This window comes from Coregonus lavaretus (genome assembly GCF_964263955.1).
Source record: "Coregonus lavaretus genome assembly, contig: HAP1_SCAFFOLD_1792, whole genome shotgun sequence".
NCBI lineage: Eukaryota > Metazoa > Chordata > Actinopteri > Salmoniformes > Salmonidae > Coregonus > Coregonus lavaretus.
Genome location: NW_028162410.1, coordinates 19,569 through 91,657, shown reverse-complemented (window position 1 = coordinate 91,657; position 72,089 = coordinate 19,569). Strand labels below are relative to the sequence as shown.

At 45.1% G+C, this 72,089-nt stretch overlaps 1 protein-coding gene across 1 annotated transcript; it reads left to right on the top strand.

The window, feature by feature from the left end:
- Positions 1-26,315: 26,315 nt before the first annotated feature.
- LOC311119289 (ecto-NOX disulfide-thiol exchanger 2-like) lies at positions 26,316-57,209 on the top strand (the record flags this gene model as incomplete). Its single annotated transcript, XM_084194010.1, has 14 exons — positions 26,316-26,389; positions 26,497-26,649; positions 31,675-31,833; positions 33,950-34,156; positions 36,365-36,598; positions 39,151-39,363; positions 40,577-40,683; positions 42,880-42,997; positions 43,641-43,831; positions 45,778-45,885; positions 51,993-52,052; positions 52,758-52,860; positions 56,837-56,922; positions 57,078-57,209. The coding sequence occupies exons 1-14, from the start codon at positions 26,380-26,382 to the stop codon at positions 57,207-57,209; spliced, it is 1,881 nt and encodes a 626-aa protein (XP_084050136.1). The 5' UTR covers positions 26,316-26,379.
- Between the last annotated feature and the right edge of the window lie 14,880 nt (positions 57,210-72,089).

Here is a 72,089-nt window from a genome sequence, read left to right as displayed (position 1 = left end):
GAGCTGACAAAAGATGTGTTTGCAATATCAACATGTTAGTAACTAAACAGGATTTCTCAGAGTCTCGTAGTATCTTTAGGGGAAATTGTTTGTTGTGGTCACACAGCTTTAGTGCTGCACTGTGATTTTGGTTGTTAAATCAAGTGTTATTAGGGAATTATCTCCATGAGCCATGAGATGTTGTCTTTCTCTCCAAAACATTAATGGCATCTCCTAAACATTACCAGAGCCCGATTGCACAGAAAACACGTCACACTAAATGAGACAATGAGACTCTGTTGAAAATCAGCTCTAACTAATATCTCAGAGATGTCAGGACATGTCAGAGAGGGTTTATTCTGAGGGTGAGCACCAGTGTGTTGTAATCAGTGGAGATGGTAATGTGTCTTCAGGGAGCTCCAGTGATGAGAACAGATTGACGGCTCATTTAGGTTTGGCTCTGGCGCAGTGGGCGGACATCTTGGATCGCCTCAGTCTTCCTCGCTGGTTCAGCTCTGTCACTGGATTTTTGAGATACGGCTTTCATGAGCAATTCTTGAAGGCTGTGCAGTTTGAGTAGCTATCTCTGTTATTCAGTGAACTACAATACACTTGTGTGATGAGTAACCATGCCTAAGACCTCAAGACGCATGATAGCTCCCAGAGCAAATACCTGAGTTCAAATCAAATCAAATTGTATTTGTCACATGCGCCAAATACAACAGGTGTAGACCTTACAGTGAAACGCTTACTTACAAGCCCTTAACCAACAATGCAGTTTTAAGAAAAATAAGTGTTAAGTAAACAATAGATAAGTAAAAAATAAAAACAGTAAAATAACAGTAAAAATAACAGTAGCCACAGCACAGTGTTTCCCAGAGTTTTAGCTCTTTGGGCTAACACAGTCTTGAGTTGTGTAGAAGACCTGGTGTCGACACACCGGTAGGTCACATCCTGCTGCCTAGAGAGAATGTGTGCTGGGAAACACTGTGCTGTGGCTCTGAGAGAGAGCATGCTGGGTGTTTCTGAAGCCTGCTCTGTTCTCTTTAATAATTAACTGTCATCAATACTGACCATAACTTGCCCCCTTTCTAGTCTCTTTATCTCCCCCCGCGCTTTCTCTGAGGGCTTCTCGCCGTGTCGCTACTGTACTGGACAGTCTAAACCCGTCCTGTCCTCCTCTCGCTCTAGGTGTTAATACTTTATAGCAACAGTGGAGAAGACAAGGGCATGTCACATCCACGTGTGCTCTCATGCATAAAACCACGGCTTGTTTCTACTTGTGTTAAATGGTGTTGGCTGCCAAAGGCTCTTTGAATCATGTTTGCCCTTGGAAATATGTTTTGAAGATCCGGGGCGGTTAAGACTGGAGTTTGTTTTACAGTTTTTCCTTCACATTTTAAAGTTCACAGACTAGCAGTCACACTTCAGGCTTTATTCTGATGCCTCAGTCAACATCACAGATGAAAAGGCAATCTGAACTGAAACACTATGAAATAAGAAGAGTTAGGCCTAAATGTGTGAAATGTAACTAGATACTGCATATTCTGGATATAAAGATATTTATAATGACTATTGGTAATTACATTTGAAAAGTCAAATGCACCTTCAAAAAGACATGCGTCCTTTCAGATTCTCCAGATCAACCATACTGTGTATTTTGTTTAGGGTTGGGCGGTATCCAGATTTTCATATCGCCATACCGTCCTTCTCTCATACCGGGATATACGGTATTACCATCTTAGTACACAAGGAGGTGCCAAAAAACATGAAAAAGCACACTGGGCATCTATTACCAGAATGCTAACAAAATTAGCACAAGTAATAGCGAATTTCCATGGAGGCTGCTAGCTAAATATGTTAATGAGTGCAAACGAAAATAAATGAATTGCAAAGACAGGCAATCCAGCATATAAAGTTATACATATATAGGTAAGAACTACCGATTGTCATTTTTGGTGAGTTTGATCATCTACAAGCGAATGTAAACGAGTGACATTGTGCAACTGAATGCTTGTCTGAAGGAAAACAGTACTGGCTCTAGAGCAGCATGTGTCTATGTGGAGCCTGGAGTCTCTAGGGCAACATGTGTCTATGTGGAGCCTGGAGTCTCTAGGGCAACATGTGTCTGTGTGGAGCCTGGAGTCTCTAGGGCAACATGTGTCTGTGTGGAGCCTGGAGTCTCTAGGGCAGCATGTGTCTGTGTGGAGCCTGGAGTCTCTAGGGCAGCAGGTGTCTGTGTGGAGCCTGGAGTCTCTAGGGCAGCATGTGTCTGTGTGGAGCCTGGAGTCTCTAGGGCAGCATGTGTCTGTGTGGAGCCTGGAGTCTCTAGGGCAGCATGTGTCTGTGTGGAGCCTGGAGTCTCTAGGGCAACAGGTGTCTGTGTGGAGCCTGGAGTCTCTAGGGCAGCATGTGTCTGTGTGGAGCCTGGAGTCTCTAGGGCAGCATGTGTCTGTGTGGAGCCTGGAGTCTCTAGGGCAGCATGTGTCTGTGTGGAGCCTGGAGTCTCTAGGGCAGCATGTGTCTGTGTGGAGCCTGGAGTCTCTAGGGCAACAGGTGTCTGTGTGGAGCCTGGAGTCTCTAGGGCAACAGGTGTCTGTGTGGAGCCTGGAGTCTCTAGGGCAACAGGTGTCTGTGTGGAGCCTGGAGTCTCTAGGGCAACAGGTGTCTGTGTGGAGCCTGGAGTCTCTAGGGCAACATGTGTCTGTGTGGAGCCTGGAGTCTCTAGGGCAACAGGCCTGCCTGCTCTACTCAGAGAAGAGGGGGGAGGAGAAGACTGGCGAGAACGGAGAGTAGAAAAAAACAGAAAGGAAATCAAGATAGTAGCAGCTGTATAAATAACTATTCCAAAGGGCTTTGACTTCTCAAACATGGCAGAAAGCTAACAATATGATGCACCCTCACTTTATTAATTCAGCCACTTAGTTAGATTAACTAGCAAGTTAAATTTAGGGGTCGGGTTAATGTAGAATTCTGAGTTTTTCATTCAGGAAAAAATATAAAACGCATAAGAAATATCTTGCTGCGTTTTGGAAATGCAGATGTAAAATGCATCTTATTGTAATTTCTGCTCGACATCAGACTAATTTTGTGCTTCAGTTGCACTTCTCCACTCGGATGCGAATTCACGAAGGGGCATTCTATCAGTAGAAGATGCTCTGACTGATGTGGAGCTACTTTTTCCCAGTACTTTTCTCGGTGTAGCAGCCAACTTTTCTCCAGTAAAATGCAAGATTCACTTTAAGCAAATCATTAGGAAATCATTTGCAAAAAATACCTTGCATTTTCATTGTTAGCTCATTTATTGTGTGGCTGCCAGCCAAATAGTGTTGCACTTCTGTTGTCATATGATGAAAATTAAGCTATTTTCTGCCGATTGTGTTGCATTAATGTATTTTCTGTGAAGGAAAACTGTAGTTGCACGTCCCTGATCACTCTAATGAAGCAAAAAACACTGTTGACTTTCAATATAAAACGCGACCTGTCAATACACAGCTGAACCTGCTCCTGCTTTCTCCTGTTGTGCTATTATCTATTGAAAAACGTCAAAGAAATAGTTTAAACGGTATTGACAGTATTGAAAAACCATTCCGTAGCTATTTCCAAATACCCCAGTATACAGTATATATGGTATACCGCCCAAGCCTAATTTGATTATTATTCATTAATATTATATTATTTATATGATTCAGGCCCAGAATAGCAGAGTGAGAGTGGAAACTGTAAATTACTATTCGGTAGTTCATTACATCTCTCTGCCTTTGATCACAGTGTGATAATAACAAGCACAAGGCCTGCTAGTGTTGACAGCCCTCACCACATCTATCTCTCCAACCACAGCACAGCACAGCACAGCAGAGCAGTACAGCAGCACAGTCATTGTCAAGGTGTCAATAGACGACATGTCCCTCCTCGCTACTGAAGAAATGTACTAATGTCTGACAAATTGACGCTGTATGGTGGGGAAGGGAGAGGGGTTTTAAAGCACAGAGAACCTCCTCCCTTATCTCTCGCTCCTTCCCTCTCTCTATCCATCTCTCTCCCCCCCTCTCTCTCTCCCTCTCTCTCAATCTCCCTCTTCTCTTTCTCTCGCCTGCAGGCTTTCTGTTCTTTAATTGCTATGTATCAGATGAGGAGCTGCTGCTCGCTCTGTGAATAAGCTCCTCCATGCAACTGTGGTTCCATTACAATCACCAGAGACCCATCTCTACAGGAAAGGACTGTGTGTGCATGCATGTGTGTGTATGTGTACATGCAAATTTCTGTATCTTTGCGTGTACATGCGTGTGTATATTGTGTGCATATTTCTGTATCCCTCTGTGTGTGTGCGTGTGTGTTTTTGCTTGCGTGTGTGTGTGTGATTCACGGGAGGTAGCTTGCTGCAGCACCCAGAATAGATTCAGCTCTTTGTTACATACCGAGCATCTCAGATTCGGAATTGAATAAACTTTATTGTTCGCTGCTCTAGCTCCCAGGACAATAAGGCAGCAGGATTATTGTGGAGCGTTTAGTGAGAGGTTCGTGTCGACTGTGCGTTTCAGCGATAAAGAACCGTAGCTTGTCCTCAGTGCTTCTTTTTCTGTGGTTATTCATTAGCAATAAAATAAACATTCTAGCAGAAATCAGTTTTTTCACATCTCAGTGTTCTGTACTCCCACACAGTCCTATAGCAGACTCAGCCACATAGCTAACATTTTAGTCATTTAGCAGATGTTCTTATCCAGAGTGACTAGGGTTAAGTGCCTTGCTCAAGGGCACAGACAGATTTTTCACCTAGTCAGCTTTGGGATTCGAACCAGTAACCCTTCGGTGTCTGGGCTAACACTCTTAACCGCTAGGCTACCTGCCGCCTAAAGAAACATTACTCACAGAGAGAGGAATAGGTCATGAAGACATTGTTTTGATTGTAAATCACATTTCTAGGGGTCTAGCTTGGTCACATTCTGTCAGACCGGACGATTTAACCTTTATTTATCCAGGTTATTCTGAACTCATTAATTTAAAATCTCTTTTGCACTAGCGAGCATCAGCTCAGAGGCTAATCCTAGTCTGACGACGGACAAAAGAACGGTTAGGGCGTTGGTCACATCAGCGTGTGTAAGAGAGAGAAGGAGATGAGAAATTGTGGAACATTCTTGGTCCCGTACCTTACCACGCGTCACGCCAAGTGGCCTGGAGTTCCATGAGAAACTCCCTCTCTCTCTCTCTCTCTCTCTCTCTCTCTCTCTCTCTCTCTCTCTCTCTCTCTCTCTCTCTCTCTCTCTCTCTCTCTCTCTCTCTCTCTATCTCTATCTCTGTCTGTGTGTCTCTCTCTCTCTCTCTCTCTCTCTCTCTCTCTCTCTCTCTCTCTCTCTCTATCTCTGTCTGTGTCTCTCTCTCTCTCTGTGTGTGTCTATCTCTCTCTCCCCCCTCTTTCTCTCTCTCTCTCTCTCTCTGAATAAATACGTGCAGCGAAAACATCTGTGTCTCTCATCAGAGCTCTGGAACTCAAACTGCTCGGCCCGTCCAAAACTTGAGGGTGTGTGTGTGTGTGTGTGTGTGTGTATGGAGGGAGATACCTTAATGTGATTGCAATAGGGTCAGGGAGACTATGCTTAGGGTTGTGTGTATAAGTATGTGTGTGTGTATAGGCGTGAACATGTGTGTGAGTATCCTAGCTCCCTCTGATTGCAGTCAGGGTGAACCTGCTGTCTGTGTTGTATTTGCAACACTCTGCTGTTCATCAACATGGGATGTCTACCTGGATATTATTTGTCTGAGTGATTGGTTACACGTGTTCAACCAGGGTTGATACACAACTCCCTGCTCTCTACACGGTCTCCTCTTAGATGTGGTTCCCTGTGTTTGTGTGTGTGTGTGTGTGTGTGTGTGTGTGTGTGTGTGTGTGTGTGTGTGTTTGTGTGTGGGCACTGAGTTTAAACTTGATTATAATTAGATGGGAAGGAAACATACGGAGCTGCCTTAGCTCACTGAGTCTGTCAATCAGCCCGACTAGAGAGCTGCTATACAATAAACTGTACACACACACACACACACACATAAACACACACACACACACACACACTTAGTCCACTGACTTGATAACGTGAATCAAAGTGATGGAGATTTGTGTTGCCTAGCTGAGCTTTTCTTATCTGGTCTGTCTTTGTCCTCTCTCTCTCTCTCTCTCTCTCTCTCTCTCTCTCTCTCTCTCTCTCTCTCTCTCTCTCTCTCTCTCTCTCTCTCTCTCGCTCTCTCGCTCGCTCGCTCGCTCGCTCTCTGGATGTGTCTATTAATGGTGCTTTTTGGCCTTGCAATAGATGTCCTTGCAGGGAACTGACAGAACATATTCCCTGACAGCCCTCTCCTCTTCTTCCTGACACCCAATAAAACAATCACAATTTTTCTACCCTGCTCTGCCGGGATGCACAAAGCAAATGGGTAGTGTCTGAGGCTGTGGGATGCCTTTATGTGTGTGTGTTTGTCTATGGGTGTGTGTAAATAGGGTTTTAGGTTTACGTTGGTTTACATGAGGTTGTCTGTGTGTGTGTGTGATCTCCATGTCCTATGTGTTGTATATGTACTAGACACAGTATACTGCTGTGGGAACAAAAGCCACAACTCGGTTGTTGTTCTCTCCCTCTCTCGACTGTGTAAATATTCATAGCCCAGATTGACACTGTGTGTGCGTGTGTGTGTGTGTGTGTGGTGTGTGGGTGTGTTTGTGAAATGTCGAGCGATGCTAATTGGGCCGTCCTGCAGGGTTGGAGCTGTGAGCAACAGAAGGGAAGGTGTTTAAAATGCAGAGAGCAGTCACGGCTGGAGGAATGCTACAGCTCTCATACACACACATACACACACACTCTGGTCTCTCTCTCTCTCTCTCTCTCTTTATCTGTCTCTCTCTATCTTTATCTGTCTCTCTCGCTCGCTCTCTCTCTCTGTCCATCTGGTCACTTTCTGTGTGACTAAGAGCCATCACCCCCTCACATGCTGCAGGCTGCAACTCCCACCGCCCCCTGCTCTCACAGTGTGAACATTCTCCAGCCCACTTTGCTGTAAAGCTAAACAACTGATATGCTGTAGATCATAGTGTTTATACAGTTTAAATACTGTACATCATGATGTTTGTGTGCTTTGTCTGTGTATATACTGTATTGCATTAGAAAGCCCCTACTCCCTGTCCCTGTCCCTGTTTCTCTCTGTAGAGACACTCCTCAGGCCCAGTGGTGTGGACAGATCGGCTTAGCAGCTGGGGGTCAAACAGATACATGAGGGGGTCCAGGAGCCAGGGATGGTGAGACAATCTTACAGGGAGGATTGGATTCAGGGTTAAGAGTAATGTGTGTGTATATAGTATGTCTATGTATGGGTAGAGACAGTTGGCAAGGAGCCAACCTGCCCCTCTGCCTTCTGCAAGTCTGACTGTCACTCAACATGACGATCAAATCTAACACTCTTCTCTGACAGACACTTCCCTTTGGGTTTCCCTGATGTGTGTGCAAAAACAGGCCAGTCTTATGGGGTTGTGAGCTTCTGGCACAGAGTTCTCATTAGCCAGCCCTATGAGGGTTCTCATGTATCCCCAAGAACACTACTCACAACTTGGCAACATATTGCCCGACCCTCCTCTCCTCTCCTCTCCTCTCCTCTCCTCTCCTCTCCTCTCCTCTCCTCTCCTCTCCTCTCCTCTCCTCTCCTCTCCTCTCCTCTGTCTCAGGCCTAAGTGGATTAAATGGATGTGAAACGCGAGCTGGAGCACTGCTAATAGCATTTCTTGAATTTTAAGCGTGCCATGCTGGATTGATTCACATGGTAAAGAGGCTAGTATTGTAACTGAGACAAGCAGTGTCTACAATCACTCTAATGGGAATAGTAGGTGTCTGGGAGTTGTCTGGACAAACTGTACTGTATTTTAACAGAATACACAATAAGGGTTTCAGATTAGTTCAGTTTATCACACACATACACACAACACACAACACAGTTACATGCCTGCATGCACACCCAGATTTAGCCAGGCATATCGCTCAAGAATGACTTCGAAATTGGACATCTATCCATGTCCTGAGGACTTCGGGAAATGCCTTCAAAACTGGCCACTAGGAGCAACACTGACCACTATTACCATCAAGTAGGCTAGGGTTTCGCTTGGGTGTTGTGGACAGGGGTGGTGGATGGGCGTAATCCCATGACTCTGGATCAGAAGGTTGCGTGTTTGACTGGATCTGAAGGTTCGATCTGGATCAGAAGGTTCGATACCAGTGGTAGACTCTCGTTTTAAATGTTTTTGTTTTAAACCTATCCCAAACCTTAAACCTTACCTTAATCATTCGGAATGCTTAAACATAATGTTTTAATCCTATCCAAAACCTTCACCCTTAACCTTCTAAATTTGACATGTGGAGAAAATCCCATGACTCTGGATCAGAAGGTTTTTGAAGCAACTTCGAAATTTGAAGTTTGGAGAAACGTGGATAAACGTCTAATTCTGCAGTGAGACTGTGAGAGCTTGCTGGATTTTGCATACATGCGTTACAGTTTTTCTCAATTGCTAAAACACAATTTCTGAAACCTTGCTCCATTTCCTGAAAACATTAAACACAAAACCTCATCTTCAAGCACTATTTACAAAACCACTGACTCCTCTCGCAAAATGAAACTTTCGCCTCAAAACAGTTTTACCTGTGTTCAAAATCAAACACTGCTCTCAAATCATAAACAAAGTGATCAAAATGATATACACTCTCAAGCAGTCAGTAAACAATACACCGAAAAATTGAAAACACATTGTTCAAAACATACAGTTCTCAGGGAGAAGTACATTTTTAATCTCAAAACAAATTTCATATTTTTCCGTCATTGTCTTTTGATAAACGAAAACATGTTCTATCATAGTAGCTCAAAATGGATCAGAAATTACTACTCTGCTTTGCTCATTGCAATTTTGTTTTTTGTTCTTCCTCCTCCTTGTGCCCCTATATTTACAGTACTGTACCCTGCATCTCACAAACTTGTCCTTTGTCTCTGTGATACTGTAATTCTTGTTCTTTGTTGATATGAACCTGCAACCAGTCAAAATCTATTGAGCAGTCAGTACTGTTAACAAATGGAACGCACAATGTTCAGGGCCATACAATTAGTCCATTGTACAGTATACAGTCTACAATGCACTGTACTACAGTATACAATACTAAAAGGGACAAAAATCAAAGGAGTAAACGTGATCAATGTGCTTCTTCTTGTCTTTGGACTGGGTCAGGCCAGAGCACTTCGTCGACATCACAAGCAATATTGTCCCTCCTGAGGCAATGGGGGAAAAAGCCGTATCCAACCCTGACATGATTCCTCACCTATATCACCACAGGCTAAATCCATGGCTTGCAGCATATTTACTCTGGTGTAGGGTTGTCTATCATACACTTTCCATCTCCAAGAGGAGAAAAACTCCTCAATCGGATTCAGGAAAGGCGAGTATGGAGGGAGGTACAAGTTCATAAACTGCCCATTGATGTTAAACCATTCCCTTACCTGAGCAGCTCGGTGGAAACTGACATTGTCCTACACTATCACATAGGTTGGAATGGGATTCTCATTTAGCTCTTGACCTTGCTGCTCTTGAACCTGCTGCTCAAATAAAATATATCTTAGATTGGCAATAAATCTTAGAAGGTGCTGGGTGTTATATGGCCCGAGTGTAACATGGTGATGTAGAACAGCATGGTTGCTGATAGCAGCACAGATTGTGACATTGCCACCTCGTTGACCAGGTACTTCAACAATGGCCCGCTGTCCAATCATGTTTCGGCCTCTCCTTCTCCTCTTTGTTAGATTGAAGCCTGCTTCATCGACAAAGATGAACTCATGGGGTCTGTCCAAGGATTCCAAGTCAAATATTGTCTGTGTAGAAATACAATTACTGTATGTAGGATTTTGTAAGTCGTACAGAGACAGTGCTATACTGTAGAGTACAATTAGGCCTACTGTATGCACTTCTGATTCACATACATTGTATGTACTGAAGAGTAATGTCATTCACATAGTATGTGTTAGTACTGTAGACAATCTGGATTACAGTAAATGTTTCTGAATGTACACTTACTTGCACATACTGAGCTCGCAGTTCTTTCACCCTTGGTGAGTTGCTCTCAAAAGGTACTCTGTATACTTGTTTAAGTCGCATCCTGTTACGATGGAGGAAACTGGCAATTGTGGAAATGCTCACACTGTCGATTCCCTGGAAGTATGTGTTGTCTTGTATCACTCGTTCCTGGATTTCTCTGAGTCGTATTGCATTATCTTGAAGGACCATGCCAACTATAACGGCCTCTTGCTCCTGAGTGAATATAGCTGTCCTTCCACCTGCATGTGGCAGCCTTGCAATTCTACAAAAAGTACACTGCTCAAAAAAATCAATCACACTTCTGTGAAATCAAACTGTCCACTTAGGAAGCAACACTGATTGACAATAAATTTCACATGCTGTTGTGCAAATGGAATAGACAACAGGTGGAAATTATAGCCAATTAGCAAGACACCCCCAATAAAGGACTGGTTTTGCAGGTGGTGACCACAGACCACTTCTCAGTTCCTATGCTTCCTGGCTGATGTTTTGGTCACTTTTGAATGCTGGCGGTGCTTTCACTCTAGTGGTAGCATGAGACGGAGTCTACAACCCACACAAGTGGCTCAGGTAGTGCAGCTCATCCAGGATGGCACATCAATGCGAGCTGTGGCAAGAAGGTTTGCTGTGTCTGTCAGCGTAGTGTCCAGAGCATGGAGGCGCTACCAGGAGACAGGCCAGTACATCAGGAGACGTGGAGGAGGCCGTAGGAGGGCAACAACCCAGCAGCAGGACTGCTACCTCCGCCTTTGTGCAAGGAGGAGCAGGAGGAGCACTGCCAGAGCCCTGCAAAATGACCTCCAGCAGGCCACAAATGTGCATGTGTCTGCTCAAACGGTCAGAAACAGACTCCATGAGGGTGGTATGAGGGCCCGACGTCCACAGGTGGGGGTTGTGCTTACAGCCCAACACCGTGCAGGACGTTTGGCATTTGCCAGAGAACACAAAGATTGCAAATTCGCCACTGGCGCCCTGTGCTCTTCACAGATGAAAGCAGGTTCACACTGAGCACATGTGACAGACGTAACGTTGTGGAGAACGTTCTGCTGCCTGCAACATCCTCCAGCATGACAGGTTTGGCGGTGGGTCAGTCATGGTGTGGGGTGGCATTTCTTTGGAGGGCCGCACAGCCCTCCATGTGCTCGCCAGAGGTAGCCTGACTGCCATTAGGTACCGAGATGAGATCCTCAGACCCCTTGTGAGACCATATGCTGGTGCGGTTGGCCCTTGGTTCCTCCTAATGCAAGACAATGCTAGACCTCATGTGGCTGGAGTGTGTCAGCAGTTCCTGCAAGAGGAAGGCATTGATGCTATGGACTGGCCCGCCCGTTCCCCAGACCTGAATCCAATTGAGCACATCTGGGACATCGTGTCTCGCTCCATCCACCAACGCCACGTTGCACCACAGACTGTCCAGGAGTTGGCGGATGCTTTAGTCCAGGTCTGGGAGGAGATCCCTCAGGAGACCATCCGCCACCTCATCAGGAGCATGCCCAGGCGTTGTAGGGAGGTCATACAGGCACGTGGAGGCCACACACACTACTGAGCCTCATTTTGACTTGTTTTAAGGACATTACATCAAAGTTGGATCAGCCTGTAGTGTGGTTTTCCACTTTAATTTTGAGGGTGACTCCAAATCCAGACCTCCATGGGTTGATACATTTGATTTCCATTGATAATTTTTGTGTGATTTTGTTGTCAGCACATTCAACTATGTAAAGAAAAAAGTATTTAATAAGATTATTTCATTCATTCAGATCTAGGATGTGTTATTTTAGTGTTCCCTTTATTTTTTTGAGCAGTGTAGTTGTGCAGTTACAAAACATATTCATGCAGTACAATACATACAGTGATTAACTTTACAAATGTCTATTGCAACAGCTGCATATAGTGTAGTACAGTAAATTTGCAATTACAAAAATACAGTAGTATACTGTACGTGTTCTCTTCTCTGAATGTCCTTACTATGGTGGACACAGAAAATCGTCTCAAATTGGGTTGCACTCTAAGTCCTGTTTCCCTCATTGTCAGTCCATGGACAAGAACATGGTCTATGACTGTTGCTCGAAATTCATCAGATATTTCCACTCTTTGTCTTCCTCTTCGTCCTCCTCTTCCTCTTTCTTGCCCTCTTCCTCCTCTTCCTCCTCGTCGCCCACCTCGCATACGCACTCGTCCTCATCCTCTCACATTGTTTCTCCTTCCCACCTTCAACAACCTGTTTGCTCTCTGAACTGGCTTACATTGGTTGTGTCGCATCATTTGAAACAGGTTAAATCAATTTTGAGTGGTTGTGTTCAATCAGTGACATGTGTTCTCTATTTGTATTTGATTGTTGCCACTTGTGTTTACCAGTATGGATGACATGTGCATTAGAGTGCAGAATGTGTTTTGAGAATGAGAATGTGTTTAGAGTTTTGCTGAAAAGTCTAAGTGAGATCTGCAAATTGTGTTTTACCATGTGAAATGGTTTAAGGTATTGACAACAGACTGCATAATTAGCTAAATGAGTCCAGGCAACTGAGAACTTTGTTCAGCCAATGGGTTTTAGTGCTTTAGCAATTGAGAAAAACTGTAATCTGAGTTGTGATGTGGCCACAGGTTTTCTTATGCATTCATTGTCTCTCTGTTGGTTCCACTTCACTGCATTGTGTGTGTGTGTGTGTGTGTGCGTGTGTGTGTGTGTGTGTGTGTGTGTGTGTGTGTGTGTGTGTGTGTGTGTGTGTGAGGGCAGTTGTGTCTCAGTGTGTGTTTTAGCATTATTATTAATTCACTGTCTTTCTTATATCCTCTCTACTGTGTGTGTGTGTCTGTGAGCATGCATAGAATACAACACACAGACATCACGAGAGAGAGAGAGAGAGAGAGAGAGAGAGACTCAGTAGCAGGTGTTAATTGCTTGTTGTTGTGTTGTGTAGACTGTTTCTATGAGAGGCTAAATCTGCTCTGTTTTAGAGCTAATAATAGACAGGGCTAATTATGAGTCCTGCCACGCTACTGTAACCTGATCAACTGATAATGGTGCTTAGGCGACACACAGCCTACAGCCAATACAAACCCATCACAGGAGAAGGGAGGCCTAGATATCTGCTATAGATGTATTGCATCTAGCCTATGTTCTTTCTACCATTTAATCACATTTTCTTTGAATTGCTATCATATTTATGTATTATTAAACCCGGTAGATATTTCCTAAGATATGTATTGAGTCCTATAGTGTTGATATTAAATATGCCTATTGTTTATAGAAGCTTTCCTCACAAAGCTCCACTGATGGTTTCAATGGGATTAAATGAATATTGGCTTTGATTCTGTGACCATCCTCCACAGAGTGCTTTCGCTGTGATCTCTCTCTCACTGCCTCTCTCTTTGTTATCTTTCTCTCTCTCCGTCTCTCGCTCTCCCTCTCTCGCTCTCTCTGTCCCTCTCTCTGTCCCTCTCTCTGTCCCTCTCTCTCTCTCTCTCTCTCGCTCTCTCTCTCTCTCTCTGTCTCTCTCTCGCTCTCTCTCTGCTCTCTCTGCTCTCTCTGTCCTCCTCTCTCTCTCCTCTCTCTGTCCCTCTCTCTCTCCCTCTTTCTCTCTCTCGTTATGTTTAATGGACTGTTGTCCCAACCATGACCCTGTCTCTGTGCTGAAGGGTACAAGAGGACTGTCAGTCTTAACATAGTCTCCCATAGAGGACAAGTGTAAGATAATGTGGCTTTTGGCACGACTGCTTTACATATAGTAGGACGTTTTGTTTGAATACCAATTTCTTTGTGTAGAAAGGGCTGTTTTTATGGAGCACTGGCTTTCCTAGCATGGTTTGTTACGTGACCTAACAGATAGTTACTTTACTGTACCGTATATTATATACCCTCCTGTGCTGAGGGTTAATGTGAGCTAATATAACATCGCTGTCGGGTGAAAACCTCTTATCTCCAAAACCGAAACTTGTCAGGAAATTGAAAAAATGACCGTATTTCCCTTTAACGTTTCATACAATTATGAAACTTCAGAAGCTATTTTGAATAGAGTCACGATTTTCTTGGTCATAGAGTAATGAAATGTTCAGAGTACATTGAGGGGAGTTACTGCTTTCAATAAATGTACAAAAAAAAGAAAATTGGCAGAAGTTGAGTTACGAGTGTGTGATAGAAGTGTGTGTTAGCACAGGAGTGTTTTCTCTGACACTTCCTGTGCATCCTGTGTGTTATTATGTGTTATCAATATATTTATGAGGCATTATGAACCCCTCACAGACAGTGTTAGAGGGATAGCATGATATGCACTGGTGTCAGTAAAATATTTAACTGCTGAAATTGGTGTGTGACAGGGCATATGAGCATACAGTGGGGAAAAAAAGTATTTAGTCAGCCACCAATTGTGCAAGTTCTCCCACTTAAAAAGATGAGAGAGGCCTGTAATTTTCATCATAGGTACACGTCAACTATGACAGACAAATGGAGGAAAAAAAATCCGGAAAATCACATTGTAGGATTTTTTATGAATTTATTTGCAAATTATGGTGGAAAATAAGTATTTGGTCACCTACAAACAAGCAAGATTTCTTGCTCTCACAGACCTGTAACTTCTTCTTTAAGAGGCTCCTCTGTCCTCCACTCGTTACCTGTATTAATGGCACCTGTTTGAACTTGTTATCAGTATAAAAGACACCTGTCCACAAACTCAAACAGTCACACTCCATACTCCACTATGGCCAAGACCAAAGAGCTGTCAAAGGACACAAGAAACAAAATTGTAGACCTGCACCAGGCTGGGAAGACTGAATCTGCAATAGGTAAGCAGCTTGGTTTGAAGAAATCAACTGTGGGAGCAATTATTAGGAAATGAAAGACATACAAGACCACTGATAATCTCCCTTGATCTGGGGCTCCACGCAAGATCTCACCCCGTGGGGTCAAAATGATCACAAGAACGGTGAGGAAAAATCCCAGAACCACACGGGGGGACCTAGTGAATGACCTGCAGAGAGCTGGGACCAAAGTAACAAAGCCTACCATCAGTAACACAGTACGCCGCCAGGGACTCAAATCCTGTGTCCCCCTGCTGAAGCCAGTACATGTCCAGGCCCGTCTGAAGTTTGCTAGAGTGCATTTGGATGATCCAGAAGAGGATTGGGAGAATGTCATATGGTCAGATGAAACCAAAATATAACTTTTTGGTAAAAACTCAACTCGTCGTGTTTGGAGGACAAAGAATGCTGAGTTGCATCCAAAGAACACCATACCTACTATGAAGCATGGGGGTGGAAACATCATGCTTTGGGGCTGTTTTTCTGCAAAGGGACCAGGACGACTGATCCGTGTAAAGGAAAGAATGAATGGGGCCATGTATCGTGAGATTTTGAGTGAAAACCTCCTTCCATCAGCAAGGGCATTGCAGATGAAACGTGGCTGGGTCTTTCAGCATGACAATGATCCCAAACACACCGCCCGGGCAACGAAGGAGTGGCTTCGTAAGATGCATTCAAGGTCCTGGAGTGGCCTAGCCAGTCTCCAGATCTCAACCCCATAGAAAATCTTGGGAGGGAGTTGAAAGTCCGTGTTGCCCAGTGACAGCCCCAAAACATCACTGCTCTAGAGGAGATCTGCATGGAGGAATGGGCCAAAATACCAGCAACAGTGTGTGAAAACCTTGTGAAGACTTACAGAAAACGTTTGACCTGTGTCATTGCCAACAAAGGGTATATAACAAAGTATTGAGAAACTTTTGTTATTGACCAAATACTTATTTTCCACCATAATTTGCAAATAAATTCATAAAAAATCCTACAATGTGATTTTCTTGATTTATTTCCCTCATTTTGTCTGTCATAGTTGACGTGTACCTATGGTGAAAATTACAGGCCTCTCTCATATTTTTAAGTGGGAGAACTTGCACAATTGGTGGCTGACTAAATACTTTTTTTCCTCACTGTATATATGGCGTGTGAAATTAGCTGTGTGTTGCAGTGGGGTGTTGGGCTGAAGTGAACCATTCATGCTCATGGGTTAGGGTTTTTTCAATGTCTTCTCAAAGAAATGTGTCAATGTAAAAGGAAAAGATTGAAATGTTAAAGTCAGTAGTAAAAGTTACCTAAAATATTATGGTGATAGATGAAGTGAGAGACGGAGATCTTTTTCCTCTGATATTTTTGATGAACTGCCCAAGACAGCAAAGAGAATTCAGCTGGACACATATTGGAGTTTCTCACTTCTGTGGAATCAAATCTGTTTGAAACAAGTGAGAAGCTTCTAACTCTAATGTTGATTCATAAATGTTTTTTTATTCTTAGATATGGACATCCTGTTTAACATTTGGGCCTGATAAGCACCAGCCACATACAGTATGTGGAGCACATTTAGATCTCTCTCCCGCTACCACACTGTCCTGTTACTAACATTTACCTAAGTATGTCCATCCTATTCATACTAGCATACCACTTAGGATGCATGCCCAGTACATGGATTCATTCTATGTAGTATGCTACATTCAGCTTGGAACAGAGCCGTCCTCTGTCCTGGAAATGTTTACCTTTTCCCTATAACGTTTGCCTGCTGTCCTTCATGCTTGTGTTCAATGTGGGTATATTGTTGTGTTTCCTGAGTGTGTGTATGTATTGTTGTGTGTCTCTCTGTGTGTGTGTGTGTGTGTGTGTGTGTGTGTGTGTGTTTGTGCCCAGCGGTTCCAGGTCTGAGTGATGCGGCGCCTGTGTGTGAAAGATTCAGAGATGTCAAGTGAGCTCCTGAATAATGAACAGGACACGCATTCTGCTGTGAATATTTCATGCTGTGTGAAAGTGAGAAGAAATACTGGGCGGGGTTGGATATCTACGGACAACCATGAGAGAGAAGGAAAGGAAGAAGAGAGAGGAGGAAGATGAAAGATCGGAGGGAGAGAAGGGGTTAGGGAATGAGGGAGAGTGTACAGAAGAAGAGGGATGTGCGATGGAGAGAGGAGGTGGAGGAGTGTACAGAGTAGGGGGGTTAGAGGGAGAGGAGAGGAGGTTTGGCAGAGAGAGGGAGGGATGGAGCGAGAAGAGAGGTTTGACAGAGAGAGGGAGGGATGGAGCGAGAAGAGAGGTTTGACAGAGAGAGGGGGGAGGGATCGAGGGAGCGGAGAGGTGGTTTGACAGAGAGAGGGGGGAGGGATCGAGGGAGCGGAGAGGTGGTTTGACAGAGAGAGAGGGGGATGATGGAGAGGGGTGAAGAGAAACAGCCTTGTCACTTGTCAGGAGGCTAAACTGTTCCATCAGGCTGCAGTGAAGACGGGGAAGAGGAGAGAGAGAACAGGAGCAGTGGGAAGAGAGAGAGAGGGGGGAGAGAGGGGAGTGCATATCTTTATGTTTGTGATGCTACATTACCTCACTACTCAGCATCACGCTGGCACCCCCTGGAGAGATAGAGAGAAAGAGAAAGAACGAGAGGGAGGGAGGGAGGGAGAGAAGAAGCGCCGAAAGACAGACAGTGGAGGAGAAAATCTAGCCTAGTGTTTGCCCCCCGTGTGATAGTAGAGTAGATGTTTGCTGTGGCCCATTGGATACATGATTGTCTATGGATAGGAACAGTATACAGGATAGTGGTTACTGTGTATAGAGCTGTTCAGTGTAGTTAGGCTCTGGACTGGGCTGATGCTGCTAAAAGCCCAGAGTCACAACAATGACATAGGCCTCATACCTGACCATGACTGGAGTTATAAGCTGTAATAAGATGTTATTAGATATTATAAGACAACTGTGGAACTGTCCTCACAATGACTTGTTTTCACAATCCCGAAATTCATCTACGTCCCTTATGGGCCTGATTGTAATTCTACTTCCGCTGTGTGTCTGTGTGCCATTAATATTCCTAGCACTGCTCAGTGTTTGTAATGTGCTTGGGATGACAGTGGCAGGTCCTATCAGCCTGAAAACACAGTAATGTGTTGACATACAGCAGGTAACTCCAAAAATAACTGTTTGTTACCCTAGTGAGGAGAAAAGTTTCAGAAACGGGCCTCGCATCCCAAAGCTATTTGAAGGAAGGGAACTGTTGTTAATGAAAAACTATTCATATGATTGTGTCTTAATTACGTCTGGATGGTGTAGCGTGGCTGACTTAATTTCCTGGTGTCAGAGTTGAATAATGATAATTACTGCGGGAGTGGTCTGAGATGACGGAGGAGGCGTGACAGGAATACAGATCACACTGCAGCTAACTACAGCCCCTTAGGAAACCACACAGAGAACAACAAGCTTTGTAACAGGAAATATGGAATAGGATCTCAACTGCTTTTTCACACCATGGACAGAATGCTATTAAGCCTTTCCTTGAAGAACTGGTGGTTCATTATCTTGATGGAATAGAATCCTCTTTAGAGTCCTGTGTTCATTGACTTACTGTAGAGGGTCACATTCCTAAATGACCTCATTGTGTTAGTCAGGGATCAATCAGAATTCTGGCAGATTTCACAGGCAAATGGGACTTTCCTAATCAAAACCATTGATTTTAAAGATGACAGTATGCCTGTGGCTGGGGCTGTTGGGAGTGTGTAATTAGGTGGGAGGGTTAGGGGTTAAAGGTCATCACTGACACACCCCATAAGACATTTGACAGAAAGCAGGATAACATGTGATGTCATGGCAACTGAGTGGCTGGTCAGCTGGGTCTCGTTTTGGAGGTGTGTGTGAATGAGAGTGTGAGAGAGTTTCAAGTTTCAAGTTTTTGTCAGGAGGTGATGTGTACGCGGCGAGTGAAGTCAGACGCAGGACACAGAGAATCAGGTTGACTACTTTACTGAGCATTACGCACAAAACAAACGTCTCCAACACTGGAGGGAAAAACACCATATGCGTAATCCGAAGTAGTAGCTAGGCCGAACATCAACAAGACAATGAACAATAACACACAAAGCCCAAACGTAAAACAAGGGAACTTATATGCTACACAATCAACACTAATATGCAACAGGTGTACTAACTAGACAACACAAGACAAACACCGAAAACATCGATCGGCAGTAGCTAGTACTCCGGGGACGACGAATGCCGAAGCCTGCCCGAGCAAGGAGGAGGAGCAGCCTCGGCAGAATCCGTGACAGTTTTAATGTCACATGCACAAGTACAATGAAATGCTTTTCTTGCAAAACTCAAAACCCAACAACGCAATAATCAATAACAATAACAATGTATTACTAGAAAAAAACACACATGAAATAAGAATAGGAAATATGAAATACACAATAAAGTAAGTAAGTAAGCATACTATATACAGGAAATATTTAAAGTCAGTTTCAATACCATATTTACATGTGCAGGGATATTGGAGTGATGGAGGTAGATATGTATAGGGGTAAGGGGACTAGGCAACAGGATATAAGATAAGGGAGTTTTTCCTAGCCACCGTGCTTCTACATCTGCATTGCTTTCTGTTTGGGGTTTTAGGCTGGGTCTGTATAGCACTTTGTGACATCTGCTGATGTAAAAAAAAAATACATTTAATTTGATTTATAAATACATTTGATTTTATGAACAGAGTAGCAGCAGCTTGTATGTGAGTGGGTGTGTGGGTGTGTAGAGTCAGGATAAATGTATGTGCATATTATGTGTGAGTGAGAAAATGATGGAGTGAGTGTTTGTGTGTGTGTTGGAGTGACAGTGTGTGTGTGAGTGTGTAGGGCACTGTGAGTGTGCATAGCGACAGCGCAAAGATTGATATAAAAGGTTAATAAAGATACAAGGTTAACTCAGATAGTCCGTGTAGATATTTTGTTAGCTATTTATCAGTCGTATTGCTTGGGGATAGAAGCTGTTCAAGAGCCTGTTGGTGTCAGACTTGATGCAGCGGTACCTCTTGCCGTGCGGCAGCAGAGAAAATAGTGTCTTGGGTGGTTGGAGACTTTGACGATTTTTCCGGGCCTTCTTTTCACACCGCCTGATATAGAGGTCCTGGATGGTGATGGAGATTTTTTAGTGGACTATGAGATAAAACTGGGTTAATCACGAACATAGAGTTAGAATTCTTTGTTGCTAGGCAAATAACTTAATTGGGTCATTTCACTGTGTGTGTGTGGGTGAAGTGGGAATCTGACCTAGGGTCGAAAGGCTCGCTCTTACTTAAATCCATGGCTGTCCTACTTTATCAGAGACTGAAACCAGACTGTGGCCTTTTGCCTCTCTCCTCAAACAAAGTGGAAATAGCGGCCAGGGTTGGACAGAGTTCAGACTAAACCTTTGTCTCTCCTGGGCTATTTTCTTGATTGATTACAGCAAGATGGGGTGGGGTTTGTGTATGTTTGAAAGATTTAAGTATGGACCTGTCATGTTCAACAATCAGTCTTCAGGTCAAGCCCGGGAGAGCCGGGGTTGAACAGAGTTTAAACTAAACATGAGTGTTTTTGCAAGATAAGGGATTGATTGATTGTATTACTATTGATTCTGAACTGAATGAAAGTCTAATTTAGCCGCCATCATAGACAAAGGAAGTGGGCGGAGCGATAAAGAGCGGGAAACTGAAGAGGGAGGGATTTTAGTGTGTGAAGGAGACTATATAGCTAGGGAAGAGAGAGCGAGAGGGGGCCTAATCTGAAGATTAGCCTGGAAATTGTTGAAATTGTAATAAAGTCATTCTTGATTCTACAAAAACTCTGGAAGAACTTTGATTTTTGATAAAGTATAGTGATTTTTTTCCACAACAATGGCAGGGAACTTGGCCTCAGTGATGTACTGGGCTGTCCACACAACCCTCTGTAGAGAGAGAGAGAGGGGGGGAGAGTGTCAGGGTTGAGTGTAGAGGGAACGTGGAATCACACGCAGGACACAGAGATTCGAAAACAGATATCTTTAGTGAAGTCCGTAGTACAAGCCAACACGGCAACAGGCCATAGGCGAAAACAAACGCACACCGGACTGTCCAAAGTAAGTACGCACAACGTGCAGGACTCTCTAAGCAAAACGAATACAGAGAGCACAAAACAGAGGACCAACAACAACACGTGACATCGAACAATTACACACAACACCTGACCAAACACAAGAGAACTAAATAGGGTGCCTAATGAACACTTAACAATAAACAGGTGTAACAAACAGACAAAACCAATCAAACATGAAACATCGAATGGTGGCAGCTAGTACTCCAGAGACGACGACCGCCGAAGCCTGCCCGAACAAGGAGAAGGAGCCGCCTCGGCCGAAACCGTGACAGTACCCCCCCCCCCTTGACGCGCGGCTCCAGCCGTGCGCCGCCCCCGGCCTCGGGGACGACCAGGAGGACGCGGAGCAGGGCGCGTAGGATGACCACGATGGAACTCGGTCAGAAGAGACGGGTCTAGAATGTCCCTCCTCGGCACCCAGCACCGCTCCTCCGGGCCGTACCCCTCCCACTCCACGAGATATTGGAGACCCCCCATCCGGCGTCTCGAATCTAGGATGGCCCGAACAGTGTACGCCGGAGCCCCCTCGATGTCCAACGGGGGCGGAGGAGTCTCTTCTATCTCAAAGTCCTGGAGTGGACCAGCTACCACCGGCCTGAGGAGAGACACATGGAACGAGGGGTTAATATTTTTGTAATCAATGGGCAGTTGTAACCTGTAACACACCTCGTTCAATCTCCTCAGGACTTTAAAAGGCCCCACAAACCGCCGACCCAGCTTCCGGCAGGGCAGGCGGAGGGGCAGGTTTCTGGTTGAGAGCCAGACTCGATCTCCAGGTGCGTACACTGGCCCCTCACTGCGGTGGAGGTCGGCGCTCGTCTTCTGTCGACGGATGGCTCGCTGCAGATGGACGTGTGCAGCGTTCCACGTCTCCTCCGAGCGCCGCACCCACTCATCCACCGCAGGTGCCTCGATCTGGCTCTCATGCCAAGGTGCCAGAACCGGCTGGTACCCTAACACACACTGGAAAGGTTTGTTTAGTGGAGGAGTGGCTGAGAGAGTTCTGTGCCATCTCGGCCCAGGGCACATATCTCGCCCACTCATCCGGCCGGCCCTGGCAATATGACCTCAGAAACCTACCCACATCCTGGTTGACACGTTCGACCTGCCCATTACTCTCCGGGTGGTAACCCGAGGTAAGGCTCACCGAAACCCCCAACCGTTCCATAAACGCTCTCCAGACGCTGGAGGTAAACTGGGGGCCTCGATCAGACACTATATCCTCGGGTACCCCGTAATGCCGGAAGACGTGAGTAAATAGAGCCTCAGCGGTCTGTAGGGCAGTAGGAAGACCCGGCATGGGAAGGAGACGACAGGCCTTCGAGAACCGATCCACAACGACCAGGATGGTGGTATTCCCCTGTGAGGAGGGAAGGTCGGTAACAAAATCCATCGAGAGGTGAGACCAGGGTCGTTGTGGAACGGGCAGGGGTTGTAACTTACCCCTGGGAAAGTGTCTGGGCGCCTTACACTGGGCACACACTGAGCAGGAGGAGACATAAATCCTCACATCCCTGGCTAACGTTGGCCACCAGTACTTAGTACTAAGGCAGTGCACCGTCCGGCCAATACCTGGATGTCCAGAGGAGGGTGACGTGTGAGCCCAATAAATAAGCCGATCCCGGACCTCGAGCGGGACATACGTCCGACCCACCGGACACTGTGGAGGGCTAGGGTCGGTGCGTAATGCCCGCTCGATCTCCGCATCGACCTCCCATACCACCGGTGCAACCAGACAAGACTTAGGTAGTATGGGAGTGGGCTCCACGCACCTCTCCTCTGTGTCATACCGCCGAGACAGGGCATCTGCCTTCCCGTTCTGGGACCCAGGGATGTAAGTGATCTTAAACACGAACCGGGCTAGAAACATAGTCCACCGAGCCTGGCGAGGATTTAGTCTCCTAGCTGCCCGAATGTATTCCAGGTTACGGTGGTCAGTCAGAATGAGAAAAGGGTGTTGAGCCCCCTCAAGCCAATGCCTCCACACCTTTAGGGCCTGTACCACGGCTAACAGCTCCCTGTCCCTTACGTCATAATTCCGCTCCGCCGGACTGAGCTTTTTCGAATAAAAAGCACAGGGGCGGAGTTTAGGTGGTGTGCCGGACCGTTGTGAAAGAACAGCCCCGATACCAGCTTCAGACGCGTCCACCTCCACTTGGAATGGTAAAGTGGGATCCGGGTGCGCCAGCACTGGAGCCGAGGTAAACAGGTCCTTCAGTCTCCCAAAAGCCCTGTCCGCCTCAGCTGACCACCGCAAGCGCACTGGACCCCCCTTCAGAAGGGACGTTATGGGAGCTGCCACCTGTCCAAAACCCCGGATAAACCTCCGGTAGTAATTCGCAAAACCCAAGAACTGCTGCACCTCTTTAACCGTGGTTGGGGTTTGCCAATTACGCACGGCTGACACACGGTCAACCTCCATCCTCACCCCTGACGCAGACAACTGATAACCCAAAAAGGAGACAGACTCCTGGAAGAACAGACATTTCTCGGCTTTGACATACAGGTCATGCTCCAACAATCTCCTCAATACTCTGCGCACCAGGGCTACATGCTCGACCCGGGTAGAACTGTACACCAGAATATCGTCGATGTACACCACTACTCCCTGCGCCTGCATGTCCCGGAAAATCTCATCTACAAAGGATTGGAAGACTGATGGAGCATTCATTAACCCGTATGGCATGACGAGATACTCGTAATGACCGGAGGTAGTACTAAATGCTGTCTTCCATTCATCGCCCTCTCTAATGCGCACCAAGTTATATGCGCTCCTGAGGTCCAATTTTGTGAAGAACCGTGCCCCGTGTAATGACTCCGTCATAGTCGCAATCAGCGGGAGCGGATAACTATATTTCACAGTCACCTGATTTAGACCGCGGTAATCAATACACGGGCGCAAACCTCCATCCTTTTTCTTCACAAAAAAGAAGCTCGAGGACGCGGGTGAAGTGGAGGGCCGTATGTATCCCTGTCTCAGAGACTCGGCAATGTATGTCTCCATTGCCCTCTTCTCCTCCTGTGACAACGGATACACATGGCTCCGCGGGAGCGCAGCTCCTGCCTGGAGGTCTATCGCACAATCCCCCTGTCTATGAGGCGGCAACCGTGCCGCTCTTGTCTTGCTAAACACGAGTGCCAAATCCTCATACTCAGGTGGAATGTGCAGTGCGGGCATCTGGTTCGGACTCTCCACCGAGGTCGCCCCTACGGAAACACCCAGACATAGCCCCTCACACTGAGCAGACCACCCTTTAAGAGCCTTCTCTTGCCACGAAATAGTAGGATCATGGGTAATCAACCAGGGAAGCCCCAGTACCACCGGATACGCAGGAGAGTCGATCAGATAGAGCTGTATCGTCTCCTCATGACCCCCCTGCGTCTCCATCCTAAGTGGCGCTGTGACCTCCCTAATCAACCCGGATCCTAACGGACGACTATCTAGGGCATGTACAGGGAAAGGATTGTTAACCGGAAGGAGGGGAATCCCTAACTCTACACAGAATTTGCGATCTACAAAATTCCCAGCTGCGCCTGAATCTACTAGCGCCTTATGCTGGGAACGAGGTGCAACCTGTGGAAAACAAACAGGTATAGTTATGTGTACGACAGAAAGCTCTGGGTAAGTGGGGCGCCTACTCACCTGGGAGGACTCCCCAATGTGTGGTCTACCGTCTCCTCCACCAGGGGACCCTCCCCAGCACCTAGCCGCAGTGTGCCCTCCACGGCCACAGTTGGTGCAGGGGACGGCCCCCCTCGGGCTCCTTCTTCTCCCTCCTCTAGCGCCAGCACCTCCAAGCTCCATCGGGCTCGGCTCGGAGGCGCTGCAGGGTGGAATGGACGACCCCCACCTGGGACGTCCGCGGGTAGAGAGCAGGGTGTCCAGCCGAATGGCCATGTCAACCAACTGGTCAAATGAGAGTGTAGTATCCCTGCACGCCAACTCTCTGCGGACGTCCTCCCGGAGGCTGCAGCGGAAGTGGTCTATGAGTGCCCGCTCATTCCACCCTGCATCTGCCGCTAGAGTCCGGAACTCCAGTGCAAACTCCTGAGCGCTCCTCATCCCCTGACGGAGGTAGAATAGACGCTCCCCCGCCGCCTTCCCCTCTGGTGGATGGTCGAACACTGCACGGAAGCGGCGGGAGAACTCCGCATAGGTGATAGTAGCGGCGTCTATTCTCCTCCATTCGGCGTTGGCCCACTCCAACGCCTTGCCGGTGAGACAGGAGATGAGGGCGGAAACGCTCTCGTGTCCCGAGGGTCGAACCCGGCAGCGGTGCCGTCGTACGCCCTCGGGAGCGAGAGCCGAAACCCACTGGGTTCCGGTAGTTGGACGGGCGGGCTGACCGATGGTGATGGTGCGGTAGGTGGGGGTGTGGGTACCCCGCTGGTCTCCCATCGATGGAGGGTGTTCATCACTCGGTCCAGGGCGTGCCCGATTTGGTTGATTCTATCCTCTTGACCACGAAGGCGCTCCTCCATGATCTCGGTGGGTGCGGGTGCTCCTGCTGATTCCATATTGATGGTGTGTAATTCTGTCAGGGTTGAGTGTAGAGGGAACGTGGAATCACACGCAGGACACAGAGATTCGAAAACAGATGTCTTTAGTGAAGTCCGTAGTACAAGCCAACACGGCAACAGGCCATAGGCGAAAACAAACGCACACCGGACTGTCCAAAGTAAGTACGCACAACGTGCAGGACTCTCTAAGCAAAGCGAATACAGAGAGCACAAAACAGAGGACCAACAACAACACGTGACATCGAACAATTACACACAACACCTGACCAAACACAAGATAACTAAATAGGGTGCCTAATGAACACTTAACAATAAACAGGTGTAACAAACAGACAAAACCAATCAAACATGAAACATTGAACGGTGGCAGCTAGTACTCCGGAGACGACGACCGCCGAAGCCTGCCCGAACAAGGAGAAGGAGCCGCCTCGGCCGAAACCGTGACAGAGAGAGAGAGAGGGGGAGGGGGAGAGAGAGAGAGGGGGAAGGGGGGAGGGGGAGCTATAAAGACTGAAACGCTTAATGTACTGCTGTGTACATGTGTGCGTGGTTGTCTCTGTGTGGGCGGAAATAGGACATCAGTAACAATGTATTTCTGATTGTGTTGTTCTAATGCTATCTTAAGCTGCAATGGTTTGATTGAAAAACATTGATTTAAGCTGCTTTACTGAACTGCTCTCTTTTTCTTCCCCAGGGTTTAGCAGAGGGTAGATGGGATCCTGTCTCTAACTGGGAGAGTCCTCCGTCCCTCCATCCAACTATCCTTCTTCTCATCCCTCCGTCCTGTCCTGGTCTGGTCTGGTCTGGTGTGCAGCCTGAGGGAGCTGTGGTTCTGATGAGAACTCTCAGAGGTAGAGCCAGAGAGAGGAGCACACAGGGCCTGCTATGGCCAGCGGTACGTACTGTAACACTGACTACTACACCTTCACTAATATGTCAACTACATCTCTGGTCTCTTCTCCTTCCTCCTCCTAACCCTCCTGTTTCTCCTGTCCTCTGCAGCAGCAGATGGTGTAGGGAGCCTGAGGAGCCTGGGGGCGGAGCAGCACCTCAGTGTCCATGACCACGTGGTGAACGACCACGGAGCCTGGGCCACCGCCATGAACAACCTGGGCATCGTACCCATGGGCCTCAGCGGGCAGCAGCTGGTCTCAGGTAGGGCATTAGGCCTCCTTCTCACCCCTTCTCATCATCCTCACCCTCCTCCCTTATCCCCCTTTCCTCTGCTAACAAACTCTTCATTCTAATTTCTCAATATTGTCGAGGCCATAAGAATGGAAAGAGTCCCCATGGACTATGTTTTGAAACGTTTGAGAAGATCGTAAAGGCATCAGGTGAACTGGGCACTTCCATCAAGAGCCCCTATGGTGGCATCCTACTACTCTTTCACCTCCACAACTCCACCTACTCAGGGCAGGCCAGTCAATGATTACCCTAAAACTAGATAGATACTTTAGCCTATACCCCTGTGGCAGGGAATCCAGAATGCAGCATGCTCTGCCAAAACCAGCGCTGCCAATCCCTTTACTGGGCAGCAGAAGTGTTATTCTATGTAAAACTGTGTTCTAGTCTGGGGGATAGTTTGAGGAGGTTTGTGTGCTGAGACAGAATTCTGGTGCATACAATCCCCTTTGTTTTCTTATAATACAATATTCACCTTTATACAGGTTAGACCTAAGGACTTAAGATAGGACCTTAAGATTGTGTGTATATCACAAGTCAACTCCCACAGCCTCTACCATTTGTCTTTTGACAATCAGCACCAATAATCACAACAATTCAGATTCAGTTGACAATTCCTTAGTCAATAGCCCAATGTCATGGTTCTAATTGTTGTGTCCCCATCAGCAGCTAGATACGACATTATTAAGTAGACGTTGTTCCTTCCCCGCAGAGAGACTGACTGAGGATAGGAACAATACAAAGAAAATCTCCCTGCTCTCTTTTCTAATGGCCTGACTACATGTCTGTCTCTCCGCTGATGCTAATAGGGTGTGTGTGTGCATCCAATTGTTTTTATCATTTTGACAGCGTAGCCAGCGAGGATAGAGAGAAATCCGGCTGATTTAAAAATTCATGAGCAGGTTTCAGATCATGCATATTTATGTAATTGTCATAAGTAGGCATGGAAGGTCATTTGAATTGTATATTTAGTGTTGAGAGGTCTGGGAAATCAGTCCTGACTGAGCTTCAGGATGATTAGCTGAGCTTAATAGATTCTTGCTGGGAAAAAATTCCTCAGGTTCTTTTCACTGGATGATGTTTTGGCCTACACATATGTACAACCTCACACATGTACAACCCCACACATGCACACAGGGTTTGGGCACTTCAAAGAGGACCCAGTCACACTAAGGCCTTTGAGAACTAACAGATTCTTCCAGACCAATAACATTATTATTATGTATAAAGTGGATAGGACTGGAAGACAGTGATTCGCACGCACGCAAATACACACACACAGACACACTGTGAGAACTAGCCGAGTGAGGTTCTTTCAGACCATTAAGACTGTTACAACAGCTAAGGAGGACAGGGCTGGAAAAACACTCAGCTTGAAAATGTCACCAACATCTGGTTCTAATAAATATGTACGTTTTGCTCTCAGTCCTCTCTAATGTTATTCAAGTCTATAACAAAATAAACCACTCTATGGACTGTTATATGGAATATATGTCATACTATAAATGTTGGGAACGTATAGTCTGGGCCTCTGTCATGATCCCTAGTGAGTCTGTGGTTGAAATGTAACCACACTGATCTCACTGCTATTATGTTTTCAGTTATGGATTTATATTAAAAACGCAAAGTTCCTTCAAATGTACAGGTGCTTTACCATTTTATTTATTTACCATTAACAAAATCATTTTCTATAAGGATTTGGATAGTTCCACTGTGTTCAGTACCTATATGTAGCAGCATCGTTGCGCTCTTAGATGTCATTGTGAGAGCTGCATTGTGAGGTTCATTAAATGAGCACAGAAGGAGATTTGGAGGCTGAGTTTGTGTAATCCCTGAATAACTGAATACATGGATTTAACTCAGGAAAGCTGAGAGTTGTATGGAGAAAATCTATTGTAATATGAAGCCGTGTATATAGGACTATTATTTCACTGGGGGGGAAAAGATCACTGCATTAACCTCTTAAGGATCGGACCCTTTTTTCAATTTTCAACTAAAATGACATACCCAAATCTAACTGCCTGTAGCTCAGGACCTGAAGCAAGGATATGCATATCCTTGATACCATTTGAAAGGAAACACTTTGAAGTTTGTGGAAATGTGAAATTAATATAGGAGAATATAACACATTAGATTTAGTAAAAGATAATACAAACCAAAAAACATGCCATTTTTTTTCTTCCATCATCTTTGAAATGCAAGGGAAAGGCCACAATATAATATTGCAGTTTAGGCGCAATCTAGATTTTGGCCACTAGATGGCAGCAGTGTGTGTCCAAAGTTTCAGATTGATCCAGTGAAGCATTGCAATACTGGACTATTTTGTATCAAGTCTGCCCAAATGTGCCAAATTGATCAATTGATACATTTTCAAGTACAAAACTATAGAGAACATACAAAAATGATATGGTAATACAAAATGTAAGTTTACACACTCCCAGGAATGTCAGACATGATGGATCATTAGCTTATACACTAACTTTCACACATCTAGATGGCCGGGCGGGGTGGGTGTGGAGCCAGAGACAGCAGGGGTTCAAACTGTAGAACACAGTTCCTACATTTGAATATAAAAATTGATTTTATCAAACAAAACTATGCTACATTTTATCTCTGGGACCCTTAGGATGACAAATCAGGGCAAGATTACTGAATGTAAGTACATTCTTTACCTTCAGAGGTGAATGTATCAAACCAGTTGCCATGATACGTTTTTTGTTGTTGTGCACTCTCCTCAAACAATAGCATGGTATGTTTTCACTGTAATAGCTACTGTAAATTGGACAGTGCAGTTAGATTAACAAGAATGTAAGCTTTCTGCCCATATAGGACATGTCTATGTCCTGGAACGTTTACAGTTACTTACAACAGTCATGCTAATCACATTTGCGCACATTAGGTCAACCGTCCCGCAAGTCAAGGCAGAGTTTGACTGGTTGATTTGATTGGTTTCAGCTATCCAACCCTCTCAGATCTGGGATTACTTCAGGAATGGAGGGAAGGAAAGAAGCAGAGCGGCCCATCGTCACTGTAGTTCCATTGGGTCAGTACTGTACAGTCCTTCTCCTCCTTAATGAGCTGAGAGACAGCAGGGACGTCTGGACAGCTGGACTGGATCCGCCCTCCTCAGAGCCAAGGAAAAGACAGATTAATACTGATATCCTCCTGGAGCACAGACCTCAGCTCCAAGAGAGAGAGAGAGAGAGAGAGAGAACTGAAATAAGAGCGAGAAAAGAGAGAGGGAAAGAGAGACTGGGGGAGAGAGAGGGAAGGGAAAGAGAAGAGAGTGAGGGAGAAGAGGAGGAGAAAGATAATGGGGGTTATAGAGTATGTAATGGATGATGTCTCACCTTCACTGTAATTACGAGCAGCTGTTTCCTGAGGGGAGATCCAGAGCCCAGCGAACCAGCGTCCAGCCGTACACACAAACCTGCAGAGTAGAGGGTGAGAACAGAGGGAGGGAGGGAGGGAGAGAGGGAGAGAGGGAGGGAGGAGAGGAAAAGAAAGAGAGAAATTAAACAATGACAAATAAACAAAGTGTGAACTCTCTCCCCCTGGCAGACGTAACAGAGGAGCCGGGGAAGTGAACTCTCTCCCACTGGCAGACGTAACAGAGGGGCCGGGGAGGTGAACTATCTCCCCCTGGCAAACGTAACAGAGGGGCCGGGGAGATGAACTCTCTCCCCCTGGCAAACGTAACAGAGGGGCCGGGGAGTTGAACTCTCTCCCCCAGCAGGGAGGGGAACTCTCTCCCCCGGCAGGGAGGTGAACTCTCTCCCCCGGCAGACGTAACAGAGGGGCCGGGGAGGTGAACTCTCTCCCCCTTGCAGACGTAACAGAGGGGCCGGGAAGGTGAACTATCTCCCCCAGCAGACGTAACAGAGGGGCTGGGGAGGTGAACTCTCTCCCCTGGCAGGGAGGTGAACTCTCTCCCCCTGGCAGACGTAACAGAGGGGCCAGGGAGATGAACTCTCTCCCACTGGCAGACGTAACAGAGCGTGGCCAGGGCCAATGAGGAAAACTAACGGCCTTGAATTATTTTCACCAGGAGGGTAAAAGAAAAGTGCAGAAGAAAGCGAGGAAAAGAGAAACAGCATTAGTGGATGATGAATGTGGGGAGAGGAGACGTCATTTACCTGTTCAGATCATCACAGTGAACATTTTAATGAGTTTTCCACAGATCCACACAATCTCAGATTATTCATGATTGTGACTCAGGATATTTATGTGAGATAATCTTCCAGATATATTTTCTCTCTCTCTCTCTCTTCTCTCTCCAGCCTCAATGATTTGCAGCTCCTCTTAAAAACTCCTTCTCTGTAATAAAACACACTTGGCTTCGCAACACTAGACGCTTTCTCTTCGAGGCTTCGCCAGACACAGCCAGTAGAAGTGATTCTTTGCTTTGCAGCCTCTTAGGATAGTAGAGACATATTGAGCACTGGAATCTTTCTGACAGCATCACATAGAATCAGTCTCCCTCCTACACATGCGCTCTTCACACTCACCTTTGCTGACAAACTCATATCTGCAGTGAGGACTTGATTGATGATTTCATAAATATGAAGTTGCGATTCTACATTCTAATATTTATATCTGTATCCTCACAGTAGTGACAGGCTTGTGTGACAGCTTCAGTCAGATTGGATTCTACTCTAAGGTAGATCAGTGTCTGTTCTCTCTCTCAGACCCTGTGTGATTGTATAGGGCCTGAGACAAGCAGCCAGGGAGATTTCTGTCTTGTCCATTCTCCCAGTCTCATCATGTTCAGTTCTGAAGATATTAATAAGTACATCTCTCTCGCTCTCTCTCTCTCTCTCTCTCTCTCTCCTCTCTCTCCCCTTCATACTTTACCTGTATCCAAGCCTTTAAACCAGGGCTGGGTCTCATTGCTCCTCTCCTCTCCTCTCAACTCTCTCTCCCCCCTCCCCTCCTCCTCCCCTCTCGTCCTCTCCTCTCCTCCAGACTAACTCTTCTTCTCCTATCTCTCTCCTCCAGATTCTATCTGTATCCAGGGTTTTGATCCAGGGCTGGGTCTCCTAGCTCCCATCAACCCCATGATGGCAGGTATCAGCCTGGTCCCTCCTCCGCCTGGTCCCCCCGTCATCAAGGAGATCATCCACTGCCAGAGCTGCACCCTGTTCCCCCAGAACCCCAGTAAGACTCACACACACCAACACACACCCTGTCTTGTACAACTAACGTTGTGGGGACACACAAATCCTAACCCCTAACCCTAAACCTAACCTGTACCCTTACCCTTACCCTTACTCTAACCCTAACCTTAACCCTAAACTCCCTAGAAATAGCATTTGACCTTGTGGGGACTAAGAAAATGTCCCTAGTTGGTCAAATGTTTGTTTGTCTGCTATTCTTGTATAGTTAAACACGTCCACCCATGCGCACACACACACACACACACACACACACACACACACACACACACACACACACACACACACACACACACACAAACACAAACACACACACATACAAATACACACACACACACACACATACATACAGTGGGGAAAAAAAGTATTTAGTCAACCACCAATTGTGCAAGTTCTCCCACTTAAAAAGATGAGAGTGGCCTGTAATTTTCATCATAGGTACACGTCAACTATGACAGACAAAATGAGAAAAAAAAATCCAGAAAATCACATTGTAGGATTTGTAATGAATTTATTTGCAAATTATGGTGGAAAATAAGTATTTGGTCAATAACAAAAGTTTCTCAATACTTTGTTATATACCCTTTGTTGACAATGACACAGGTCAAATGTTTTCTGTAAGTCTTCACAAGGTTTTCACACACTGTTGCTGGTATTTTGGCCCATTCCTCCATGCAGATCTCCTCTAGAGCAGTGATGTTTTGGGGCTGTCGCTGGGCAACACAGACTTTCAACTCCCTCCAAAGATTTTCTATGGGGTTGAGATCTGGAGACTGGCTAGGCCACTCCAGGACCTTGAAATGCTTCTTACGAAGCCACTCCTTCGTTGCCCGGGCGGTGTGTTTGGGATCATTGTCATGCTGAAAGACCCAGCCATGTTTCATCTTCAATGCCCTTGCTGATGGAAGGAGGTTTTCACTCAAAATCTCATGATACATGGCCCCATTCATTATTTCCTTTACACGGATCAGTCGTCCTGGTCCCTTTGCAGAAAAACAGCCCCAAAGCATGATGTTTCCACCCCCATGCTTCACAGTAGGTATGGTGTTCTTTGGATGCAACTCAGCATTCTATGTCCTCCAAACACGACGAGTTGAGTTTTTACCAAAAAGTTATATTTTGGTTTCATCTGACCATATGACATTCTCCCAATCCTCTTCTGGATCATCCAAATGCACTCTAGCAAACTTCAGATGGGCCTGGACAAGCAGGGGGACACGTCTGGCAGTGCAGGATTTGAGTACCTGGCGGCATAGTGTGTTACTGATGGTAGGCTTTGTTACTTTGGTCCCAGCTCTCTGCAGGTCATTCACTAGGTCCCCCCGTGTGGTTCTGGGATTTTTGCTCACCGTTCTTGTGATCATTTTGACCCCACGGGGTGAGATCTTGCGTGGAGCCCCAGATCGAGGGAGATTATCAGTGGTCTTGTATGTCTTCCATTTCCTAATAATTGCTCCCACAGTTGATTTCTTCAAACCAAGCTGCTTACCTATTGCAGATTCAGTCTTCCCAGCCTGGTGCAGGTCTACAATTTTGTTTATGGTGTCCTTTGACAGCTCTTTGGTCTTGGCCATAGTGGAGTTTGGAGTGTGACTGTTTGAGGTTGTGGACAGGTGTCTTTTATACTGATAACAAGTTCAAACAGGTGCCATTAATACAGGTAACGAATGGAGGACAGAGGAGCCTCTTAAAGAAGAAGTTACAGGTCTGTGAGAGCCAGAAATCTTGCTTGTTTGTAGGTGACCAAATACTTATTTTCCACCATAATTTGCAAATAAATTCATAAAAAATCCTACAATGTGATTTTCTGTATTTTCTTTTCTGAATTTGTCTGTCATAGTTGACATGTACCTATGATGAAAATTACGGGCCTCTCTCATCTTTTTAAGTGGGAGAACTTGCACAATTGGTGGCTGACTAAATACTTTTTTCCCCCACTGTACAAATACACACACACACACACACACACACACACACACACACACACACTTGCATGCTTTTCTATCCTTTCCATCTAAATTAATATAAATACGTTCATAAATGGACTGTGGTCACAAGAATTGTCACCAGATGTGACCTGAGCATGCATGTTGTTCCAGACCTGCCTCCTCCGTCAACGCGGGAGCGGCCCCCAGGGTGTAAGACAGTGTTTGTCGGGGGTCTGCCGGAGAACGCCAGCGAGGAGATCATCAGGGAGGTGTTTGATCAGTGTGGTGAGATCATCGCCATCAGGAAGAGCAAGAAGAACTTCTGTCACATCCGCTTCAGTGAGGAGTTCATGGTGGACAAGTCCCTATACCTCTCCGGTCAGTACTATACTATACTATACTATACTATACTATACTATACTATACTATACTATACTTTACTTTACTTTACTATACAAATACTATACTACGCAAATGCTATACTATACACACAAGATACAAATGAGATGCTCTACGTCTCTGGTCAGTGGTCAGCATAACTATGTATTTGCAGCAGTTTTTAAGTATTCCTTTTTAATAGAATATGTATTAATGATATGAACACTGTAGAGGAGTAAAAACAGTGACCTTGTGTCACTTAAAGCCGTTACGCCAAGACAGGAGCAGAAATAGACTGTAGCTATGCAGGCTGGAGGTGTGCCTATTGATGAGGAGGAATAGATGAATATTTTAGCATTATGAATAGTTGAAAATGTAAAGTTTGTCCTTTTGGTTTGCTAATGATCTTTGTGGTGGTACGTGGGGTATAGAATGTAGGCATTTGTAATACTGTATACTTTGAGTGTATGAGTTTACATGACTGTATATACAGTGGCTTGCGAAAGTATTCACCCCTCTTGGCATTTTTCCTATTTTGTTGCCTTACAACCTGGAATTAAAATTGATTTTTTTGGGGTTTGTATCATTTGATTTACACAACATGCCTATCACTTTGAAGATGCAAAATATTTTTTCTTGTGAAACAAACAAAAAATAAGACAAAAAACTGAAAACTTGAGCATACATTACTATTCACCCCCCCAAAGTCAATACTTTGTAGAGCCACCTTTTGCAGCAATTACAGCTGCAAGTCTCTTGGGGTATGTCTCTATAAGCTTGGCACATCTAGTCACTGGGATTTTTGCCCATTCTTCAAGGCAAATCTGCTCCAGCTCCTTCAAGTTGGATGGGTTCCGCTGGTGTACAGCAATCTTTAAGTCATACCACAGATTCTCAATTGGATTGAGGTCTGGGCTTTGACCAGGCCATTCCAAGACATTGAAATGTTTCCCCTTAAACCACTTGAGTGTTGCTTTAGCAGTATGCTTAGGGTCATTGTCCTTCTGGAAGGTGAACCTCCGTCCCAGTTTCAAATCTCTGGAAGACTGAAACAGGTTTCCCTCAAGAATTTCCCTGTATTTAGCGCCATCCATCATTCCTTCAATTCTGACCAGTTTCCCAGTCCCTGCCGATGAAAAACATACCCACAGCATGATGCTGCCACCACCATCCTTCACTTTGGGGATGGTGTTCTCGGGGTGATGAGAGGTATTGGGTTTGCGCCAGACATAGCGCTTTCCTTGATGGCCAAAAAGCTCAATTCTAGTGTCATCTGACCAGAGTACCTTCTTCCATATATTTGGGGAGTCTCCCACATGCCTTTTGGTGAACACCAAACGTGTTTTCTTATTTGTTTCTTTACGCAATGGCTTTTTTTGGTCACTTCAGTAAAGCCCAGCTCTGTGGAGTGTACGGTGGTCCTACAGACAGATACTCCAATCTCCACTGTGGAGCTTTGCAGCTCCTTCAGGGTTATCTTTGGTCTCTTTGTTGCCTCTCTGATTAATGCCCTCCTTGCCTGGTCTGTGAGTTTTGGTGGGCGGCTCTCTCTTGGCAGGTTTTGGTGCCATATTCTTTCCATTTTTAAATAATGGATTTAATGGTGCTCCGTGGGATGTTCAAAGTTTCGGATATTTTTTTATAACCCAACTCTGATCTGTTTGATGAGCTCCTTGGTCTTCATGGTGCCGCTTGCTTGGTGGTGCCCCTTGCTTAGTGGTGTTGCAGTCTCTGGGGTCTTTCAGAACAGGTGTATGTATACTGAGATCATGTGACAGATCATGTGACACTTAGATTGCACACAGGTGGACTTTATTTAACTAATTATGTGACTTCTGAAGGTAATTGGTTGCACCAGATCTTATTTAGGGGCTTCATAGCAAAGGGGGTGAATACATATGCACGCACCACTTTTCCGTTAATTATTTTTTAGAATTTCTTGAAACAAGTTATTTTTTTCATTTCACTTCACCAATTTGGACTATTTTGTGTATGTCCATTACATGAAATCCAAATAAAAATCCATTTAAATTACAGGTTGTAATGCAACAAAATAGGAAAAACGCCAAGGGGGATGAATACGTTTACAAGGCACTGTATCAGTTGTCCACAGTATGTATGTTTGTGTCTGTGTACGTGTACGTGTTTTGAATGTCTTTGTATTGTTGCGTTTAGTGTATCTGACCTCTAAATGCCCTGTGTCCCCAGGCTACCGGATGCGTATTGGCTCCAGTACAGATAAGAAGGACTCAGGGAGGATGCATGTGGACTTTGCTCAGGCCAGAGACGACCTGTATGAGTGGGAATGTCAACAGAGGCTGCTGGCCAGGGAGGAACGACACCGACAGATGATCCACGAAGACTTCTTCCGACCACCCTCGCCACCTCCCATCATGCACTTCTCAGACCACGAGGCAGGACTGCTGGCGGAGAGATTGAAAGGTGAGAGGACCAATGAGGATGATCGTTCAGAGCCCAGATTCTGTTTGGTTGGTTGTTTGGTTTTTATGATAAAGTACTGATGTTGTCTGGATGTTCTGTGTCATGTCCAGCTGTCCCACCCATCCCACAGCTGATGCTCAGTGTGTGTGCTGCAGATGGGTCATGGTGGCATGTAATGTGTGTAATGTTATGTACACTGGTCCAAGCTGCACACTGTATTACACACAGTATGGAAACAATTGAACATACATTCTCATGATTGTTATCTTAGTGTAGTACAGACAGAGCAATTAAACATTCCCCTGATGTTATGGTGATTTGATATTGAAGAAAAATAATCGGACATGATAATGTTGTGTTACAAAAATACAGTTTTCGTTTCTAATTTCTTATATCATCTAAATGAGTTATTGATCTCACTCTGTCGGCTAGACCTCTCTCAGACACACTACCCATTCTCTCTCTGCATGATAAATACAGTCATGGCTTCCCTTCCCTTCAATATCCATCTACTGTGTTACACTAACCATCATAGCAGCATGTGAACATTCCTGGACAAAGAGCTATGACATCATGCTGTGTTATTGTCTGTTCTTTACCGAATGGACAGAGAGACGTAAATAACCTGAGGCAGGTCTCTTCCCTCTGTTCCCTCTTTCCTAAGCAGCCTCAGGTTGCATCTATCTGACAGGGGAGTTTGACTCTGTTGGCCCCTCTACCTCATCAGCCATCACAGCACTAGTCAGCTCCACTCCCCCCTCTCTTTCTCCCCACATGGTGCATCCCGACTGCCTCTCTCTCTCTCTCTCTCTCTCTCTCTCTCTCTCTCTCTCTCTCTCTCTCTCTCTCTCTCTCTCTCTCTCTCTCTCTCTCTGCTGAGAAAGCCCAAAGGGCATCAGACATCTCCAATACAGCTCAATATGGAGAGAGAGAGGCAGAAAGAGAGAGAGAGTGCTGAAATGAAACCAATTGCATCACAATGCCTTATCGACATCCCCCCCCTCCCTCTCTCCATTTCCTTCTCCTATCTCAGTCAAAACAGACATTCAGAGATGGACTCTAGGAGGAGGCACATTGATACAATAGATATGAGGCAGAGAGAGTCTTTTCATCTATCATCTCTCTATGAAGCGTATGATAATGTGATGGGTCACGGCTGGGAGATGTCATGCTGTGTTCTGACCAGTAACCACCCCATCACACCCCCTACCCTTATTTCCCACCCCTCCCTCCCTTCATCACGTTCCCTGGAGCTCAGAATTCCTAGATTTCCTCGTCTTCTGCTGGTGGGAAATGTGGGTTGTCCTGCCTCCTTTTCCATCTCTGGTGCTTTCTTTTCCCATTCTGTGCTTTCCTGCTAATATTCCCCCTCTCTCTTTCTCATTCTCCCTCTCTGAGCTATCCTTCTTGTCCCGCGGTTCCACTGTCTCTGCTCACTGTTCAGAGTGGTGTTTGAAAGTGTTCTGTTTCTCCATAATCATATTCATTCAAACAGCCTCTGGTTAATGCTTTTACATTCTCAGGCGGGTAAATAGCTTAATCATGTTCATTACCACATTACAGAGCATTACTCTGTCTCTCTCTCAACACAAATACAGCTGCTGCTGCTATGAAGGGATGTTATGAGCCTTCACACTGAGGCTGCAGCAGTAGAGACAGTCTAACTGGTGGTCACAGATGAAAGAAAGAGGAGGGGAGGGTAGATGGCGAGAAAGAGAGTGTATGTGTGTGCATTTGTTTGTTTGTGTGTCACACATTTTCTGTGATAGGTAGGTAAACGCTCGCACAGAATAAAAAAGGTTTACCCTACACTACACCACTGGCTATTACTATAGAGAGTTTTAGTGCTCCACACTTTCCATTTAATATTACACATAGCCAAACACTGTGAGATATTTTGATTTGATTATTCATTCAAAAGGCTGGGGAAATATACTTCCATTATTCCCTGTGTTGTGCTGGCCCACAATACCTTCATGTGACTGCATTATAATATGACTGTATGATTGTACGCTGCTGCCTCTCCTGAATAGGACTAGAGCTGTGAGGTGGAAAGTGTTTTCATCCAAGCATCTGTGTGCTCTCAGGTCGTGTTGCAGTGGGTATTGAACTCGTTAAACGATTTCTAATTCACTCTGCGCTGTGCGATCGGACACGGCTCTTTGGCACGTTTCAATTATTATTCAAATGTGAAGAATGCACTTGACAAAGGCCCACCGAGACACAGACAGTTAAAGAGGATACACTCGCTCAACAACCAGTTTCTGCTGATTCAAACCCAGAAATGCATTTTGTGTTCAGAGCAGACTGTGGTCTCATCCACAGGCACTCAGAGGATATGAAACAGTCTGATAGTTAATCTCGCCATGCTGTTCAGTTTCTGTGGACTGAAGCATGGAGGGGAAGATAGAAGTAGAATTTCTTCAAAGTACATGGCCATATCATTTATTTCATGGACTACCCAAGTGCATTTTCATAGGCTTTCAGCTTCACTGTTTTAAACCCCCAGCCTTAAACCTCTCCCCTCCTTCTCCCCCATCATCCCCCTCCAGATGACCATAAGTTCAGTGAAGCGACTGCGGTCCTATTCACATGGATCGACCGTGGTGAGGTCAACCGGCGGTCGGCCAATCACTTCTACTCTATGATCCAGTCAGCCAATAGCCACGTCCGGAGGCTGATGAGTGAGAAGGCCCAGCACGAGGAAGAGATGGAGCTAGCCAAGGAGACGTTTAAAAACTCCCTGCTGGCCATACTGACTCAGTGTAAGCATCTAACTAGACACACTCTGCACTACCTTTTAATACACGCTCCCTCTACCTGTAACACTTTATTCTCATAAACCCTTCCTAGACACAGTGCACTACAGGTACCTCTCACATAGCACTAAAGACCAGTTGTTCTATACAGCTGTGCGGTGATGAGCCTATAGTTAGGAGGGTGACAGTAGTCAGAGACCAGACAGAGGTAAGGACAGTACAGTGTCCTGAGGAAACCTCTGTGTGTCTGTCTGGAGCTTTCTACAGGAGAGGACCAGCTGATCTACCTACTGTACCTCCCAGGTAGGCATCATAGAACAGTATCCCTCCAGCAGGCACTCTCAAACAATGTCAATGTACACTATGGACTGATATTGAAATGATATGAAATACCATCTGGAAAGACAATGAGACAACAACAAGATTGATCAATGGCTAATTACTGTTTAAATAGTCATCATTTTATTGTAATTTTTTTATGCTCAACACTGAGAAGAAAAACTGAGCTAAATAGTCCTCTGCTGTTGCTTTAATATGAAAATCCATGAAGCAAAGTCCAGAGATATGAATTAAATCACCGGAGTAGACGTAGAGGATGATGAGGGGGTGTAGCTTTAATGTTGACCTGGTCACAGTGCTCTTGTCCAGTAGTAATAATGACACTATTTAAAGTTCCTGTTGTTTATTGAAGATAAATATGACAGTATGCAATCAGAACAGAGCCAAGCTTTAAAGGTAACATTATTCTACTGGTGGGGAGAATAGTGATGACTACAGTAAATACAACATTTTCAAAAGAGTTATGAATGATTAATGACAAAATACTCCTTTTATGTAAATTCAATAGTATGTCTAGTATCACAAAGCGAGCCATCCATTGTAGAATGTTGTCTTTGTCAGTCCTGAAGGAACTGAATCAGCAGGTATGAGATGTAAGTACTGTACAGCACCGTGAAGGAGACACCAGGTTACACTACGACCAGCATTTAACATATGAGGCCCTACAAACCAACAAAAATAATGTGTAAAAATCACAGCCCACACAATGATTCTCAATATGTTGGTGGGTGGTACAGGTAAATGCAATGGGATCCACTAACCCAGGCTGGCAGGATGAAGCTCCTAGTGTCTTCTCTGTGGTGTTGTGCCTGGGTGGTACAGTAGGATCTAAGCTCTACATAAAGTCTTGTCTTGTCTTGACTCTCCTGTTCACCCCAAGTTGAGCAGATCACGGCTGTGTTCACCGCTGCCTCCAGGCAGAAGGCATGGGACCATTTCACTAAAGCGCAGCGCAAGAACATAGACATTTGGAGAAAGCAGTGTGAGGTTGGTACTCTCTCCTTACCCCCTTATTCCTTGTCATGTTTGGACCCCTCAGGACAGGAGAGATTGACAGACAGACACTCTAGAAGGATTGAGTGCTACTGTGTTTCATGTTGCCGTTGTTGCAGACTGCTGTGCCCTCACAGATACACAGACAGATGGACAGACAGCCATGTTGTTCTGATCTACGGATGCTGTGTGTTACTCTCCTACAGTACTATTCGTAGACTTTTTCTCACATTGATGAAACACACACGCGCGCGCAGATGACAGTAACTAAAGATCTGACGCCTCCTAGAAAGTGTGAGTGGGTGCTATGGCAACAGAGGCTTCCAGGGTTAAGACAGATCAATAATTCATTGGAATTATAACAAGTCAGCATGCTGGAATATTCTCTACAGGAGGGAAACACATGTTAGTTATCACTTTCATTAGAACTAAACAAAAACATCCTATTGATCTCATAGAATGGGGATATATTTGGTTGTAGAAACATTGCACAAACCTAGATCTGAATCATTGATTATTTTACACCCCCTTGGTCTTGATTTGGCCATATGGAGACCATGACGATTTATTGAAGTGAATTAAAAGTAATGACCAGGTATTTGAGAGTGTCTATCTGTGGGGGCCAGCATTATCCAGGCAAATGTTAAAGACATGCTCCAGAACTTTGGCAACTACTAAGTATTTTTTAAACCTCCCGCTTTGGGCTGGATGTGTCAATGTGTAGGTCATACATGCATTATCTATCTGCAGAATTACCTCAATTAGGCACGAAATCCCTAGTTTGAAAGCGACTGTTTTTCTGGATGCTGTGCTGCGCCAGCCCCCTAGCAATTAGAGTTCTAGCCAATGAGCTTTAGCCCCTTGCCATTTAAGTGACAGCTAGCAAGATGCACACACAGCAGAGCGAGAGAGAGAGAGCAATGATGTGGTGCACATCTCTGCACATATGTGACGTATTTTCGGGGACCACTTTTGGCTCGTGAGCACTACCTTCAGAACTACTGGCTAAAAAGTATACAAAAGCACTGGAGAATCTCTATAACCTTATATGATCATTCATACTGTAAGCCCTCTATGTTCATACCTGTCTCTAAGTCAAGTCAGTAAGAAAGGAATCATGCTATGTCTATTCTCAAAGCAATCAGAGGTAAGGCATTGATTTGGAAGAAGAGACACTAACAGTAAAACTATGGAGTGAGTCTTGCTAGCATGCCACCATTGTGAAATCCTTTGTTAAGGGTCAGTAGTATGCTTGGTAAATGTTCAAGTAGTTAAAGTAAGGAAAGTCTGCACCCTGAACCGTCATAGATTAACTATGACAAATGGCTGTGAATTAATTAGCTACTGATGTCAGTATCAACATCCTCCATGACAGTAGTATGAAATTACAGTTTTATTATGAACTGATAATGGAGATGGCAGAAATCATGAGATCAGATAAGGCTCTGAACACCATTGGATTTCTGAGACTTCATGCCCTACTGTAGCTTCTAAGAAAAAGGCTCTGGCTGGTTCAGTGCTGCAGCTGAGGCTTTCTGTGCTCACAGTCACACATAACAAAACTCTCCCTCCAACCCTCTCTCCCTTTCTCTCTCTCTCTCCATTTCCCTCTCATAACTCTATCGCTCTCTCCCCTAGTTGAGTCATTGCTAAGCACATTTACTCTATCTGAGGAGAGATTTCACAGTGGTGGTATTAGACAGCCTCACAGCTGAGACAGTACTAGTTATCAGAGCAGCTGGGAGAATGAGATGATTTATATGCTCCTCTGTCTTTAGCATGTGAAAAAAAGGAAGCATTCAAACTGCCCATAGGCACAGATCTAGGATCAGTTTACCTTACCCCCTAAATCCTAACCTTAACCATTGTGGAAGGAAAACAAATTGGGTGATTCCATGTCATTTCAGCAAGCCATGCTCGGGAACTTTGGGGGAGATGGTGGGTGTCGAAATCCTCTTTCTTGTGCTTTTTGAGGTGGAATGACTCAGTTGACCATAGTTCTGTCTAGGGGTAATTGAATCCTCTTCCACCACAGACTCTGTCCACAGGTACAATATATTAAGTTAGAAACCATCCTTAAAAGGGCAGTCTGGTTGAAACCATCTTTAGACAGGCATCTGGTTGGGTGTATAGGACTGAGACACTGAGGGGTCCTTGCCCTGTTTGTGTCCTTGTGTTGTGATGTGACAGGAGCTGCGGAACGCCCATTGTGAGGAGATCATGGGGATTCGACGGGAGGAGGAGATGGAGATGTCTGACGACGACTCGGATGAGAGCCCCTGTAAGAAGATACGCAGGGAGGACAACGGTAGGACAGACACAGGCCCAATCCCAAACTTACTCTTAGGTTCTAGGCCCTAGTGCTTATCTCCTAGCTGCTAGCCCCTAGGCACTTGTACCTTTTAATGATGGCAGGCCACTGTAGCTCATGAATCACCAGACTGCTACAGTATATATTGGTGGTAGATAGGTAACTTTATGCCGTGGAGGATTGTTCATGACCTGTCACACAGCCCCAGAAACCTAGACACTGCCAGTCAGATGGCAGGAAGAATGATCTAGCAGCTGGGATGTGATGGGATGTTATAGATGGGCTGTGGTGGTACAGTGACCAAGCTGCTCAGATTCAGAACACTTCACAATCTATTACTGCTCTGCTCCAATGCTGCAGCCTATTCTAATGCCTGCTGAAAGAGCCTGTTGAAAGGACAGCAGTGCTTTACTGAGCAGCTCTGAACAGCTCCCTTTCATGTGTCCTGAATACATGACATGTAGGGAGGAGGAGAGAGAACAACAGATACCTCCACTTCCAGAGACTCAGAACCTCACCGGTTGGGTAGAGAGTTGACTCACTGCAGTTTGTGTGTGTGCGTGCGGGTGCGTGCATGCATGCGTATGTGTGTTTGTGTGTGTGTCTTGTGTCTAACCCTCTCTCCCGTCCTCCTCTCCAGGAGTGTGTGGCCAGTCTGGGGCCTCTCTGAGGGAGGAGAATGACTCTCTGCGCTGGCAGCTGGACGCCTACAGGAACGAGGTGGAGCTGCTGAGGAAGGAGCAGGTCAAGTCCTGCCACCCCGACGACCCCGAACACCCCCCTGACAGACACACACACCTACTACAGCAGAGCATGCACAACATGCATCAGGTACAATATTACACCATCTACGCCTGTATCATATTCCACCTGTGATTCCACTATTGGGAATGTGATTATACCAACAGTAATTGAGATACAGTACCTTCAATACAATACAGTGCCAACACTACCATCACATGCTGCAGGTATGTGTACCTGTGCTTTCACTAGCAAAAGGTAATTGAAGGCCATAGCAGCGGTACCTAGGAACAAAGAGTATTAGGGACAGTGCAGCTACACATCACTTTGATGTATTCTGACTGACCTGTCTACCACGTTCACACTCCCTCCCTTTACAACCGGACCCAGACCACAACACAGTCAGACCTCTGCCTGCTGTTGTTCCTGCTTACTGGTGTCTCCTCTGTGTTCGTCACCTTCTCTGTTGTTTTTGTCCTCCCAGCACTTTCTCTCTATCTAACTGTGTTGAGGTCTATTGTGTAACTTTGTCTATCTGTGTGTCTCTCTATCTAACTGTGTTGAGGTCTATTGTGTAACTGTCTCTTTGTGTGTCTCTCTATCTAACTGTGTTGAGGTCTATTGTGTAACTTTGTCTCTCTGTGTGTCTCTCTATCAAACTGTGTTGAGGTCTATTGTGTAACTTTGTCTCTCTGTGTGTCTCTCTATCTAACTGTGTTGAGGTCTATTGTGTAACTGTCTCTCTGTGTGTCTCTCTATCAAACTGTGTTGAGGTCTATTGTGTAACTGTCTCTCTGTGTGTCTCTCTATCTAACTGTGTTGAGGTCTATTGTGTAACTTTGTCTCTCTGTGTGTCTCTCTATCTAACTGTGTTGAGGTCTATTGTGTAACTGTCTCTCTGTGTGTCTCTCTATCTAACTGTGTTGAGGTCTATTGTGTAACTGTCTCTCTGTGTGTCTCTCTATCTAACTGTGTTGAGGTCTATTGTGTAACTCTGTCTCTCTGTGTGTCTCTCTATCTAACTGTGTTGAGGTCTATTGTGTAACTGTCTCTCTGTGTGTCTCTCTATCTAACTGTGTTGAGGTCTATTGTGTAACTTTGTCTCTCTGTGTGTCTCTCTATCTAACTGTGTTGAGGTCTATTGTGTAACTGTCTCTCTGTGTGTCTCTCTATCTAACTGTGTTGAGGTCTATTGTGTAACTGTCTCTCTGTGTGTCTCTCTATCTAACTGTGTTGAGGTCTATTGTGTAACTCTGTCTCTCTATCTAACTGTGTTGAGGTCTATTGTGTAACTTTGTCTCTCTGTGTGTCTCTCTATCTAACTGTGTTGAGGTCTATTGTGTAACTGTCTCTCTGTGTGTCTCTCTATCTAACTGTGTTGAGGTCTATTGTGTAACTCTGTCTCTCTATCTAACTGTGTTGAGGTCTATTGTGTAACTTTGTCTCTCTGTGTGTCTCTCTATCTAACTGTGTTGAGGTCTATTGTGTAACTCTGTCTCTCTGTGTGTCTCTCTATCTAACTGTGTTGAGGTCTATTGTGTAACTTTGTCTCTCTGTGTGTCTCTCTATCTAACTGTGTTGAGGTCTATTGTGTAACTGTCTCTCTGTGTGTCTCTCTATCTAACTGTGTTGAGGTCTATTGTGTAACTCTGTCTCTCTATCTAACTGTGTTGAGGTCTATTGTGTAACTTTGTCTCTCTGTGTGTCTCTCTATCTAACTGTGTTGAGGTCTATTGTGTAACTCTGTCTCTCTGTGTGTCTCTCTATCTAACTGTGTTGAGGTCTATTGTGTAACTGTCTCTCTGTGTGTCTCTCTATCTAACTGTGTTGAGGTCTATTGTGTAACTCTGTCTCTCTGTGTGTCTCTCTATCTAACTGTGTTGAGGTCTATTGTGTAACTCTGTTTCTCTGTGTGTCTCTCTATCTAACTGTGTTGAGGTCTATTGTGTAACTGTCTCTCTGTGTGTCTCTCTATCTAACTGTGTTGAGGTCTATTGTGTAACTCTGTTTCTCTGTGTGTCTCTCTCTCCTCCCAGCAACTGCTGAGTCTGCAGGATCAGCTGAGGACTAAGGAGGTGGAGCTGGAGCAGGCTAGAGACGAACACAGATACCTGGAGGGAGAGGTCCTAGCCCTGAGAGACAAGGTGAGAGAACATGCATGCACACAAATGCGTAAACACACACACATAGACCCACACAAGCGTGTAAACTCACACGCACTGATCCAGATGGGAGTGTAGGGTTCTGAGTCATGATGGTTATGAAGATATAAAGATATAGAGAAACAAACGGCAAAGAGAACCTCCTTATACATAACAGTACCAGGGTGTGCCTATTGCTGATCCTTCAGATAACACACTGTACTGTATCGTATATGAGTACATTGCAAAGGAGGCCCCTGAGCTCTGTAGGGTTGACTGTTGGGCCTTTAACATACTGAGTAACCGACAAGGATATAAATGTATATATGGTGAAACATACAGACTGCAGGAGGGAGTTAGAGACATGGTTTTGATGTAGTGGCAGTCTAGTATTTCTTTTTGTAGGCTACTATAGCTGTCTGTTCAAATATTCTCTTTATCTCCCTCCTCATTATCTCCCTCCTCATTATCTCCCTCCTCTTTATCCCCTTCCTCTTTATCCCCCTTCCTCTTTATCTCCCTCCTCTTTATCCTCCTCTTTATCCTCCTCTTTATCTCCCTCCTCTTTATCTCCCTCCTCTTTATCTCCTTCCTTTTTATCTCCCTCCTCTTGATCTCCCTCCTCTTTATCTCCCTCCTCTTTATATATCTCCTCTTTATCCCCCTCCTCTTTATCTCCTTCCTCTTTATCTCCTTCCTCTTTATCTCCCTCCTCTTTATCTCCCTCCTCTTTATCTCCTTCCTCTTTATCGCCCTCCTCTTTATCTCCCTCCTCTTTATCTATCTCTGTCTCTTTCTATTGTAGTTTCTACACAAGTGGCTCTCCCTCAGTAGACACACACACACACACACACCAGCCTGAGGTCGCACCACTCATATCTCTGCGGGAGAAAAACATCGCAACATGGCCACAGTAGCAGCATCCCCCTTTCTCTCCCTCTCATCCCTCTCATTCCCCTCCCTCCATGTCCTCTCAACCCCCTGCCTCCATGTCCTCTCATTCCCCTAACCTCCATGTCCTCTCATTCTCCTAACCTCCATGTTCTCTCATCCCCCTCCCTCCATGTCCTCTCATCCCCCTCCCTCCATGTCCTCTCATCCCCTCCCTCCATGTCCTCTCATCCCCCTAACCTCCATGTCCTCTCATCCCCCTCCCTCCATGTCCTCTCATCCTTCTCCCTCCATGTCCTCTCATCCCCCTCCCTCCATGTCCTCTCATCCCCCTCCCTCCATGTCCTCTCATCCCCTCCCTCCATGTCCTCTCATCCCCTCCCTCCATGTCCTCTCATCCCCCTCCCCCATGTCCTCTCATCCTCCTCCCTCCATGTCCTCTCATCCCCCTCCCTCCATGTCCTCTCATCCCCCTCTCTCCATGTCCTCTCATCCCCTCCCTCCATGTCCTCTCATCCCCCTAACCTCCATGTCCTCTCATTCCCTCCCTCCATGTCCTCTCATCCCCCTCCCTCCATGTCCTCTCATCCCCCTCCCTCCATGTCCTCTCATCCCCTCCCTCCATGTCCTCTCATCCCCCTAACCACCATGTCCTCTCATCCCCCTCCCTCCATGTCCTCTCATCCTTCTCCCTCCATGTCCTCTCATCCCCCTCCCTCCATGTCCTCTCATCCCCCTCCCTCCATGTCCTCTCATCCCCTCCCTCCATGTCCTCTCATCCCTCTCCCTCCATGTCCTCTCATTCCCCTAACCTCCATGTCCTCTCATCCCCCTCCCTCCATGTCCTCTCATCCCCCTCCCTCCATGTCCTCTCATCCCCCTCCCTCCATGTCCTCTCATCCCCTCCCTCCATGTCCTCTCATCCCCCTAACCTCCATGTCCTCTCATCCCCCTCCCTCCATGTCCTCTCATCCCCCTCCCTCCATGTCCTCTCATCCCCCTCCCTCCATGTCCTCTCATCCCCTCCCTCCATGTCCTCTCATCCCCTCCCTCCATGTCCTCTCATCCCTCTCCCTCCATGTCCTCTCATTCCCCTAACCTCCATGTCCTCTCATCCCCCTCCCTCCATGTCCTCTCATCCCCCTCCCTCCATGTCCTCTCATCCCCCTCCCTCCATGTCCTCTCATCCCCTCCCTCCATGTCCTCTCATCCCCCTCCCCCCATGTCCTCTCATCCCCCTCCCCCCATGTCCTCTCATCCCCCTCCCTCCATGTCCTCTCATCCCCCTCCCTCCATGTCCTCTCATCCCCCTCTCCTCTCACTCTCCAACCCACTCACTCCTCTCCGAGCATGCCAGACTCTGAAATGGCTCAAATGGCTCAAACTTCCTCTCAAGATGGTCTGAGAGCCCAGGCAGCAGACAGCAGGCAGCAGACAGCAGGCAGCAGACAGCAGGCAGCAGGCAGCAGACAGCAGGCAGCAGACAGCAGGCAGCAGACAGCAGGCAGCAGCGTGTGTGTGTGTGCGTGTGCATGTGCGTTTGTCCTTTCTTCTGAGGCTAGCCCTGCTCCACCCTGGTCCCCCCTGGTCCTCCATTTTTTCCCCAAGAATTAAAAACCTTCCATTCATTGCATTTTCATCCCTTATCAAAATGAAAAGTAACAAATGTCATCAAGGCAAAGGGTGGCTATTTGAAGAATCTCAAATATAAAATATATTTTGATTTGTTTAACACTTTTTTGGTTACTACATGATTCCATATGTGTTATGTCATAGTTTTGATGTCTTCACTATTATTATACAAAGTAGAAAATAGTAAAAATAAAGAAAAACCCTTGAATGAGTAGGTGTTCTAAAACTTTTCACCGGTAGTGTATGTGTTTAGTATATACAGTGGGGGGAAAAAGTATTTAGTCAGCCACCAATTGTGCAAGTTCTCCCACTTAAAAAGATGAGAGAGGCCTGTAATTTTCATCATAGGTACACGTCAACTATGACAGACAAAATCAGAAAAAAAATTCAGAAAATCACATTGTAGGATTTTTAATGAATTTATTTGCAAATTATGGTGGAAAATAAGTATTTGGTCAATAACAAAAGTTTCTCAATACTTTGTTATATACCCTTTGTTGGCAATGACACAGGTCAAACGTTTTCTGTAAGTCTTCACAAGGTTTTCACACACTGTTGCTGGTATTTTGGCCCATTCCTCCATGCAGATCTCCTCTAGAGCAGTGATGTTTTGGGGCTGTCGCTGGGCAACACAGACTTTCAACTCCCTCCAAAGATATTCTATGGGGTTGAGATCTGGAGACTGGCTAGGCCACTCCAGGACCTTGAAATGCTTCTTACGAAGCCACTCCTTCATTGCCCGGGCGGTGTGTTTGGGATCATTGTCATGCTGAAAGACCCAGCCACGTTTCATCTTCAATGCCCTTGCTGATGGAAGGAGGTTTTCACTCAAAATCTCACGATACATGGCCCCATACATTCTTTCCTTTACACGGATCAGTCGTTCTGGTCCCTTTGCAGAAAAACAGCCCCAAAGCATGATGCTTCCACCCCCATGCTTCACAGTAGGTATGGTGTTCATTGGATGCAACTCAGCAATCTTTGTCCTCCAAACACGACGAGTTGAGTTTTTACCAAAAAGTTCTATTTTGGTTTCATCTGACCATATGACATTCTCCCAATCCTCTTCTGGATCATCCAAATGCACTCTAGCAAACTTCAGACGGGCCTGGACATGTACTGGCTTAAGCAGGGGGACACGTCTGGCACTGCAGGATTTGAGTCCCTGGCGGCGTAGTGTGTTACTGATGGTAGGCTTTGTTACTTTGGTCCCAGCTCTCTGCAGGTCATTCACTAGGTCCCCCCGTGTGGTTCTGGGATTTTTGCTCACCGTTCTTGTGATCATTTTGACCCCACGGGGTGAGATCTTGCGTGGAGCCCCAGATCGAGGGAGATTATCAGTGGTCTTGTATGTCTTCCATTTCCTAATAATTGCTCCCACAGTTGATTTCTTCAAACCAAGCTGCTTACCTATTGCAGATTCAGTCTTCCCAGCCTGGTGCAGGTCTACACATTTGTTTCTGGTGTCCTTTGACAGCTCTTTGGTCTTGGCCATAGTGGAGTTTGGAGTGTGACTGTTTGAGGTTGTGGACAGGTGTCTTTTATACTGATAACAAGTTCAAACAGGTGCCATTAATACAGGTAACGAGTGGAGGACAGAGGAGCCTCTTAAAGAAGAAGTTACAGGTCTGTGAGAGCCAGAAATCTTGCTTGTTTGTAGGTGACCAAATACTTATTTTCCACCATAATTTGCAAATAAATTCATTACAAATCCTACAATGTGATTTTCTGGATTTCTTTTCTCATTTTGTCTGTCATAGTTGACGTGTACCTATGATGAAAATTACAGGCCTCTCTCATCTTTTTAAGTGGGAGAACTTGCACAATTGGTGGCTGACTAAATACTTTTTTCCCCCACTGTATATTGTCCCATACAATAATTGGTTCTCTTAATTTTTTGTTCCTAAAAATGTTAACCCCTACTTTGAATTCAGCTGGCCTACAGCATGGTCAAGTAAATTCATGATTTGGATAGTTTACTATACATCTACTGATTTAGAACCACCGCAAGTCAGCACAAAGAAAACAGGAGCACTGCCTCCGCTATTCATCATCAAATCAACTAGGCTATAAATGCTTAGTTTAATACACTGAAAACAAACTTAAACACACCAAAAACAATTTAGTCCAATCAATGTTGCTAAATATCATGTGGCTGTCCATGGTACTGATTTGTGTGTGTGTGTGTGTGTGTGTGTGTGTGCAAGTAGAAAAAACATGTTGACTCGCCCTACTTGTAGACTAGATGAACCCCAATGCCATCCTCTCTGTCATGTTGGCAAAACGGTCTATGACTGTCATACAGTAGTAAACACTTTTAGTTGTTGTTGTCCTAGACTAGGCTACCTGGCTAAAATGCTTGCTAGCCTAACTTTCTTGCATGGGCAACAATGAACCAGCTAAGTTAGCTAGCTAGCTAGCTAGTTAACATGAACCTATTACATCTAGGCCACATATTGAACTTCAATCGTCTCAAGCCAGTGGCACAATGTTTGAGTTTATGGTTAGATCAGAATCTACCAGTGGTGGAAAAAGTACCCAATTTTCATACTTCAGTAAAAGTAAAGATACCTTAATAGAAAATGACTTAAGTGAAAGTCACCCAGTAAAATACTACCTGAGTAAAAGTCAAAAAGTATTTGGTTTTAAATATACTTAAGTATCTAAAGTAAATGAAATTGCTAAAATATACTTAAGTATCAAAAGTAAAAGTACAAATAATTTCAAATTCCTTATATTAAGCAAACCAGATGGCACGATTCTTATTTTATTTTGTATTTACTGATAGCCGGCACACTCCAACACTCAGACATAATTTATAAACGAAGCATTTGTGTTTAGTGAGTCCACCAGATCAGAGGCAGTAGGGATGACCAGGGATGTTCTCTTGATAAGTGTGTGAATTTGACAATTTTCCTGTCCTGGTAAGCATTCAAAATGTAACAAGTACTTTTGATTGTCAGGGAAAATGTATGGAGTAAAAAGTACATCATTTTCTTTAGTAATGTAGCGAAGTAAAAGTTGTAAAAAATATAAATAGTTAAGTACAGATACCCCAAAAAACTACTTAAGTAGTACTTTAAAGTATTTTTACCTAAGTACTTTACACCACTGGAATCTACGTTATAATAATTTGCCTGTATCATTGGTCAAATTAATGTGGAAACCTTGCTTTCCTTGGCATCCATGAATACACTCCACTGCTGAGAATAATACAACCAGTGGATGGATGAGTACCTTTCTGATTCTATCTGATTATGCTAACTGTAACTGTTTTATGATTGTTATTGGAGTGAGGTAATGGGAACATGAATTAGAATAGAGCTCATGTGGAGAAAGAGTGTATTCAGCTGCCAGTGGATAGATGGATCAAATGAATAGATAGATGAACAAATAAAAGGAGAGATGGAACCTCCAGGGAGGATACATTGTTTCCATACAGTCTAAAGATTCTACATTAAACAACATCTACTTGGATCCTGCTTCTGTTACTAAGACCATGCTCTATGCCTCTGCTTGTTACCAGTGTTGAATGGTCAGTACTTGATGTTAGTCTCTGTCTTGTTCTCTGTGTGTCTTGTTTTCAGATGCTGACTAACGGGGATGTAGTGGTAGTGGAGGGGACCAACGGAGAAACACCTGAGAAGGTCAGTCCTCCCCAACATACACCACTATACAGTACGCACACAATACTGAACACCACAGGCAGCTGGTGGCACCTTAATTGGGGAGGACAGCTCATAGTAATGGCTGGAACGGAATAAATGGTATGGTATCAAACATATCAAACACATGGTTTCCATATGTATGATACCATTCCATCCATTCCAATCCAGCCATTATTATGAGCTGTCCTCCCCTCTCCAGCCTCCTGTGTACACACACACACACACACACACACACACACACACACACACACACACACACTCACTCACATGCAATCAACATCTCTGTACCCTCTTCTTGAGTGATTTTATTGACCCAGCCAGCCAGTGTGAGGAGACGTCAGCGTCTGATGACGTCTTCAGAGCAGGGGGTAGGCCTATGCATTAAGGGTGGGGGGGTATATGGGGGGTAAGTAAATTGGTGTTTGTTGAGGGGTTATGGTTTGTAGTGGGTTACTGTGTATGTCCCTTGTGCCCTGTGAAAGGCAGAGATGGACTGGTGAAGAGAGGAGAGGAGAAGGAGAAGGAGAGGGGGGAATCCCAATGGAGTAACACCAGTAGCACCAGCCACTCTCCTCTCTCTCATAAAAATAACACTACCCCAATGAGTGCACACACATATCAGCTCCCATTGCGTTTGTGTGTCTATAAGGACCAACACTGTGTTGTGTGTGTGTGTGTCTGTAGGTAGTGAACGGCTGTGCGACCACTCTGTACCGCAGCAGAGACAGGAGGAGTGAAGCAGCAATGAGAGGACCCCTCACATCAGAGAGGGAGGCTCTGCTACTGGGTAACATCATCTACTATCTATAACATACAGTACATATACAGCTTATGTATACTACAAAGCATAATATTATCTGGATTGTCAAATTATCGCCTGTAACTGGGAGTGTTTTAATGGTTGGGGTTAGACATGTTATAATTGTAAGTAATGGCCTATTTATTGCCTTATCTCCATAAATTATTACATTTCCACACACTGTATATAGATTTTCTATTGTGTTATTGACTGTACGTTTTGTTTATTCCATATGTAACTCTGTGTTGTTGTTGTTTTTTCAGCACTGCTTTGCTTTATCTTGGCCAGGTCGCAGTTGTAAATGAGAACTTGTTCTCAACTGGCTTACCAGGTTAAATAAAGGTTAAATAAAAATAAAAATAAAATGTTGGAGGGGGGCCAGTTGTTAATGGGGTGAAACAGTCTTGAAACAGCCCAAGCCTGTCTGTCCAGCCTGGTCTCAGAGCAAAACATATTATATTTTATTAAAATCCATGCCATTCCATTTAGTATATGTTACTTTACGTTAGGTTACATTACATTGGCCTACTTAAATCTGGGACACTCAAATAGGTATGATATGTTAAATTTGGTATGACAGGAGGTTAATTAAGGCAAAAATAAAAGGAGGGTGGTTGGTCGGGCGTATAATGTGAACATCTAGTAACCCAAAGGTTGCGTGTTCAAATCTCATTACGGACAACTTTAGCATTTTAGCTAATTAGAAACTTTGCAACTGCTTACTACTTTTTAGCTACTTTGCAACTACTTAGCATGTTCGCTTCCCCTTCCCCTAACCCTAACCCTAACCTTAACCCTTTAACCTAACTCCTAACCCTAACCTTAACCCTAACCTTAACTCCTAACCTAACAAAAGTATGTGGGCAACCCTTCAAATGAGTGGATTTGAGCACACAGCCATGCAATCTCCATAGACAAACATTGGCAGTAGAATGGCCTTGCTGAAGAGCTCAGTGACTTTCAACGTGGCACCGTCATAGGATGCCACCTTTCCAACAAAGTTTGTCAAATTTCTGCCCTGCTAGAGCTGCCCCGGTCAACTGTAAGTGCTGTTATTGTGAAGTGGAAAAATCTAGGAGCAACAACGGCTCAGCCGCGAAGTGGTAGGCCACACAATCTCACAGAACGGGACCACCGAGTGCTAAAGCGCGTGATGAATCACGCTTCACAATCTAGCAGTCTGACGGATTAATCTGGGTTTGGCGGATGCAAGGAGAACGCTACCTGCCCCAATGTATAGTGCCAACTGTAAAGTTTGGTGGACGAGGAATAATGGTCTGGGGCTGTTTTTCATGGTTCGGGCTAGGCCCCTTAGTTCCAGTGAAGGGAAATCTTAACGCTATAGCATACAATGACATTCTAGATGATTCTGTGCTTCCAAACTTTGTGGCAACAGTTTGAGGAAGGCCCTTTCCTGTTTCAGCATGACAATGCCCCCGTGCACAAAGCGAGGTATATACAGAAATGGTTTGTCGAGATCGGTGTGGAAGAACTGGACTGGCCTGGACAGAGCCCTCACCTCAACCCCATTGAACACCTTTGGGATGAATTGGAATGCCGACTGCGAGCCAGGCCTAATTGCCCAACATCAGTGGCCGACCTCACTAATGCTCTTGTGGCTGAATGGAAGCAAGTCCCTGCAGCAATGTTCCAACATCTAGTGGAAAGCCTTCCCAGAAGAGTGGAGGATGTTATAGCTGCAAAGGGGGGACCAACTCCATATTAATGCCCATGATTTTGGAATGAGATATTCAACGAGCATACTTTTGGTCATGTAGTGTATCATACTACATGGAGTGGCACGGATTTTGTAAAATGTAGTATTTTTTGCTCTGAGACCAGTTAGGTCTGTCATGTTCTTGGATAAAGAACCAAAGGACTGGGTGAAGGGGGGCTCAGGGGAGAGGTAATGTGTGTCTGGTTGCCAAGCAGTACTCACTGGCCCTGGCCACACACACATCGACTTATCCCCACCGAACATAGGCACATGCAAACACACGCATGCATGCACGCACACACACCCACACACACATTATCTCTCCCAGCTGCACACGGCAGTGCTGGGGTTGTGTTCACACACAGAAACACACTTCATCGCAGGGCGCCGGGGACACTGAGATAGACGAGGACGCCGTCAGCCAGAACAGAAGAAAATACAAACCGGTTCCAGGCGAGAGGAGAGAAAGTTACTGACTGTAGAACACAAATTGCCTAATTCTCCCGTGGCTGTTCTCCCCCTCTCCCTCTATCCTCCCCCTCTACCTCTCCCTCTCTCCTCCCCCTCTCCCTCTCTCATCCCCCTCTCCCTCTATCCTCCCCCTCTACCTCTCCCTCTCTCCTCCCTCTCTCCCTCTCTCCTCCCCCTCTCCCTCTCTCCTCCCCCTCTACCTCTCCTCCATTTCAGCTCCCAGAAATATAGTTTCATCACAAAAAGAAAGCAGCTTCTATTCTGATTCTGACTGGAGTCATTTTATCAGCCTGCTTTCCTTTTGTTTCCGTTCGCTGACTGAATCTCCTGTAGGCACAAGCACAAAATAGTTCTGTGCCAATTCTCAGATTAGCAGCTGGAAAGCGGAGCTCCTTTTGGTGCTGCAGGGAGGTGAAAGCAGCCTGCTTGGTGTAAAACAAAGCCAGAAGCCGGTTGGAGCAGAGGAGAGCAGAGAGAGAGCAGAGGAGAAGAGAAGAGAGGAGAGGAGAGAGGAGTAGGCAGATGCACATTTATTTATTTTAACACAGCCCACAGAAAGCCAACATGAAGGAGAGGAGAGGCAGAGCTCTCTATCTCCTTGCCAGCCAGCCACCCTGCCTGCTTCCCAGCCTGCCGCAGCCAGTGGGGGCTAGTGGGGAGGAGCTATAGGAGGACGGGCTCATTGTAATGGCTGGAATAGAATTAATGGAACGGAGTCAAACATGTGGCTACCATACGTTTGATGTGTTTGATACATTTACATTACATTTTAGTCATTTAGCAGACGCTCTTATCCAGAGTGCATACATAATTTTTCATACTGGCCCCCCGTGGGAATCGAACCCACAACCCTGCCGTTGCAAACGCCATGCTCTACCAACTGAGCTACATCCCTGCCGGCCATTCCCTCCCCTACCCTGGACGACGCTGGGCCAATTGTGCGCCGCCCTGATACTGTTCCATTTATTCTATTCCAGCCATTACAATGAGCCCATCCTCCTATAGCTCCTCCCACCAGCCTCCTCTGACCGCAGCCACCACAGCTTCTGGGCTTTTCATTTTTCTGTAGGGGACACACACCTTTACACACACGCAAACACATACAGACACGCATCCACATTCATGGACACACACAACAACACGTCCACAACACGTATAGAAGTGAACGCACACACACGTGAACACAGACACTCAAGCACACACATGCACACACTAAGACCCCCCACACAAACACACCCTCCCTTCCCCCTTTCTGCAGTGTGGTGGTTCCGTGTGAGTGGTGGTAGCTGAGGGGAGTAAATTAGTCCTGTCTGTAATGGGCAATGTTCCATCATATAAATCAGGGGAATAAATATTGGCTCAGGGTTCCCAGGGGACCGCACTATATTCTCTCCCCCTGAGTTGAAGTGCTACATCTGCAGGACCTCTCACAAGTAATCAACTCAAGTGTTGTTTCTGCTCGGACCAGCGTTCTTTATGGCGGCGTGGGATGCATTTATTGCACGGCACATTGGCAAGATGCAGATTGCAGCTCTGCTGGAGAGCTGGAGTTGAACAGCCTGTTCTTTCTCTTCCCTCTCTCTGTGTCTCCTCTCTCTCTCTCTCTCTCTCTCTCTCTCTCTCTCTCTCTCTCTCTCTCTCTCTCTCTCTCTCTCTCTCTCTCTCTCTCTCTCTCTCTCTCTCTATATATATTTCTATATCTCTTTCTATCTCAATGTTTCTCTCTCTCTCTTCTCTATCTCTCATCTCTCTCAATCTCTCCCTGTGTCTCTGCAGGCATCATATCTACCTTCCTCCATGTCCATCCGTTCGGAGCCAACATCGACTATCTGTGGTCCTACATCCAGAGACTGGACACTACGGTCAGTTTATTTACATGAAATAGTCACTAAAATAGAGAAAGGGAAAAAAGCTGGGGGGGAAACTGAAATGGGCTTCTGAAATCTCATCTAATTGTTACACAAATAGGAAAGACCCGTTAGGTGATGTCACCTGTCCCCATCCCTCTCCCGTCCAGGTGTCAGCGGGGGAGTTGGAGTCTCTGATGGGTCGTCTGCCCAGTGTCTTCAGACAGGAGCTGAGTGGAGTGGGAGCCACGCTGGAGAAACGCTGGAAGTTCTGTGGCTTCCAGAGCCTCGCCTCCATGTGACACAGGGACACACACACATCATATGACCCAAGACACACACACGGCCTGACAGACCACATGTGGGACAGGAATATACACACTTCCTGACGAGCCGCAAAGCCTGGTGGACACATGAATAGAAGGCGTGTCAAACCCACAGACTGTGTTTGAATGGTGTGTGTGTTTGTTGTGTATCCACAGACATCCACAGTACATAGTGATGATACTCAAACACAAAACAGACATTGATGGATCTTTCCGAGATATATCTTTGCAAGGGATCTGCTGACAATGAGGTAGAGGGATCCACATGGATCTCCACTCTACGCTGTATAACAAGATCCACGGATGTCAGCCAAGGGGGTCACAGAGCAGACATTCTCTATGGTAACGTAGTGACCAGACCCCAGCCAACAGAACCTGAACAGATGGTTCTTAGTTACAACGTCTCTCTCTCATGGACTGGAGTTGTTTGAGATGCCTATTTCTCTGTTCCCTCTCTTTCTCTGTTCTCTCTCTCTCTCCCACTAGGCTGGGAGGGATCCAGGAATATCGGACTGCAGCAATCGAAATATGGATGGGAATGGGGAACATTTGAGAATTGGGGAATGGGCGTGGGGGAGTACAGGACAGATTTATAACTGTAACCCTTGTAACCCAGTTTCACACTCCAACAGGATTGCAGTGTTAGCCAGCCTCTCTCTCTCTCTCTCTCTCTCGCTCTCTCTCTCTCTCTCTCTCTCGCTCGCTCGCTCTCCGTCTGTCTGTGGCCCAGAACTGACTTTAGTAGCCTACTGATGACTGGTGCTGATACTGTTGGGTTGGGACTGTACTGTAGGCCTCCATCTCCATCTCTGGATGTCTCTCTCTGCTCTGGCCTTCTGTGTCCAGTGTGTGCTGTGCATTCTGCCACTGTTTAACTGGTATCTACTCATTTAAATTATGATGTTTTCTAATGTAATAAAAGGTTTTTATCCAAACATCTTCTGATCAATATAAAACATTTTCGATTCAAGAAGCTTTATCGGCATGACAAGCAACTAAATTCACAGACTGGTAATGGCAAGACAGGGCTGTTAATGGCAAAAGATCCAAGCTTGTGCATAGATCTGAAATCCTGTATGTTTTGGTTTAATGTTTGTGATCCAGATAGTGAGCTGATATTCCATGTTGGATGATGTGCTGCATCTCCCTGATGAGGGAGGATTTAAGAATGTATTAATACTGGATGAGGAGAGAGAGAGAGAGAGAACGAACAGAACAGTGTCTGTGGGTTTAATATGTACTCCTCTCTCCTTCTCTCCTTCTCTCCCGGTACTTTCTCCGCTCCTCTTGCTTCTGATCATGTGCTGGTACGCTCTATGGGCCCGATTCCGAAATTACGCCTTTCTTACGCACGCCTTTCCTATGCACTTCTCAGTAGCTGGTATTCCATAATGATTCAAATAGGCTACATGTCCCGACTTAGTGCCTAATATGATCCACTAATGCTAGCAACCCTCAGGAACAACTTACATGGACGTGACAGAGGAAAGAAAGGTAAACGGAATGGAATGATGCAAAATGGAAGCTAAAATTGAAGAAAACGAACACTAAAATGACAGTTATAAATGTATGTGGATATTACTAACGGTGGCTCCCGATGGTGGCTAATATTTAACATGATACAAATTGTAAAATAAAACTAAGAAAAGCTCGGGCATAGGCTATAATTAAAACATTCTAAAGTACATACATCAAAAGCACCACACACACACACACACACACACACACACACACACACACACACACACACACACACACACAATACATGTACACCCCGTATTGCTTTGTCTGATGCAACAGCAAGGTAAGCAGGGGAGTCTATGGGAGGATCTGGCCCTGTCTGCTCTGCACTAACCCCTTTCTGCTCTCTCATGGACAGATGATTGCTGTCACCATGGAGAGCAGTATGAAGGGTCATAGGCCTGTCATATGCCTGTCAAAGACCTGTCATAAGCAGCCATAGTGGATGGAGAGACCAGACCACTGCAGCCAACTGTACCACTCAGACCCATGTAATGCATATACGGCTCTGGTTCCACTGCTCTTTTCATTCTATTAATCCTCCTATCCACAAAGAGATCAGCTGGCCAGATGTGATTGGATTGGAGTGTAGTCCATTTCAGAGATGTATATTTAATCCCTGATTGATGCCTTGCCGTGGAGCCAAGGCTTTGCTGAGTTTTCCCTCCATCCCTCCATCCCACAGCTCTGCTCTCCATATGATTCCACTTTAGACAAACTCTCTCATCTGCCTCAGGATTTAAGCACACACATTCAGGATGTCCAGCTGGAGAAACACATCAATTAAGGAATCACATCATTCCTCATCTTTACTCTGTTTACTGATTTTATTTTTTGTCCATGGTGAAATATTATGGAATATCAAATGTTTCCTTACCATGCAATTCGACCAGGAAACACTACTAACCCTACAATTAATTTGTAAATACAGATCTACACTGAATGATGTCTTGATACAGTCATATTTGCAGATTCTGCCTTTTCCACTATTCTATATACATTTAATTAATTCGATTTTTAATTAATCTACACATTATCATTCAACAATGACATAATTACTCTTATCAGGAATGCTTGATTGTCTAGACATGCCCTTGATGTCTTTGGAATATTAATTCTTAAAATTATCATAATAAGATTCTCTTTTCCAGTTTTCGATTTCAGACGTTGACTATAAATGCGTTCAATCTCAAAAGTAATTGTTTACATTAATTGATTAATTTAACAGTAAATCTATGTGACTAACATTATTGTTGTCATTTAAGCATGAATGGTAGTTACAGTTTTCAGAAATGTGACTAAATTAGCCACATCTAGATAAGCAACAATAGAGTTCTGACAACCGCCCTGTACCACAGTCTTGTTTTAGGCTGAGGGTTTGGCTAAGGAAGATACATACACATGACAGTTCCCTATCCTCTGGGCCCGGCTGGAACAGAAAAATAATCACTTCCATGAGGGATACACACAGTGATTTGCTATTTTTACGCTCCTAAATCGTGAACAGGAATAATCACAGAGCTCAAGCCGATGCTGTAAGGCAGCAAACCACAGTGAACTCTGCTGAAACGGCACACACAGTTCATTACACAGTACAGTATTCACAGTATTCATATTAATGTTTAATTTGCTTATGGGAGGCCAAGACAGTTTGTTTATGTCGCCCCTGTGTTTGTACACAGATAGCATGCAGTAGTGGGCCATCATGCATGTGCTTACTCTCCCTTCCTCCATCCGGGAGTGTAGGGCCATGCCTGGGAGATGCTGATGGTTGCAGAAGGACAAATAACCAATGGACTGGGGCAAACACAACCCAATGTTTACACAAGCTGACATCGGGCCTGTGATGGCTTCCTATTCTAGAAAATCAAATCAAATCAAATGTTGTTTGCCACATGCGCTGAATAGAACAGGTGTAGACCTTACAGTGAAATGCTTACTTACAAGCCCTTAACCAACAATGCAGTTTTAAGGAAAATAAGTAAAAAATAGATAAGTAAAAAATACAACAACAAAAATAATTAAAGAGCAGCAGTAAAATAAAATAACAGTAGCTAGGCTATATACAGGGGGTACCGGTACAGAGTCAATGTGCGGGGGCACAGGTTAGTCAAGGTAATTGAGGTAATATGTATATGTGGGTAGAGTTAAAGTGACTATGCATAGATAATAAACAGAGAGTAGCAGCAGCGTAAAAGAGGGGGTGGGATGGGGTGGGGTGACAATGCAAATAGTCTGGGTAGCCATGATTAGCTGTTCAGGAGTCTTATGGCTTGGGGGTAGAAGCTGTTAAGAAGCCTTTTGGACCTAGACTTGGCGCTCTGGTACCGCTTGCCATGCGGTAGCAGAGAGAACAGTCTATGACTAGGGTGGCTGGAGTCTTTGACAAATTTTAGGGCCTTCCTCTGACACCGCCTGGTATAGAGGTCCTGGATGGCAGGAAGCTTGGCCCCAATGATGTACTGGGCCGTATGCACCACCCTCTGTAGTGCCTTGCGGTCGGAGGCTGAGCAGTTGCCATACCAGGCAGTGATGCAACCAGTCAGGATGCTCTCGATGGTGCAGCTGTAGAACTTTTTGAGGATCTGAGGACCCATGCCAAATCTTTTCAGTCTCCTGAGGGGGAATATGCTTTGTCGTGCCCTCTTCACGACTGTCTTGGTGTGTTTGGACCATGATAGTTTGTTGGTGATGTGGACACCAAGGAACTTGAAGCTCTCAACCTGTTCCACGACAGCCCCATCGATGTAAAGCCTAATTTAGAATCCCCATCCTTCTCTTCTTGCCTTCCCCCTGTCTCTCTCTCTCTCATTCTGTCCCTCTCTCTCTCTTTCTCACTTTATGTTGTACTCTCTCTCTTCCTTTCTCTCCTTCTCCAATTCTCTCTCTCTCTCTGCCAATTCTGTCTGTTTTGTTCTATGTGTGTGTGACATCACCAGCTAGCTGCTAGCAGATACAGAGGTCGTATAGTTTAGTTGTCTGCTGGGAGCTGTGAACATGTATATTGTCTGGGACAGTAATGAGATCCAGGAGAGTCTCAATAGTCTGGAGTAGCTTACTATACTCATCTCCTTTCATCGTGTCAAGTTAGCTTCTCTTCTCGTCTCCTTTCCTTCATATGCTAGGATCTGAAAACCCAGGATAGGTGGAGTGGAGGCAATATGGTGGAAACCCATACATTCGATCATCTGTATCAGTCGACATGAAACAAAGGAGAAGACAAGAGGAAACAATATCATTTGAAATAGTTTGGGAAGTGTCTGGGGACATTGAGGAAATCCTACATTTACATAATGTAAGATTTACACAACAGATCAAACATTTGATTTATGCACTTGTATTGTATCTCCAGTTATGATTGTGCCCATACGACAGTAACAAGTAAACAAAGATAATTGATTTACGTATGATAATAGACAACAGCTGCAGTACTGTGTCATTGTGACCTTCAATGACATGCCGTTTATTTACAGTCATTTCTACAATGCAAATAAACATTTCAGAGAGAGAGAGAGTTGCAGACTGTCAGTTAGGCTGCCAACATGTATGCCTCTGGGTCCGCCTGCCTGCCTGCCTGCCTGCCTGCCTGCCTGCCTGCCTGCCTGCCTGCCTGCCTGCCTGCCTGCCTGCCTGCCTGCCTGCCTGCCTGCCTGCCTGCCTGCCTGCCTGCCTGCCTGCCTGCCTGCCTGCCTGCCTGCCTGCCTGCCTGCCTGCCTGCCTGCCTGCCTGCCTGCCTGCCTGCCTGCCTGCCTGCCTGCCTGCCTGCCTGCCTGCCTGCCTGCCTGCCTGCCTGCCTGCCTGCCTGCCTGCCTGCCTGCCTGCCTGCCTGCCTGCCTGCCTGCCTGCCTGCCTGCCTGCCTGCCTGCCTGCCTGCCTGCCTGCCTGCCTGCCTGCCTGCCTGCCTGCCTGCCTGTGCATGCGCTCCTGTGTCTGCCTGCTTATGTCGGTGTATAAATGAGGGCTCCATCTATAAATATCAGTAGTGTTAGCAGCCGAGGGAGTGCAGCAGCATTAGCCAGGCAACATGTTCTAAATGCGTCTGTTGACAGCATTAATTAGCCATGGGCCTTTGTGTGTCTTTGTTTACAGCGATGAAGCGTTTCACATTCCACCTGTTTCAAAGCTTCTAATGTCATGCCTCTTTAATGAGGCCTCACTGCATGTGTCTGGAATTATCCTTGCCTAGGAGCCATTGCTATGAGTAATGGCCTTATTGTGATGTTGCCGTTTGTACCAGGAAATACTGAGGGATGGAGGTCTTTCACTCAGGTCTGCCTCTCTTACATCCCACCACATTATCATATGAATGACAATGACCTATGGATTTTGTTGTGCCCACCTGAATGAGCCATTGGTTGCAGCAGCTGTTCTGTCATCTCTCTCTAACTCCCTATCTGGTTCTCATCAGATCAACATCCTGATGTCAAACACACCGACCTCACCAAAATGGCTGCCAGCCCCCTGTGACCTCTCCAACATGGCTTCCAGCCCCCTGTGACCTCTCCAACATGGCTGCCGTTCCAGCCATATCTCTGCCAGACAGATGCTCTGCTGCGTCCAGCCCTGGAGCAGACATCCTGAGGGCTGATTTTGTAACTTCTCTGGCTGGCCTACATCTGAACATAACCTCTAGTCCTCCTGTGTGTCTGACAGCACAGCTGCAGGAGGTGAGGAATCCTTTAAGATCTGAGAGGTGAGGACTGACAGGTAGAGGAGAGATTTTAGTTTAGTTTAGTGTCAAAAGATGAGGGGATGAGAAGAGGAGATGCAGCAGTAGCCTGTGTGTCTGTGTGTGTGTGTGTGTGTGTGTGACTGACATTGAACCAGTATCATCTATGCGCCACAACACTGAGTTAGCCCACTGAGTTAAAACCAAAACTATGTTTTGCATTAACTCTGTTTTTTACACATTATGTGCTAATCTTTGAAATGCTGTCTCATTGCAATTATTGGCGCCACGAATGAACCTGTCAAATGATCTCATAGATGGCAGATCAAGAGTGGTTAAACTCAAATATACTAATTGATAAAATAACTTTTTTTTTCTTACAAAATGTTTAAAAAAGGTATAATCTTCGTAAATGATATTATCGGTAGGACTGGTGGAGTTATGCATACTGCATTAGCATCGAACAGCCCCCGCGATATGCAACTTTTCAGGGAAGTCAGGAACCAATACACAATTAGTTAGGAAAGCAAAGGCTAGCTTTTTCAAACAGAAATTTGCATCCTGTAGCACATCCTGTAGCACTAACTCCAAAAAGTTTTGGGACACTGTAAAGTCCATGGAGAATAAACGCACCTCCTCCCAGCTACCCACTGCACTGAGGCTAGGAAACACTGTCACCACCGATAAAACTACGATAATCGAGAATTTCAATAAGCATTTTGCTACGGCTGGCCATGCTTTCCACCTGGCTACCCCTACCCCGGCCACCAGCTCTGCACCCTCCGCTGCAACTTGCCCATGCCCCCCCCGCTTCTCCTTCACCCAAATTCAGATAGCTGATGTCCTGAAAGAGCTGCAAAATCTGGACCCCTACAAATCAGCTGGGCTAGACAGTCTGGACTCTTTCTTTCTAAAATTAGCCGCCGAAATTGTCGCAACCCCTATTACTAGCCTGTTCAACCTCTCTTTCGTATAGTCTGAGATCCCCAGAGATTGGAAAGCTGCCGCGGTCATCCCCCTCTTCAAAGGGGGTGACACTCTAGATCCAAACTGTTACAGACCTATATCCATCCTACCCTGCCTTTCGAAAGTATTTGAAAGCCAAGTTAACAAACAGATCACTGACCACTTCGAATCCCACCGTACCTTCTCCACTATGCAATCTGGTTTCCGAGCTGGTCATGGGTGCACCTCAGCTACGCTCAAGGTCCTAAACGATATAATAACCGCGATTGATAAAAGACAGTACTGTGCAGCCGTCTTCATCGACCTGTCCAAAGCTTTTGACTCTGTCAATCACCACATTCTTATTGGCAAACTAAATAGCCTTGGTTTCTCAACTGACTGCCTTGCCTGGTTCACCAACTACTTTTCAGATAGAGTTCAATGTGTCAAATCGGAGGGCCTGTTGTCTGAACCTCTGGCAGTCTCTATGGGGGTGCCACAGGGTTCAATTCTCGGGCCGACTCTATTCTCTGTGTATATCAATGATGTCGCTCTTGCTGCTGGTGACTCTCAGATCCACCTCTATGCGGACGACACCATTTTGTATACATCTGGCCCTTCATTGGACACTGTGTTAACAAACCTCCAAACGAGCTTCAATGCCATACAACACTCCTTCCGTGGCCTCCAACTGCTCTTAAACGCTAGTATAACTAAATGCATGCTCTTCAATCGAACACTGCTTGCACCCACCCGCCCGACTAGAATCACTACTATTGTTATTTACATTGTTATTTATTTTGCTTATTTGCACACCAGTATCTCTATTTGCACATCATCTTCTGCACATCTATCACTCCAGTGTTAATACTAAATTGTAATTATTTTGCACTATGGCCTATTTATTGCCTTACCTCCATAACTTACTACATTTGCACACACTGTATATAGATTTTATATTTCCTATTGTGTTATTGGATGTACGTTTTTGTTTATTCCATATGTAACTCTGTGTTGTTGTTGTTTTTATCGCACTGCTTTGCTTTATCTTGGCCAGGTCGCAGTTGTAAATGAGAACTTGTTCTCAACTGGCTTACCTGGTTAAATAAAGGTGAAATAAAAAATAAATAAAAATGAATTGATACGCAAAACGATGCCGGATTCAAAACTTAGAATTTTTCAATTGAAATTATTATATAAAATTCTTGCTACCAATAGAATGTTATTTATATGGGGGATACAATCTTCCCAGCTCTGCAGATTTTGCTGCGAAGAGACAGAATCATTAGATCATTTGTTTTGGTACTGTCCATTTGTAGCTTGTTTTTGGACACAGGTCCAGGAATGGCTAAAGGATTGCAATATTTACCTGGAGCTAACCCTGCAGATAGCACTACTGGGTGATCTGAAAGGTCATAGTCAATCGATCAATAATATAATAATACTTTTAGCAAAAATGTTTATTTTCAATTTACGATCTGTAAAACCAATGAGAATAGATAGGTTCAGAACTTTTGAATGGAGCTGAAGGATGGGACTAATAACAACAACTAATAAAAACAAGATAACTAATTTAAAGCATACTGTGTCCATAATAAGTATATAGGTTATAAGTTGAGAGCTTTTGTGAAAGCGCACAGTTTGAAAAATATGGCATTTAGAAGCAAACCAGATGGACATCATGAAAATGATTGGAGGAAGTTCAGGAGTAAAAACAAACAAAATATAATTATTGTAGAATTTGACCTTGTCCATAAAATGTATATAGTATGTATGGGCTGGAAGTAGAGGCCTATGCGTTGTTGTCCACTAGTTTACTCCAATTGAGGAAGGGGTGGTGGGGTTGGAACGTAATGAAGGGAAATATAATTTAAAAAAGGATATGTGTGTGTGTATGGATGTATGTATATATATGTGTGTGTATGTATGTGTATATGTATATATGTATGTATGCATATATATATATACTGTATATACATACATACAGTGAGGGAAAAAAGTATTTGATCCCCTGCTGATTTTGTACGTTTGCCCACTGACAAAGAAATGATCAGTCTATAATTTTAATGGTAGGTTTATTTGAACAGTGAGAGACAGAATAACAACAAAAAAATCCAGAAAAACGCATGTCAAAAATGTTATAAATTGATTTGCATTTTAATGAGGGAAATAAGTATTTGACCCCCTCTCAATCAGAAAGAGTTCCGGCTCCCAGGTGTCTTTTATACAGATAATGAGCTGAGATTAGGAGCACACTCTTAAAGGGAGTGCTCCCAATCTCAGCTTGTTACCTGTATAAAAGACACCTGTCCACAGAAGCAATCAATCAATCAGATTCCAAACTCTCCACCATGGCCAAGACCAAAGAGCTCTCCAAGGATGTCAGGGACAAGATTGTAGACCTACACAAGGCTGGAATGGGCTACAAGACCATCGCCAAGCAGCTTGGTGAGAAGATGACAACAGTTGGTGCGATTATTCGCAAATGGAAGAAACACAAAATAACTGTCAATCTCCCTCGGCCTGGGGCTCCATGCAAGATCTCACCATGTGGGGTTGCAATGATCATGAGAACGGTGAGGAATCAGCCCAGAACTACACGGGAGGATCTTGTCAATGATCTCAAGACAGCTGGGACCATAGTCAACAAGAAAACAATTGGTAACACACTACGCCGTGAAGGACTGAAATCCTGCAGCGCCCGCAAGGTCCCCCTGCTCAAGAAATCACATATACAGGCCCGTCTGAAGTTTGCCAAAGAACATCTGAATGATTCAGAGGAGAACTGGGTGAAAGTGTTGTGGTCAGATGAGACCAAAATCGAGCTCTTTGGCATCAACTCAACTCGCCGTGTTTGGAGGAGGAGGAATGCTGCCTATGACCCCAAGAACACCATCCCCACCATCAAACATGGAGGTGGAAACATTATGCTTTGGGGGTGTTTTTCTGCTAAGGGTACAGGACAACTTCACCGCATCAAAGGGACGATGGACGGGGCCATGTACCGTCAAATCTTGGATGAGAACCTCCTTCCCTCAGCCAGGGCATTGAAAATGGGTCGTGGATGGGTATTCCAGCATGACAATGACCCAAAACACAAGGCCAAGGCAACAAAGGAGTGGCTCAAGAAGAAGTACATTAAGGTCCTGGAGTGGCCTAGCCAGTCTCCAGACCTTAATCCCATAGAAAATATGTGGAGGGAGCCTGAGGGTCGAGTTGCCAAACGTCAATCTCGAAACCTTAATGACTTGGAGAAGATCTGCAAAGAGGAGTGGGACAAAATCCCTCCTGAGATGTGTGCAAACCTGGTGGCCAACTACAAGAAACGTCTGACCTCTGTGATTGCCAACAAGGGTTTTGCCACCAAGTACTAAGTCATGTTTTGCAGAGGGGTCAAATACTTATTTCCCTCATTAAAATGCAAATCAATTTATAACATTTCTGACATGCGTTTTTCTGGATTTTTTTGTTGTTATTCTGTCTCTCACTGTTCAAATAAACCTACCATTAAAATTATAGAATTATCATTTCTTTGTCAGTGGGCAAACGTACAAAATCAGCAGGGGATCAAATACTTTTTTCCCTCACTGTATATATATATACAGTTGAAGTCGGAAGTTTACAGAAACTTAGGTTGGAGTCATTAAAACTCGTTTTTCAACCACTCCACAAATTTCTTGTAAACAAACTATAGTTTTGGCAAGGTGGTTAGGACATCTACTTTGTGCATGACACAAGTCATTTTTCCAACAATTGTTTACAGACAGATTATTTCACTTATAATTCACTGTATCACAATTCCAGTCGGTCAGAAGTGTACATACACTAAGTTGACTGTGCCTTTAAACAGCTTGGAAAATTCCAGAAAATGATGTCATGGCTTTAGAAGCTTCTGATAGGCTAATTGACATCATCTGAGTCAATTAGAGGTGTACCTGTGGATGTATTTCAAGGCCTACCTTCAAACTCAATGCCTCTTTGCTTGACATCATGGGAAAATCAAAAGAAATCAGACAAGACCTCCGAAAAAAATGTGTAGATCTCCACAAGTCTGGTTCATCCTTGGGAGCAATTTCCAAACGCCTGAAGGTACCACGTTCATCTGTACAAACAATAGTACGCAAGTAGAAACACCATGGGACCACGCAGCTGTAATACCACTCAGGAAGGAGACGCATTCTGTCTCCTAGAGATGAACGTACTTTGGTGTGAAAATTGCCATTCTATCAAAGAACAACAGCAAAGGACTTTCTGAAGATGCTGGCGGAAACAGGTACAAAAGTATCTATATCCACAGTAAAACAAGTCCTATATTGACATAACCTGAAAGGCCGCTCAGTAAGGAAGAAGCCACTGCTCCAAAACCGCCATAAAAAAGCCAGACTACGGTTTGCAACTGCACATGGGGACAAAGATCGTACTTTTTGGAGAAATGTCCTCTAGTCTGATGAAATAAAAATAGAACTGTTTGGCCATAATGACCATCGTTATGTTTGGAGGAAAAAGGGGGTTGCTTGCAAGCCGAAGAACACCATCCCAAACGTGAAGCACGGGGGTGGCAGCATCATGCTGTGGGGGTGCTTTGCTGCAGGAGGGACTGGTGCACTTCACAAAATAGATGGCATCATGAGGAAGGAAAATTATGTAGATATATTGAAGGAACATCTCAAGACATCAGTCAGGAAGTTAAAGCCTGGTCGCAAATGGGTCTTCCAAATGGACAATGACCCCAAGCATACTTCCAAAGTTGTGGCAAAATGGCTTAAGGACAACAAAGTCAAGGTATTGGAGTGGCCATCACAAAGCCCTGATCTCAATCCTATAGAAAATCAGTGGGCAGAACTGAAAAAGCGTGTGCGAGCAAGGAGGCCTACAAACCTGACTCAGTTACACCAGCTCTGTCAGGAGGAATGGGCCTAAATTCACCCAACTTATTGTGGGAAGCTTGTGGAAGGCTACCCGAAATGTTTGACCCAAGTTAAACAATTTAAAGGCAATGCTACTAAATACTAATTGAGTGTATGTAAACTTCTAACCCACTGGGAATGTGATGAAAGAAATAAAAGCTGAAATCATTCTCTCTATTATTATTCTGACATTTCACATTCTTAAAATAAAGTGGTGATCCTAACTGACCTAAGACAGGAAGGTTTTACTAGGATTAAATGTCAGGAATTGTGAAACACTGAGTTTAAATGTATTTGTCTAAGGTGTATGTAAACTTCCGACTTCAACTGTATGTATATACACTGCTCAAAAAAATAAAGGGAACACTAAAATAACACATCCTAGATCTGAATGAATGAAATAATCTTATTAAATACTTTTTTCTTTACATAGTTGAATGTGCTGACACATCTGTTTCTGACCGTTTGAGCAGACACATGCACATTTGTGGCCTGCTGGAGGTCCTCCTGCTCCTCCTTGCACAAAGGCGGAGGTAGCAGTCCTGCTGCTGGGTTGTTGCCCTCCTACGGCCTCCTCCACGTCTGCTGATGTACTGGCCTGTCTCCTGGTAGCGCATCCATGCTCTGGACACTACGCTGACAGACACAGGAAACCTTCTTGCCACAGCTCGCATTGATGTGCCATCCTGGATGAGCTGCACTACCTGAGCCACTTGTGTGGGTTGTAGACTCCGTCTCATGCTACCACTAGAGTGAAAGCACCGCCAGCATTCAAAAGTGACCAAAACATCAGCCAGGAAGCATAGGAACTGAGAAGTGGTTTGTGGTCACCACCTGCAAAACCAGTCCTTTATTGGGGGTGTCTCGCTAATTGCCTATAATTTCCACCTGTTGTCTATTCCATTTGCACAACAGCATGTGACATTTATTGTCAATCAGTGTTGCTTCCTAAGTGGACAGTTTGATTTCACAGAAGTGTGATTGACTTGGAGTTACATTGTGTTGTTTAAGTGTTCCCTTTATTTTTTTGAGCAGTGTGTATATATGTATATATATATATATATATATATATATATATATATATATATATATATATATATATATATATATATATATATATACACAGTGGGGGAAAAAGGTATTTAGTCAGCCACCAATTGTGCAAGTTCTCCCACTTAAAAAGATGAGAGAGGCCTGTAATTTTCATCATAGGTACACGTCAACTATGACAGACAAAATGAGAAAAAAAAATCCAGAAAATCACAGTGTAGGATTTTTAATGAATTTATTTCCAAATTATGGTGGAAAATAAGTATTTGGTCACCTACAAACAAGCAAGATTTCTGGCTCTCACAGACCTGTAACTTCTTCTTTAAGAGGCTCCTCTGTCCTCCACTCGTTACCTGTATTAATGGCACCTGTTTGAACTTGTTATCAGTATAAAAGACACCTGTCCACAACCTCAAACAGTCACACTCCAAACTCCACTATGGCCAAGACCAAAGAGCTGTCAAAGGACACCAGAAACAAAATTGTAGACCTGCACCAGGCTGGGAAGACAGAATCTGCAATAGGTAAGCAGCTTGGTTTGAAGAAATCAACTGTGGGAGCAATTATTAGGAAATGGAAGACATACAAGACCACTGATAATCTCCCTCGATCTGGGGCTCCACGCAAGATCTCACCCCGTGGGGTCAAAATGATCACAAGAACGGTGAGCAAAAATCCCAGAACCACACAGGGGGACCTAGTGAATGACCTGCAGAGAGCTGGGACCAAAGTAACAAAGCCTACCATCAGTAACACACTACGCCGCCAGGGACTCAAATCCTGCAGTGCCAAACGTGTCCCCCTGCTTAAGCCAGTACATGTCCAGGCCCGTCTGAAGTTTGCTAGAGTGCATTTGGATGATCCAGAAGAGGATTGGGAGAATGTCATATGGTCAGATGAAACCAAAATAGAACTTTTAGGTAAAAACTCGTCGTGTTTGGAGGACAAAGAATGCTGAGTTGCATCCAAAGAACACCATACCTACTGTGAAGCATGGGGGTGGAAACATCATGCTTTGGGGCTGTTTTTCTGCAAAGGGACCAGGACGACTGATCCGTGTAAAGGAAAGAATGAATGGGGCCATGTATCGTGAGATTTTGAGTGAAAACCTCCTTCCATCAGCAAGGGCATTGAAGATGAAACGTGGCTGGGTCTTTCAGCATGACAATGATCCCAAACACACCACCCGGGCAACGAAGGAGTGGCTTCGTAAGAAGCATTTCAAGGTCCTGGAGTGGCCTAGCCAGTCTCCAGATCTCAACCCCATAGAATATCTTTGGAGGGAGTTGAAAGTCTGTGTTGCCCAGCGACAGCCCCAAAACATCACTGCTCTAGAGGAGATCTGCATGGAGGAATGGGCCAAAATACCAGCAACAGTGTGTGAAAACCTTGTGAAGACTTACAGAAAACGTTTGACCTGTGTCATTGCCAACAAAGGGTATATAACAAAGTATTGAGAAACTTTTGTTATTGACCAAATACTTATTTTCCACCATAATTTGGAAATAAATTCATTAAAAATCCTACAATGTGATTTTCTGGATTTTTTTTTCTCATTTTGTCTGTCATAGTTGACGTGTACCTATGATGAATATTACAGGCCTCTCTCATCTTTTTAAGTGGGAGAACTTGCACAATTGGTGGCTGACTAAATACTTGTTTTCCCCACCTTATATATTTGTGAGAAGAAAAAAAACATATGGGGGTTTGGAAGTGATGCAGACAATTACATTGATGGAAGTTACAATCTATCTGAAATATTAA